Source organism: Enhydra lutris, unplaced genomic scaffold (genome assembly GCF_002288905.1).
Source record: "Enhydra lutris kenyoni isolate GAN:26980312 unplaced genomic scaffold, ASM228890v2 scaffoldscaffold39, whole genome shotgun sequence".
Taxonomy (NCBI): Eukaryota; Metazoa; Chordata; class Mammalia; order Carnivora; family Mustelidae; genus Enhydra; species Enhydra lutris.
In genome coordinates this window covers 30410880-30481796 of record NW_019154123.1, presented here as the reverse complement: position 1 = coordinate 30481796, position 70917 = coordinate 30410880, and the positions used below count along the sequence as shown (strand labels likewise).

The window sequence follows — 70917 nt, the reverse complement described above, 5'->3', positions numbered from 1 at the left end:
ATCTTTTTTTTTTTTAAAGGAATATTAAGGGGTGCCTGGGTGGCTCAGTGGGTTAAAGCCTCTGCCTTCAGCTCAGGTCATGATCTCAGGGTCCTGGGATCGAGCCCCACATCGGGCTCTCTGCTCAGCAGGGAGCCTGCTTCCCTCTCTCTCTCTCTGCCTGCCTCTCTGCCTACTTGTGATCTCTCTCTCTCTGTCAAATAAATAAAATCTTAAAAAAAAAAAAGGAATATTAATCCAAATGCTTCTGGGAATTGAACCCAATGAATCTGGGAGTCTGTTCCTTTGGCAAATCTGCTCAATTACCTTCCATCACCTTAGAATTATGGTGATTTTGATTTGAGTCTTGGGAAGCGTGTTGTTTAAAGGGGCATCCCTGGACACGAAGGAGGAGTTGCAATTCCTTGCCTGCGGCTGACATCGTGCTCCTGCCTTCCCCCAAACCTGTCCCTGCCCTTGGTTCATGGCTTCACTGTCTACCCTGCCCGCCACCCAGGAGATGTGCACCTTTGTCTGATCTCTCACTTGCCAGACCCTGAGTGAGTTCCTGGAGGACCTGCCAGACATCAGATTCGTGTCTCCCTCCCCTTCCCCAACATTTCATTCAGACCTGTCTACGCCGGAGGCAGGAGAACCAGGAAAGTGGCTGCACACTGGAGGCTGGGGATGGGAAGGGGGAAATGGATACACGGGTGCTCAGAAGTCTTCCCAGACGGGTGGGCCATGAAGATCAAAGGGGAGGGGAGACTGGAGAACACACACAGCTCCTGGGCTTTGCTGGAGGGAAATCCCCGAGGAAGCCGGGATGGGTTTGCTTTACACGTGTTCACAGCGGGATAATCGAACACAGTGCTGCAGAGCAGGCAGGTATCTCCTCACAGAGGCAGTGAAATCCTGAGCCCGAGGTGGAGATGCAGGTCACCACGCATCCGAGCCTGGGGACACACGTGAGATTCCCCGGGGAGGCCGGACAGCAGGCCCCCGGCAGATCCCGGCAGAGAAGAGATGGGCAGCTGGGAGACGGAAGGTATGGCCGGGCTGTGAGAGCATGGTGTCCTGTGATCCACAGGAGAACCATCGCAGGGGGCAGGCAGCCACAGAGGCAGTTGCTGTCAGAGAGCTGAAGGCTGATGCACCTCCAAGCCCTGCTCACCACTCCTCCCTACTCTGGGCTCAAGGAGCAACCCCCTTGTCCGCTGGACCATGCGGCAGATGGGGATGGGGGTGGGGAGAGCCAAATGGAGCCTCCTGAGGCCCCCCATTCATCCTGGTCTCCCCTGGCCATGGTGCTGGAAGTGGCCCCAAATGACACAAGTTCCCCCCCACACACACACACCAGTCAGACCTCTCTCCCTCATCCTTCTGCTCACCTCTGCTTGTCACGCCTCCTTTGTTTTTCTCTATATCAATTGAAAACAAATTTTCAAACTTTCAAATTTTCAAATTTTCAAACTTTCAATCTCTCTCAGTGAAAGAGATGGAAAGGGACATTTGGCCTTTGAGCTAGAAGTCCAAACAGGACCGGGGTGGGCGATGCCTGAGGCTCAGAACCTCGGGCGGGGTGAGTGTGGGGTGGGCGTTAGATTATCAAGAAACACCAGGGAGAATGTTCTTTTATTCTCCAGACCCCAGTACAGCTTTACAAAGCTTAAGGAAGGCCCAGGTAGGGCTCTGCCTGGGTGATAGGAACAGAAGGGGGAAGGAAGGAGGAGGAGGAAGGAGGAGGAAGGGAGGAAGAGGAAGGAGGACGGAGGCCCCCCCCACCCTTCCCCCTGCACCACCCGCAGCACCACCTCCTCCACCTGGGAAATGCAGCTCCTTCCCAGCACCTGTAGAGGCAGGGCTTCGGCTCCCTCTTGGCCCCCACCTCTGGCCTGGGCGGGCCCCCGGAGGCCACCTAGGCAGGCTCCCGGCTCCGCACGCCCTGCACCTAGCTCCCCCCTGGCCGGGCCTCAATGGCCACGGTGACCCTCACAGAGCCGCACCTCGACTTCAAGTCCCAGTGCTGGCTGCCATTGAACGTTAGTGCCGGGGGGCCTGACCCCGGCCTGGGGGACAGCTGGACATTCAGCCAGCGGCACCGATCTTCACCGTCGCAGGCGAGCACCACGGTGCCCTCAGGGTTGCTGTAGGTGCACCGGATCCCGACCGCCTTCTCCTCCGCAGCCAGGTCCCAGGGGGCCCCCAGCTCTCCGTCCTCTGACCCTGGAGCCTGGAAGCCCAGATGGTTGCCGGTGACGGGACACACCAGCTGCTCCTCCTGCAAGGCGGGCAGGAGCTGGCCCTTCAGGTAGGCGGGGCCCGAGCAGTAGGTCTGCGTGTTGAAGAACCGGTCGCTGTACTCACGCAGCCAGCCGAAGAGGTAGGCCAGGTGACAGTCACACTGCCAGGGGTTGCCACGCAGGGCCAGGTTGAACAGGTTGTAGTTCGTGTCGAAGATGCCCTCGGGGAGCGTGGTCAGGAGGTTCCGGGAGATGCTGAGCAGCTCCAGCTTGGACAGGTTCTGGAAGAGCGCTGGGTGCAAGGTCGTCAGGTTGTTGCTGCCCAGGTAGAGCCTGACCAGCCCCTGCAGGTCCCTGAAGACGCCGGCGGGGAGATGGGTGAGGGCATTGTGCGACAGCGTCAGGGAACTGAGGCTGGACAGGTTGGCAAAGGCGTCCTCGCTGACGGCCTCCAGCTGGTTGTAGGACAGAGACAGGCCAAGCAGGCCCGGGGTGGGCGCGAAGAGGCCGGCGGGCAGCCCCTGTAGCGCGTTCCCCTGCAGGTTCAGGAAGGTCAAGTTGCCCAGGGAGGAGAAGACGGACAGCGGCAGGTGGCCCATGGCGTTGTGCTGCAGCCACAGCTTCTCCAGCCGGAAGAGCCCCTCAAACACTCCTGGTGGCAGCTCCTTGATGGCATTGCTGTCAAGGAAGAGCTCCCGCAGGCAGCCCAGCTGGCTGAACACGCCGGGGGGCAGACCGGAGAGCACGTTGCTGCTCAGCCTCAGGGTCTGCAGGCTCCCCAGGGGCTCAAACAGCTCCTCAGGCAAGTGGGACAGCAGGTTCTGGGCCAGGTTGAGGGCTTTCAGCCCTCTCAGGGGCCGGAAGAGCCTCCCCGGCAGGCTCTGGAACCGGTTACCCTGTAGCTGGAGAGACTCCAGGGCGTGCATCTGCTGGAAGAGGCCCTCGGGTAGAGCCTCCAGCGTGTTGAAGTTGAGGGTGAACTGCCTCAGCGAGGTCAGGTTGGAGAAGGCGTCGGCGCTGAGGTTGGAAAAGGCGCTGGCGCTGAGGTTGGAGAAGGCGCTGCCAGTGATCTCCAGGTCCTCCAGCCCGGGCAGCCCCCCAAAGGCGTCGGGCCCAAAGTGCTGGAGCTGGGTGTTAAGGAAAACCACCTTGGTCAGGTTGGGGCTGCCACTGAAGGCCCGGGTTCCCACCGTGGTGAGCGAGGTCTCTACAAAGATGATGTCTGTGGCATGGGGTGGGATGTCCGGCGGGATGGCGGCCAGCCCTTCATCGGAGCAGAACACCTCCTGGATGAAGCAGTCACAGCCCGCAGGGCAGGGCTGGGAGGGCCTGGCCAGGAGCAGGAGGCTGGCCCAGCGCAGCCAGGCTCCGGACAGCATCTCCTGATCCCAGCAGGAAGAGAGAACAGAGGTGATGCCTTGATCAAGGGCGGCCAGCGCCAGGGTGGGCCAGCCAGGAGATGGGGGTTAACTCTATCAGGGAGGCCACCCCTTGGGACAGTATGTGTTTTCAGTGGTTGTTTTCATACAGCTTCATGGCAGCCTTGCAAGGTTCATGGGACCCGGGTTCGGACCTCCTGATGGGCTGCCACATGGCCTATCCACAGCCACCCGGCAGGTTAGTGGCAGGACAAAGACCCAGGTCTCCTGGACTTCCCATGGGCTTTCAGGTGGAGGGAAAGGGTGGAAGTGAGATTAAAGGCATGGAAGAGAGGGAAAGGAGGAGACCGTGGGTAGTATGGAATTTTTAAGGTAATGTGTAAAATCTGAGCAGGTTATTAGTGCACAGGGAATTTTTAACCCAAAACTCTTCCTGCGTCCCCAAATCTCAGCACCTTGCAGAGCCTAATGATGAGACTAACCGTGTGCTCTCGTATGTCAGCTGGGGCTGAGAGCAGCCGCAGGGAGAAAATGGGCTCTTTTATTTATTTTCCTGAAGATTTTATTTATTTATTAGAGAGATAGAGAGCATAAGCAGGCAGAGCAGCAGCAGGCAGAGGGAGAGGGAGAAGCAGACTCCCTCCTGAGCAGGGAGCCCAATGTGGCGCTCGATCCTAGGATCCTGGGATCATGACCTGAGCTGAAGGCAGGCACCCAACCGACTGAGCCACCCAGCCGCCCCGATAGGCTCTCATCTTGAATCAGTCACCTGCTCCTTGCTACCACAGCCAGATGCTCCCTTGCCACCCCACCACCTCCCTACCACCTTGGAGCCCATGGAACTTTCCAGCATCATGTGGACAGGAGGATCCCAAATGCAGGGATTCCACAGACCAGTGGATTTTGGGTTTTAAGGTTTGTTTTAAATAAGAAAAGAGGATGAAGTTTTTAGTCAGCTAAAAAAATTGTTTTAAATGCCAGCATCCAACCCCAGGTCACAGATTGGTGCCTCAGCTCCCAGGTGTGTTTTATGGCTCGTTTTTTCCTATGTGAACCATGAGCCAACATGGAAAATTGAGAAATCTCACATTAAAAAGTCCAGATTTCAGGATGATTTAGGAGTAGGGAACTCATGTTCCCACATGACAAAACCAGCTGGAGTTGGGCATAATTGTCCCATGGCTTTGTGGGGGGGGGGGGGCTGCAGGCCACTACTGCTCCCACCCGTCATTTACAGGGTCTGTCGGGGGCCAGGTTCCATGAGTTCAAATACCAGCTCCGCCACGTTCTAGCTCATTCTCACTGTGTGACCTTGGGCGTGTTACTCAACCCAGTTGTGCTTCACTTACCTGGTCTGTAAAACAGGGATAGTGCTAAACAGGTCAGGATAATTGCAAGGACTGAATGAGAAAACATAGCCAAAAGTTTTAGGTCAGTGTCTGACGTGGAATGAAAAAGTAATAAATCATGTTAATTATTGTTATAAGTTGTAAGCCACCATCATAACAGAAAGGTGATTTGAACACCAAAAAAGTAGGAAGAACAGAATATCCTTTAGATAGAATACATTTGGCTTTACCAGAAAGAGACAGACAGGCAGGAAGGGAGGAAGGAAGGAAGGAAGGAAGGAAGGAAGGAGGAGAGGCAGAGAGAGGAAGGAAGAAAAGAGAGATGGGGGAAAGGAAGAAAGGAAGACAGACAGAAAGAAAAAAACCCTTGAAAAACATAATCCTAACTTTTCTCAATTTACCAGTCCCCAGAAAGCACTCACAATCCTCTCCCTGTTGGGATGTCTTGGCCCCAAGCCCTCTTTGCTGGCCATGTCTCTGCTGCCCTCTGCTGGCTGCCTCCTCCCTCCTGCGATTCCACTTCAGGCCAAAGGGCTTCCCATGGGCAATCACGGTGCTTACCAAAGCTCCCTGTACCCTCCTCCTATTCAGACACCCAATAGCCCAGTTTTTCCAGGAATATTTCTGCCTAATCAGTAGAGAGGGACCATTTCTCCCATAGAAAGTGAGTGTCTCCCTCGAGCTCCCTCTGTCGTTTGCACAGATGCTGAGTTCACCGCAAGAAGTGGCAGGGGAGGGCTCTTACAGCAGCCACACCTGCCTGCCACTCAGGGCACGTGAGTCTGTAGCTTCTACGTGCAACCACCAGAGAATAGAGTCTCGGGCTAAAGCTGAGCTCTGTAACAGCTTGCCTGGGGGTCATAGAACCAGGGGGCACCCACTCATCTGAGGCGTATTACAGATAAAGGGAGGGCTCGGCTGTAGAAGGATGAGATGGCCATGGTCTCAGCCCCACCTGCCAGCCAGGCTGGCGCTGGGGATCCTATACAACACCCCCAAGGATCCTCAAAGAAGCCTTCCCTGACCCCAGGAATACGGTGCCTGGGAGTATGCTCCTCGACCTAGGTAGTTAGCGTAGTTCCTTGACACGATGGCTCCCTGTGGCTGTCCCTGCTGTAAGAAGATGTGTGCTTGGCATCCGGCCCAGCGCTGACCTGCATGGGCTTGGTTCAAGCCCCAGTGAGTGATCGCAAGCCAGACCATGAGAATGCACGGGATTCGTCCTCCTCCGGAGGGTAAGAGGGAGCGATGTTTGTCCTAAACACGCCATAATGCATAACAATGCATACTGTGCCAGTCACCTTCCTTGCTAACCCCTTCAGTCCTTGGTTCTCAAAGGCAGTTTCCAGAAAACTTCCACTAGAGTGGACATGAGGACCCTAGAGTGAACATACACAAGGGACCTCACCTGCTGTCTGTCCGCTCATGCCTAAGGGCAGGCACTGCTGTGACCTGGTCAGCCTAGGGAAGATAGACCTGAGGAGGATACCCACAGAAGCCCTGGTTCCTGGGTACCTGAAGCATGATTGAAAATGGGGGCATAGCCTCCAGATGGATATGTGCCTTTGGTTTTGCAAACTTCTCACCGCTGGAGGTGTCAAGGTGGGAAGAGGACCAGAACAGGGCCTCTGAAGTTTAGGAAATGGCCCCAGTCTATGCAGTTGGAGGAAGCAGGGGATGGAATGTTCCCAACTATCCCCCCTCAACCTAAGACTCATTCTCATATCACTCTAGAATGGCTAAGAGTTTGTGCTCTGGAGTCAGATAGTATGGTTACAAATCCTGTCCCTAGCCCTCATTAGCTGTGTGGCCTTGGCTGAATTGCTTAACCTCTCTGTGCTTCCATTTCTTCATCTTCACAACAGCAAGCTTCAGTACTACCTTCTTCATGGGGCTGTTCTGAAGATTGAATGAGATAAACCGTGTTGAAAGCAGCAAACCCAGAGCCTGGCCCGCAGTGAGCGTTCAGCAGTAGAGCCTTAATGACCCTGATTATTCTGAGCGTGGACCAGCCCCAACTTTGTTCTCAAGTTGTCACAGGGGTTAGCCATGGAAAACCTGATGAGATCATCCAACCGCCCCAGTTGGACCAGCAAGATGTTTCTCTGCAGCATTTTTTCCCGGCTCTTTCCTCCCAGCCAAGGGAAGCTTATCATTGTTTTGCCTTTGGTTGAGAGGAGCACAGATTCTGATGGCTGTGGCTAGGCTACCCTGGCCATGGGCCCCTTTCCCGACTTCCCTCACGAGCAGGTCACTGGGGGCTCTAGAGACAGAGAGCGTCCCTGCCTGGGCACTGTGGAGGCCAGCACCGGAAGGGACTGTGGGGAGCAGCCAGAAGATTCCAGCATCTCTCTGAGAAACCGCTTCTGCATTTCTGCAGAGACCAGCATATGCCCACAAAAAATGTTCCATGCTCTCAGCAAGCCAGGGGATTCTGGCTCTGGTGGGGGCAGGGGAGTGGTTGACTGGTTGCAAATGGACTTTTCCCCCTTCTCAAATTGCTTTTGGGTTGATACATTTCTGTGTGTGCCCCAAGCTAGTCTGTCATCCACCACAGAGTCAACCCTCACTCCTACCAGAGGGTGATGGGAGCCCAGAGCCTGGACCCCAAAATGTCAGGGGACTGCTGCTTTACTCGGGGATGGCTACATTGCGGTCTGCATCACCAACAGGGCTGGATTCTGTCCCTTGGGCCCCAGTACATCTGGGAGCAGGAAGAAGAGCTTCAGAGGTCCATCTGGAGCTCCTGATGGCCTCATCCAAGTCCCCTGGGAAGTCCAGCTGTCCGGTCTCCTTTCCTGAGCACCTCCTTCCCCTGGCCCCAGCCAGCTGGCCCTCCCCAACCTGCTACCCACTTTGTCTGAAGTGTCTGGTTTCTGCATTTGTAAATGGAAAACAATCATGATAGGAACACTACTACCTAAATGACAGCTTTGTTAGAGTTCTGGTAATTAACTGAGATAACCGGCATTGAGTTTGTGATATGGTGATATAGTTAGAAATACATATTTGGTCTTTGCCTTGACTCCTGCTACAGAACTCCAAAAACCCTGGAAATTTCCTGAGAGATAATAGAGGGGCATCTTTTGCTACACATAATAAGGCCCTCTCGATGCACACGTTCATATTAATGAAGTGACTATCCGTGGCTCTTAGTAAGCTTCAGATTATACACAAACAATTTGCAGTAGTTATCTCTGAAAAACAGAATAGTGGGTGATTTTCACTTTTTCCTTTTGCTTTATCAGAAATTCTCTACAGTTTCTAAAAAAACAGATCACATTTGTAATAAGGTTGAAAGTCATGGGACACCTGGGAGGCTGAGTGGGTTAAGCCTCTGCCTTTGGCTCAGGTCATGGTCTCAGGGTCCTGGGATCAAGCCCCGCATCGGGCTCTCTGCTCAACAGGGAGCCTGCTTCCTCCTCTCTCTCTGCCTGCCTCTCTGCCTGCTTGTGATCTCTATCTGTCAAATAAATAAATAAAAGTCTTAAAAAAAAAAGAATGAAAGTCATAAACGTTTGGATTATCATGTAAGACACATGGCCCCTGAACACATACTGTGGGCTTCCTGGACTGCTCCCCTCTCTAGAACCCATATCAGGAAGGCTCCGGGCGGCCCTGGTGGGAGAGAGCCCGCGTAGTGAAATGAGAGAAGCTGTGGGGTGCCTGGATGGCTCAGTCAGTTAAGCTTCTGCCTTCAGCTCAGGTCATGATCCCAAGGTGGCTCAGGTCATGATGCGAAGGTCCTGGGTTTGAGCCCTCTGTCGGGTTCCTTGCTCCGTGGGGAGCCTGCTTCTCCCTCTCCCTCTGCCCCTCCCCCTGCTTGTTCACCTGTGTGCGTGCACTCTCTCTCAAATAAATAAATAAAATCTAAAAAAAAAAGAAGAAGAAGAAGAAGAAGCTGTAAACCGAGCACTCCCCTTTCTTCAAATGCTTCCGCCAGGGCACTACCTCTAACTCCCGCTGACACAGTCCTTTCTGCTTTAGGATGTCCCTGTGCCTCCTTATTCCACCTGCACCCCAGGCCCTCACAAGTCACACCTTCCCCAGGAAGCCATCCTTGATTGTGGACCCCACAGGTCATTCCTGTCTTCAGTGGAATGCTTGGGTTCTTCTGCTCTAACTTCTGGTCAGTTGCACCCGTCTGACTGTGACTTCCTGGGGGCTGGGGATGTTTCCTGCAGCTTGTCTTACGGGGCTGTGCACCCCAGCTCTGAGTGGCCCAGAGCTGAGTGCAGACCAGGTGTGCTTTGTCGAACTGACCCAAATATGTCTGCAGCTCTTGGTCCCCCGTATATCATGTCTTGTGTCCCTTGTGCTTTAGTGGAATGGGGATGCCCTTGAGCTCTGTCAGGGCTGTGACCTGGGTTCAGATTCTGGCACTGCTCCCTACAGGCTGCATGGGCTTGGACAGGTCCCTCCTTCACTCTAAGCCTCAATTTTCCCATGCACATTTGTAACCTCATCCCTTAGGGTTAAAATTAGTCCCCAACTGGACAATACATATGTTTACGTTAGATAGTAAACACAACCCATTTAACACAATACCTGCTGAACAGTGAGTAGGTGAACAGTAGTGAATAGTGAATAGTGAATAGTTAGCTACCTATAGATTTTATTCTTGGAATGACTGTATCAATGAAACCAGAACTCAAAGGGGAGCCACAGGATGGCATAAACAAGGCATAAACGAATACGGAACCAGGCAAACTTGGACATATGGTCTTCCTGCTTAACCCCACTGTTCCCTATGCGCTCCCGGAGCACAGAGCCCAGACTACTTTATCTCAGGACCCCCCTGCTGCCACCTGCCTCCTGCCCCAGGCCAGCACCCCCGCAGCTGGGGGCCACGGGGGCTTCTCGTCCCACAGCAGAGGACACGTGTGGTGTCTCCTGCTTGGAGCCAGGGCCAGGCTCTGACCCTGGGAGGAGTGGCCTGCATCTCTTCTGCCCCGGGGGCTGGGACCCGAGGCCAGATTCCTCCCCCGTCCCCACAGACCCCAGGAGACCTACCTTGAGGGGCTGAGAGGACACACACCAGCAGCCCTGGTTCTTTCTAGGGAGCAGAAGTATGTCCGGTGTGGTCTGTGATCAGTGTGAACCCAGTGGCCCCGGAGCTGATCAAAGTTCCCAGCAGTGGTCCCTCCCCTCACGTGGACAAGTGTTCCGGGAATGTCACCAGGGTCACAGGACAGGAGAAGAGAATCTGGTGCAAGGCCTCTGAAGATTAATGAAATGACCTTGAACTGTTCCCATGGACAGATCCCCACTGAGGCCAAAATCCAGCAAAGATCACAGGCCTGGCACATTTAGGGCCCCGGGACATCCACCAGGCCTTCTAAGGTTTCCAGTAGGAGGCAGGGGTGAGGACCAGAACCAGGGATCCATGCTGACACCCCTCCCAGTGAAAGGCCGGGCCGGTGCTGGGAGCCTGACAAACCAACGGCTGGCCACAGACACCTTCCTGGCTCTCAATGCCAGGAGGAAATCTAAGAGGGCTGCGGGCTTGTTCCTTGGTTTGCTGGTTTGTTTCATGAATTAACTTTCTAAACCCTCCCTGAGTTGAAAGGAGAGAAGATGGAAAGAGGTGAATTTGGGCCCAATACAGAGAGACACTCTTTCACCACAGGGCTAGCCAAGGATGAAAGAAGTTGCTTTGGAAAATAGTGGTTTTCCTGGGGCACCTGGGTGGCTCTGTTGGTTAAACGTCTGCCTTTGCTCAGGTCATGGCCCCAGGGTCCTGCTCAGCGGGGAGCCTGCTTCTCCCTCTCTCTCTCTCTGCTGCTCCTCCTGCTTGTGCTCTCTCGTTCATGCTGTCTCTCTCTCAAATAAATAAATAAAATCTTTTTAAAAAATGGTGGTTTTCCTGTCTGGAGATGTCCATCACAGGGGCTGCAGGATGAGGTAAAGAGAGAGAGAGAGAGAGAGAGAGAGAGAGAGAGAGAGAGTGTGTGTGTGTGTGTGTGTACACACATGTGTGCACATGTGCACGTAGCTAAGTGTGTCTTTGTTTTAAGGGGTGCGGTGAGAAGGCATGATTTAGATAAGCAGCCTCGGTAGTTTTCAATGTCCAGAGGCTACCATTCAAAGTAGACTGATGGCTTTAAAACTGTTGTGTGGTATTAATATCTATCTCACTCTTTTTCGTGACTTAACCAATATTTCTTAGGTATGCAAGTGGCTTTCTTCAGCTAAATCCCAACGTTCTGAAGACTGTAGCAAGGAAATATCTTTCGGTGGAGACATAGTACAAATCCACACTCTGGCAGAGGTACAAGGTAGCGAGTCAGAGGGAAGAGGGGTTGGCAACACAATGCGCCCCGCCTCGCCCTCCAAAGCACGCAGGCCGACAGCCGCAGGAGGCTGTACTCCAGGAACCGCCAGGGCCGGGGGGCTGAGAGAAGGGGGCACACCTCTGGAGGAGACCCACAGCCAGGCTAGGGGAACAGTCCGTTCTTCCCTGCACTCTGAATGGCTTCTTTTTTTTTTTTTTTTTAAGATTTTATTTATTTATTTGACAGAGAGAGAGATCACAAGCAGACAGAGGAGCAGGCAGAGAGCGGGGCGGGGGGGGGGGGGGGAGCAGGTTCCCCGCCGAGCAGAGAGCCCGACGCGGGGCTCGATTCCAGGATCCCGAGACCATGACCCCAGCCGAAGGCAGAGGCCCAACCCACTGAGCCACCCAGGCGCCCCTCTGAATTGCTTCTTGAGGCGGTGACGCTGAGTTCTAGAGAGAGAGCTTGTCTATTTACCAGCGTCACGGTGAACCAGAGAAACTGGGCATTCGCTGGGATCTGGGTTCAAATTCTGGTTATTCAACTAACCAGTCCTTACACAAAGTATTTAATCTCTGCAAGTCTTTGCCTGCCCATCTGCGGAATGGGTGTAGTAGCGGGCCAGGCTGGGTGTGTGTGCATGTGTGTGTGCATGCACACGCACATGCGTGAAATCGAACCAGGTAGGAGGAGCCGGCAGAACCCTGGGCATATGTGCGCATGTGCAGAGGGGAGACTTGTGTTAAGAACTCTAGGGACCTTCTGGGAAATAGGATGAGGACTGTAACCCCTTTTCCCATTAGCCAAATCTCCGGAGACCCGTCTGAGGGGACAGGCTCAGTGGTGGGGGAAGGACGACAGGCCCCATGATACCGTGAGCACATTACTGACCCCGTTTGGGCCCAGCTTCCTGGGACAAGCTTACACCTGGCAGACAAGATCTAAGAGCTAAAAGAGCCCAGGAAAATACAACCGGAAGTGCCTATCCTGGGCACAGCAGTGGGACAGAACAGCAGAGCAGATCACCCCTTTCTCAAACACTGTGTCACAGCTGTGCAGCCCATGGCATCCGGAGACCTGGAAAAGTCCTGCGGACACCTGGACACTTTGGAGGGAGACACCTTCACTCAGATGGTGTCTTCTTAGGGCCTGTAACCCACGGAGACTGGTGCCAGGCTCTGATAGGAACGTGCAGCGTGCAGGAAGAGTCCCACCCACCTAAGTCTGTATGCATGTGTGCTTGTGCGTATGTGCGTATGTGTGCGTGCACACAGACAGGTTAAATGAGTGCCTTTCTGGGGACATAAAAGAACCCCCAGTCTGGGAGTCTGAAGACCTGCTGCAGTGTGAGCTCAGGCATTAGTTCACTAGGTGACTCAAGGAAGCTCATTTCCTGCCTTGATCTCAATTTCTTCATCTATAAAATGGGTTGAACCTATTCTTAAGGCTCCTTCCAGCCACAGTGGCCTAGAGATATCATGTGCTATTGCATTTAGGTTCCCCACTCACTTTCCAAAGGCTTTTTCTCAGCTCAGAATCTGTTCTCCACGAGGGTCTGTCTGGGTGAGCCTCGCACTCATGAACAGGAGTAGAAGCAACAGGTGTGAGATCCCTTTGCCGAGACATCCACGGAGAGCACGTGTCCTGTGTCCACCATTTATTGTTGATTCCGTATACCAGTTTTGTCATAGGCAGCATCCAGCAGACATGGACCCCCAACCCTGCCCACCAGGGCTCACACTCTATAAAACCCTGGGGGCCTAGAAATCTCTAAATGCGTCACCAAGCACCTGGGACTATTTGCAATGATTCTAAGCGAGGCAAACGTGATCTACTTTTGAAGGCAGCATGAAGGCAATGGGTTGGTGAAAACGATCTTCCCTTAGGTGAAGGAGAGTGCACAGCTGATAGAAGTATGGCCTGGAGAAGCACCCGCCCCCTTCTCTGAACCACGGAGAGGGCTTCCTCCCCGAGCCCCCACCCACCGCCTCCCCAGCCACCCCAGGATTCAGTTCTGACTGTGGGATCCATGGGCTGAACTCTGTGAGCAGTTTGTAGCTAAAGGCTTGGGCACAGCAGTGTCTGGTTACCAGCTCTTATACCTAGTTATCTCTAGCTGTCTGCTCTCCACCAGCTTCCTGAGGGTGGAAACAGATTCCTAAAACTGTTCTTTTTCTTTAGCGGGTGGGTGAGCTGAATGTTTGCCTGTATTGACAAAGCTTTTGATCCACACGGTAGCAAGGGAGGTTCCAATGGCTAAGACTGTAGGAAGCAACAGGAAAGTGATTCTCATCTTCTTTACAGATAAAAGCCCAGGACAGGCCATGAGGTCTTGTACAAAGTGTGAAGAGAAAAAGAAAACCCACAGCCCACTGAAAATGCTGCAGAAGGAAGAGTGAGTTTGGACCCGTAACCAGGGGTAACAATAGTACCTATGCAGAGAGGTGTTGTCAAGCTTAAAGAGAAGATCCTCATTCTGCATTTTAAAGATATCTATACACAGTAGGCACTCTTGAAAAACAGTGGTTCTAACTGGCTTTTATTCTCTTTCCTCCAACACTGACCCTTCACTCCAAATGGAGGCTGCTGGGACTGACAAGATGACCTAGGGGCCAGTGAGCAAACAGGGAAATTAAAGTGGACTCCATGCCCTACCTCAACTTGGGGGGACCAAGCAGCTCACTCCAGGCCTGAGAAGTGAACGAATGCGATGTCTTTTTGGAAAGGGAACTCCATCCAGCTTTTCTGGTAGTTCCCTGAACAGACAACACGGTTCAGAGAGCCAAAAGGTCTGCAATGGAAGAGGAGGCCCAAGGGCTCCATCCAATCCACTCAGGCAAGCTCAGAGCATCAGGTAAAGAGTTCACCACTCCCAGCCGGGGGGTACTCCTACATGGAGACATCTGAGGACAGCTGCCCTCGGGCCAACCTGTGGCCTGGAGAAACATGTTGCTATCTTGGGCCCGGGAGGAAAGGAACTCCAGTGTCATGCCCAATGCCAGGACTCCCCAAGGGTTCTGGGTTTAGAATGGCAGGACATACTGGGTAAAAAGGACTCCTTCCTCACCTCTCTGCCATCTCCCCTGATGGCCCCAGGATCAATCAGGCAGGACACCATCAGTGGAATGATGCCCATGTCCCAGGCTCTGGGCTTACTTCCTTTTGGCCCCTGGCAAGTCTTGGTACATGTCCCCCCAGTTGCTATAAATGTTCTGAAAACATCTTGGAGACCCAGATTTACCTTGGAGGGAAGATGTCTTTTGCCTTTGACAGGCCCCATCTTTCCCAGATTCTCTTGGACAGAGAATGAAAACTATACGGTGAACTAATTCTTACACACATCCCTTCCTGGACCCTTTTTGTCGGGGACCTGTCAGCATCACGCGCGGAGGTCTGAGGGGATTTCTTATTTGTCTTGTGGGACAGAGAAAACTAGTAAGAGCCAGTCAGGATTTCCAAATCCTTACAGCACCTCCTGAAGTTCTTTCCTGGACAAACACAGAAACCTGAAATTCTCCATGTCATGGTTTTCACTTCTGAACTGGCAGACCACTTGTCGGGACAAAGACATGAGTTGCCACGAGCACAATTTCTTTACCGGTGTGAGTACATGGCTGGCAGGAAGGGTGGTGCATTTATGTGGCTAGCACTCAAGGAGGTGATAACTGTGCACCAGACAGCTCAAGTCTTAACAAGCAGGCCACAGGCAGCAGGAACTCCAGAGAGCCCACCAGACGCAGGGTGACCTATCTGTGTACCCTGACATTGCCTCCCATATGTGAACATTCTGAACTTCAGTGTCTAGCCGACTGGAACACTGATGGAGAATTTTACCACCCTGGAAAGATCACCAGGTTCCACTACACTTGGCTGTTCAATCGAAGGATCTCATCTCGGAACTATTTCACTTCCCCCAAATGGAAAGTGAAAATTAAAAACAGATAGAGGCAGAACATGCCCAGAAAAGGCCCAGGCAGAGAGGCCTCTGCTAAGCAGCAGACAGCTTGCTGGCAGAGAAGCGTGTGTGTCTGTGGGGATCTCTGCTGTCTGCCTCTGACCGGGTCATTCTGGGGGCCGCGGGGTGGGGGGATCTGCTAACAACGTACCCACATCGTCTCCTCCACCCCTGGCAGCTGGGCCCCAGCAAGGGCAGGCTGGCAGGGGCATGAAGGGACCGTCCTGGCTCATGGGGACCCGTCTCCACCAGCCTGTCTTCCCCCGTAAAAGCCTGGGATGGAGGATACTAGTGATGTCCTGTTTCTTGGTCTGGATACTGGTTACACGGGTGTGAACTGTTTGTGAAGAGCCATCACGTGATCTACACAGTCACACTCCCACGTTTCTGTACGTGTTATACTTCGGTAGGAAGCTAAAAGAGACAAACCTTAGGAATGAACATAAGGACCCCCTCCCCCACACACACACCCCTGGTACCAGGGTGCTTTCTCCATGCAGTACCAGTAAGCTGATTTTCCAGGTTGTTAAAGGTCAGACATTCTACATATCTTATTCCTCAAAGGACCAACATTTTCCAAGCAAAATTTGCGGTTTGGAAATCTCTGTGAGGCTGACGTGTTGCCCAGGTGCCTGTCTTCCTTTTCCGGGTATTGATCCCGTGAGAGATGCTGACAGCAGCTCTCTCTGCGGGCACGGAGGGACCTCTTTCATGGCGTCCTGAAAGCCAGGTGCTTGGCAGCTCTGAAGAACCCAGCTGAGGGGGTGGAAGCCTTCTGTGAGGAGAGAACTCACCCTGCCTTCAGGAGCAGAAAATCAAGGGAGACCTTTCATTTGCGGGGACCAGGGAGAGCCATGCCACGGCCGGGAGCGGAGCGAAGAAAGGGAAATCAACTTACATCCTACTTGGGAGAGAAGCCGTCCCTGTGGAGAACTATTCCCACAAAGTGAGCAGGCGTGGTGATTGAGTCTACTGAGGCCAGCAGGACCCGGGACGCAAGGAAGCTTGTTGTCGGAGGAGAGCTGATGAGGCTGTGGAGAAGGGCTTTCTCAAGTGAAGCCCAGGGATGAGAATGAGAAACCCCATGGGGTTTTGCCATGGCCAGTGGGATCTCCCTGGTGGCAGGAAGTCCCACAAGATCTGGTTCTCCTATAGGTCTCTAGAGGAGAACCAGGCAGGTCAGGAAAAGGTGGGGTGCACCTTTCTCTCGGGGACCAGCGAGAGGGAGCGGGCATCGCTCTGTGGACCCAGGGTTGGAGGCGCAGCGATGAAATGCCCAGATCCTCCAGCAGCCGCACGGTTCCCCAGCCCTGCCCCTGCCCCGCCTCTTTAGCACTCATTGGGTGCCTTCATCTGCATCAGGACTGTGTGGTCCCTCTTCTTGCAACAGCAACAGCAGATACAGGCAACCAGAGAACAGACTAGGGCAATGATGCCGATGACAATGGCAGCGATGGCCAGCCCACTCTGGGCCTGGGTCATGCCCCATGTGCCGCGGTCTTTGGTGACCTCGATGGTGGTCAGATCGGTGTAGTCCTCCATGGGGCTGGTGAAGTCAGTGGTGGAGATGGAGGTGGTATCAGGGTAGCTGGGTGTGTCTGGGTACTGTGGTGTCTCTGGGTAGCTGGGCACCTCAGGGATCACTGGGACCTGGACACTGGGGACAACCGCGTTGACGTTGATGATGACGAGGGACTGGCCTCGGACGCTGGGTGGGCTGAAACACACCGGGAGAGTATCCGTCCCCAACCTGGGCTTGTTGAGCAGGAGCCAATTGTGGAGCGGAAGGATGTCTGAGTCACACCTCCAGGGGTTGTCATAGAGACGCAGCTCACACAGGTTCCCCAGGTGATCAAAGATGCCCATGGGCAGGTTCTCCAGCTGGTTGTTCTGCAGCTGGATGGTCATGAGGCCATTGACGTGGGCAAAGATATTCCCCGGGAGCTGTCTGAGGCGGTTGTTCTGCAAGGAGATGTTCTGCAGGTTGACCAGCATGCGGAAGACGCTCCCGTCCAGCTCTTGCAGCGCGTTGGTATGGAGGGACAGCTCCCGAAGCTCCGCCAGCCCGTTGAAGGCATCTGGGGAGATGTAGTTGATCTGGTTACGGCTGAGGATCAGCACCTGCAGCTGGCGGAGGTTGCTGAAGACGTTGTCCGGGATAGAAGTGATGTGGTTGTCATAGAGCCAAAGCTCACGCAGGTTGTGCATCGGCCCAAAGATCCCCGGAGAGAGCTCCTTCAGGGAATTCCCAAAAAGGGTGAGACGGTTGAGCTGGGGCAGCTGCATGAAGATGCCAGGAGGCAACTGGGAGATGTGGTTGTTGGACAGATAGAGCTTCTGGAGGTTACGGTTGTTGTGGAAGAGGCCAGGGGAGAGCATACCAATCTGGTTCTGCTGGAGGGCCAGCTCCTGGAGGTTTCCGCACCCATCAAACGTGCCCATGGGGATTTCGGAGAGCCTGTTCTCATACAGCCGGAGGACCTGGAGGTTGCCCAGGCGCTGGAAGATCCTGGGTGAGAGGTGGGTGAGGCTATTCTTGCCTAGATTGAGCTTCGTGAGGCCCACCAGGTGGTCGAAGACGCCGTCAGGGATATATTCCAGGTGATTGCCATGCAGCTGTAGCTCTTTGAGGTTGCTGAACTGGGAGAAGTGTGCCGGCTGGATCTGCACCAGCTGGTTGCTGGACAGAAGGAGCGACTCAAGGTTGTTCAGGCCGTGGAAGAGGCCAATAGGCAGAACCTGAAGCTTGTTGTTGGCAAGGCTGAGGTAACGCAGGGAGCCTAGGTTACGGAAGGCACCGGGCATGATGTTGGACAGCTCATTCTTCTCGATCCTCAGCGCGATGAGGGCCGAGATGTTGAGGAACGGGGACTCGTTGAGTTCGGTGATGTGCGTGTTGAGGATCTGCAGGCTCATGGCATTCCAGGGCAAGGGGGTGGGCACCGCCACGATGCGCGCCCCCGAGCACTCCACCTGGGAGGCCCTGGAGCAGGTGCACTCACTGGGACAGCCATAGTAGGCCAGCCCCGTGCTCCAGGCTTGGCAGCCCACCAGCAGAAGAAGGTAATGTTTCAGCGGCATGGCCTCTGCAAGGGGAGAGAGCGCATGTGAGTCAGGGTCATCTCACCGACACTGCCGTTATATTTAAGCCAACATCTTTGGTGCCAAACACTGGCTTGCCTTCAAACACCATCATCACAGACCCCAACTTATGCTACCTATGGTCTGGTCAGTCAGTCTCTTCCACCTTCTCCCCATGCCTTTGCCCAAGCAATTCCTCCCACCCAGGGTACTCTTTGTCCTCCTCTAAATCTTTCCCATACTTCCCAAGTCCAGCTCAAATGCAGTCGCCTCTAGGAAGCTTCCCCACATACCATGAGTCAGTATTAGTTACCCTCCCATGCAGGGGGTCTTCCCCATGTCCATTAGGGCCATGCCATAGCTGGCACCGTATGGCATTTGCTGTGTTCCCGTCTGTGTCCTTCTCTAGTCGATAAGCTTTTCAAGGGCAGGGATGTTCATCTTTCATCCCTATAGGTCCCTTAAGGTGGGAACAGTATCTTGTCTGGATACAAAACCCCCAGATCACTCATCTGTGTATCCCCCAGAGCACCTGAACTTGCTGGTTGGACGTGATCTCCTCAGGAGGAACAGATAGGAGATGAGACCAAATAAATAGGGCCTGAACCTGGGAGAAGATGCTAAGACCACACACTCGGAGATCTGCTGGGCAAGCAGCAGCAGCAAGCTAAGGTGGGACACACTGCCGATCTGGTGGAAAAGGCTACAGGGCAAGCTCAGCTCTTCCCCTGCCTGGTGCCCCACCCCCACCCCCACCCCAGCACTGCCCTGCCCAGCCCCATCACCAGGACCGACAACCTGGTCCTTTGTGAATCCGTTCACAGGTGCTTAATGGAGTCTTAATTCAAACCACCTTCCCAATGAAAGAAAATGATCTGGGCCACTTCCCGTCTCACTGGAAGAGGCTCTGTGGCTCACCCAATGCCTGGAGCCAGCCTTCTGAGTACTAGTTCCAGTTTCCACAAGGAAACATTAAGTGACCTTGAGTAAGTCCCAGAAAAACTAAGATGCACTTTGAGCTCAAAGGGGATAGGGCCAGATCCTCCCACAGGCGTTGTGCTGATCTGGGGGTGGAGCCCAGTTCATGAAAGGTTGAATGTCTGAGGTCAGGGGTGACGAGAATTACCTATCTACATAATTAGAGATCACGTATCCAATGTGGTGGGGATGGGAGGTCTGGACAGAGCCCTACCTGCATGAATAGTTAAGAACCACTAACCAGCTGTTGGACCTTGAAGGAAACTTGGAGCCTTCAAGCTCAGCTTCCTCATGTGTTAAGTTGAGAGGATAACTTCCGCCCCCTTCTGAGGCCACTGAGAGGAACAAATAGTTGAATGGATATGAGGGTGTCCCACACAGTGCTGTGCAAATGCATGTGACTGTCCAGGCTCATCCACAACATGGACTCTGCCAGGCAGGAAGGCCTCAAAGTGGTTTTGATCTTGGCATTCTTACTCCAGGGACTAAGGATTTCTGTGTCTGTGTAGAGCAGCCTCTGTAACTTCCATCTGAGGTTCAAAGGAGTCTCTAACTTCCAAAGGGTTAAGAGCTGCTGATCATATGTTCCCACTATTTTATGGGGATGAAGGAAGCAGGGAAACTGAGGCTCAGACCTTAAGACCTGGAGCTCCAGATTCTTGGGTGAGCACTTTGATGCTCTTTTAACACAATGCATCTCCTTTTAATGAGCAAAAATCCTGAGTCAGAAAAATTTCAAATGATGATGTGTAGGACATAAACTGGCTGGGTGGAGAAGGTATTTCTCAGGCTCTCTTCCTGAACTCATGGGGTCCTAGTCTTGGCCCACGACTCAGAATAATCCAGACTACCCACCTGGCCTTGAGTCAATGCACCTTTATCCTGCCCTGTGCCGACAAGCCTGCTCTGAGGACAGAACCCAAGTTCACCCACCCAGACCTTGATTTTTTTTTTTTAATTTATTCACAGCCATCCAAGCCCTGACCTGTTGTAATCTTGCATTAAAAACTTGATGGAGGAAAGAAAGAATAATAATTTGGCCAATAGAGTCTAGATGCTGAGACATGGGGCCAGATGAAGTTATGGACACATCTAGAAGGACGAACCTACCTAGACAAAAGTCAAGTCCAGAACCTGAGAGTGGAAAATGAATAACCTAAACAGGAGTCACAGAAAAAGTGACTCAACATCCACCCCAGGAGAAAGATTTAAGGCTTTTTATTGATAGTAACAGAGAAAGGAGACTACCCAGAAAAACGAATGTGATCTTAGCCAGCACCATCAACAGAAGTATGAAATATGGAACAAAGGAGGTGACCCTCTTCCTCTGCCCTGCCCCGGTCAGGCCACACCTGTCCTGCCCTGCCCAGTCCCACCCTGAACTTCAAGAAGACTAATAACAAAACTGTCTCTTGAAGGCCTGCTAGAGAAGGGCAAGGGGAGGGTCAGGAGTCCCAGAAACCAGAATATCTGAGCATCCGTTGAAGGAACTGTGCATGGATACCTAGAAGAAGAGCATCTGTGAAGGAAGCTACAGGCACTTTCCAAGGGTACAGGAAGGACTGCCCTGGGACTCACTATGGCTTCCGAGGTCAAAAGTGGTATGTCGAAGCTCTGAGGCAGTTGATCTCAGTTCACCCCCAAAGAGAGCTTGTCTGAATCAGAATGGACAACCTATGGAGGTGGTAAGCTCCCCATCACTGGAAGTGTTCAAGCAGAGGCTAAGCAACTGTCTGGAAAGGAAGCTGAACAGAAGATCCCTATACCTGCTGGGTACGGAACTGGATGACAGCTGATGACCTGTCTATCCCCAGGACTTCAGGATTCTAAGGCTGAGTCCCAGAGCCAGGATATGAGATCATCTACCAAGACGGATCGTGCCTGTGTTCCCAGGGGCCTGGGTGGGCAGGTAGGGGTGTTTGGCCATCCCCCTGGTACGTGTGTGTGCAAGAATTACCTCTGGACTGATTTACAAAAGGTGGAGCTCTGGGGCACCTGATGATGTACTAGCTGGTACTTAGCTATCGTTAGTGCTGACTCCTAACCCCAGCATGCTTCAGAATGGTGTCATAGCCCAACTGTCAGAGACTAAACTAAGGGTCCATAACACGGCAAACCCAAGGCAGTCTCTGTCCAATGTCCCCATCTGTCAGGGAGGGTGTGGGAGGAGGTGCCCTTGGAGGACCCATCCCAGATCTTCTCTGCACCTGCACTCCCCAGCTGGGGTGGGGGCATCAAGCCAGCCCCAAGAAGGGCTCAGGGCAAGGGCAGGGTGCCTCCTGGCTTGGGAGGAAGAGAGAAAAGAGAATCCCCGTATGGGAACAGAGCCACTGTTGTTTAAAATGGACCACACTCAGCTTGACAAATATTGCAAGAATTTGCAGATTTTCCTTTTTATAAACCCTCATGTCTGCACAGTGAGTCTACCCTGGCCGCACATGTGGCGGTTTCCTGTTTTCCAGCACTTGTCACCGCCACAAGGCACTGACTGCTCCAAAGGCACTCCGAAGAGCCCACCTCAAACCCAGCTGCAGAGCCCTCTCGGGAAGGAGGGGCCACAGAAGCAAGGCTGGCCAGCCAGCTGGGCCCTGGGATGTTGAGCAAGCGGGGCAAACGTACTCAGCAGCCCGTGGCCCTCAGCAGCCCGGCACGCAGCAGCCTAATAGCCCACGCTGCCCAGGGCCGCTTGGCAGCTGTGACCAATGCCAGTTAAAGACCCACAAAGCTACCCTAATTATACCCTCCTCCCCTGGGCGGCCAAACGCGTTCCCCATCACTGCAACAACCCAGTCCAGCCCCCGTCCTAGGAGGAGGGCTAGCCTGGGATCTGTCGATAGCCCAGGAATTCCAAGAACCAAGCAGACAGACAGCTCACCTGGACACCCTGACGCGGTCCCTCCCTCAGGAATAGAAGCGCCTGGCCCAGGCACTTGGGCTGTGAGTCTCTTTAGCGAGAACTACCTGTGACTCATGACTGAACACATAATTAGCCTAGAAGCCCTGGGCTTTGTTGGTTGGTGGGCTGGCACTTTTTGCTTTATTACCATCCTTCACATCCAAAACATGACGTCCCCTGAGAGGAGATGCCTTCTTATGTCAATGCCATGGAGCAAAGCTTCTGGAAAGAGCCCGGCAGACAAATGTGCTACTCTGGTCTTGATGCTATATTGGAGTATGAGTTTGGGTAAATTCTCCAGGCCTTAGTTTCTCTCCTGGAAAGACTTCCAAGGGCCCTCAATAGCACTGATATCTTCTGACCGGAAATCTTGAAAGGAAATATTGCCTGAAGCCCCACCATTCTCTTCATCCTCCCCCATACAGGTCACCCCGAACGGGCCCAACACCTCCTGGCCTAGCCCCACCTTCACATGGAGCCCAGAAGAACTCATACCCAGCTACCTCGTTTCAGGAGTTTTCCTGGCAGGGAACCACTCCCCACCCCCTCCACCCCCCCGTAATCAGTGCATCTTCAAATAGCCAGGAGCCATTTCATGGGATTAGGGAGCGTCTGGTCCTGCCCCGTCCAGTGCACCTGGGGAAACTGAGGCCCAGAGACAAGAGCTCCCTCCCTGGCCTGTACCCTCTCCCCAGAGAGGTCTCCCTAAACATGACGTCATCGGCAGTGACAGGCTGCCCCATCCAGCCAAGGGAGGCATCAGGCTTGTGTTGCTGAGGGCTTCCAGCCCATGGCCTCCCTTCTGCACCTCTGCAGCCCCCTCCAGCCAGTATCCGCTTCCATCAAGCTGCTCATCAGGCTCAGTCCAGCAGGTCCAAAATCACCGACTGAGAGGCTCAATGCATAAAGATGCTCCCATCTCGTTAAACAGGGGGTACCCACCCTACACCCCAAATTAGTACATAAATATCATCCGGAAGATCCTGGGATGCTCGCTTCATAGACCTGACCTCACAGCACTGCAGCCATGAGGATTAAAGGAGTACTCCCTACGACGCCCTTAGAGTCCTCCTTGATGCTACTCTTGGTGCTCTACTAAATGTCAGTGACAATTCCTGTTCATTCTGCTGTGGAGTAAAACCAGGATCTCCACGGGCTCTACCCACAGGGATCCTGATTCCTAGGTCCGGCTGGGCCCAGGAGTCTGTACTGTTTAACAAATTCCCCAGGTGACTCTGATGTACGTGCCTACCTTCGACACTCAGAAGCACCCCTTGGAGTCTAGCCCAGCCTCAAGACATGCTCCTGACCTGCGTCATTTACTGGCAAGAACGGAGAGACTGAGCTCAGGACCAGGGAGGCTGAACGTTGGGCCACGACCTCGCCTAGAGACCTCTACCCATATTTCCCTCCGCAGCCCTTTCTGCAGCTGTGTTAGAAACCTGGTATTGGTGCTAAACTGAAGCCAGCCGCAGAGGCTACTTCCAGAAGCCGTGCTTAGAGCCCGGGGCAACAGTGTGCAAGGGCTTTTTGAGACTATCCAGTCAAACCAACTGGTTATTTTGTAGATGGGAAAACTGAGGGGCCCGGAGTGGGGAGGGGACTAATCCAGTCATACAGTCAGTTGAAGATTCCCAACACCCAGGGCAGGACTCTTCGGAAGTGTAGAGCTTGGTGAACCCCTGAATCTTATCACGAGGCTTCAGGACCTTATCAGCCACGTGTGTGACAGTGCCTGGAAGGTGGAAAGAGGTGGCTTTACTCCTCTGTCCTAAAATGGCTTCAGGCTCATATACAAGCCACCCTCCAGCTGCCCAGCATTAATAACCAAGGTCAAGCACCCCTCCTAACTCCCAGGCTGCACAGTTTGGGGGGATGTTCTTCCTTAAAGCTTCTCTTATGCCCATGTTAGCTCAGTTTCACCTGGAGTGGCCTGGAAGAGTAGATGGAGGGAAGGAACAGAGGGGTTGCCAGGAAGGGTTAATCCCATAATTTCAACACACAGCGCCTTCAGGGATTTAACCGAATTAAGAACATTGCATCCCGAACACCCCAAGGGAAGACAGGCCACACCCTAACTCCCCCCTTGGCTCAGCTGAGACCCCATCTCTCCTGGACCTTCAAAGCCGAAACATTGTTCGTTTGTTTAAAAAAGGAAATGAGTAAGAAAAAGTAATTCCTTTCCAGCCCCAGGGTTTGGGGAGGTAGGGCTTCCGGCAGAGACCAGAGCAGGGCTGTAATTAGCCTGGCAAAGCGGCAGGGGGTACAAACTTGCCAGCAGAGCAGGGAGAATCTCCCACTCCGGGCTTGTAGGAAAGAAGCTACAGCCCCCTCCTCAGGCTGACACCTAGTGGACCCCAAATAGACAGAGATGGATGAACCCCCACAAGGCATCTTGGAGACGCTTTCTAAATCCTGTGTCCCCAAAGCCCAAGAGGCCATGAAACCAGAAGATACAGTTGTTGCTTCGTGGTCGGGATTCTGGGAAGCAATTTGCCATGTGTAATCACAGCCTCAGGAGTACTTGCTGGCAGGACCGAGCTGGGACTGAGCTAGGACCGAGCTGGGACTGAGCTGGGACCGAGCTGGGACCGAGCTTCTCCCCTGCCTCTGCTTATTTCTCCCCATCTGGATCTACTCGCACCCACAGCCCCCCACCCCCTCCAGTTACTGAGCAAGCCCCATGGAGCATCCACCAGCCCTGGGGGAGCCTGGGGTGCCCTGACTTTTTGCGGGGCGTGTTCAGAACGCTCCCCCGCCCCAACCTCGCTCACATGCTGGTGTCCTCATGGCCAAGCCCGCCCGCTGACTCAAGACCACAGGCAAATGGGACTGTCTGGCCTCGAATGCACCCCAGATGTCCTATCGATGCAGAATGAGAGACGTGCCAGCACTTAGAGAAGTTCTAGATTCTGGGGGCAGTGGTACCAACACAGATGGGAGCTGCGGGAGATGAAGACAGGATCCCAGATAATCCCAGGGAAGCCGGAGCCTGACGGGCGGGCATCCAGCACCTTCAGCCTGAGGGACACCTTCTCCAAGAACATCGCAGCCTGCCCTGAGGGAACACATTTGGCCCTGGCTCGCTCACACTCTGGCACAAGTGGGAAAACTCTAGGAAAGTTCCGGTTTTCCTCAGCTGGTTCCTTGGCCTTGTTCTGCCTCAGTATTCGGGCAAAGACACCAGTAAAGCTACACCAGCATCACAATTTTAAATGCACACCACCCTCATCACAATTCCTCTATGGCCCTGACCCCCTGCTCAGGACTGGCAGCCATGGCCACACCCGGACACGTCCAGCTGGCCAGACGAAAAAGCCACCCGAATGGGGTGGCCTAAACCACACACAGACTCAGAACCCGAAGGTCCAAACTGGAAATCTGAACCAGGCACGCCACATCGGCTGAGCTCACTCCTGCAGCAACTCTTAAGTCCCCAAAAAGAGGACAGACGTGTTTTCTGGGAACCCCTCCATGGGTCCCGGACAGACCCACACGCAGGTCGGGCCACCACAGGCCACCGTAGTGTGTGCTGGGGAAAAGCAGTGTTCAAAAAACCCAAATCTTTGAACAAGAGAAACTCTTCCCCCAGTGGAGCTAGTTCCACAAGGAGGTAAACTGGCGGGGTCACTGGTGTTCTAAAATTAGCAACTTTCAATACATCGTGCTCCCTGCAGTACATCTGGTCAGCACCCCCAGATTGACCTCATGGGATGGTTGAGGGTCAGTGGGGCAGGAGGCGGGTCGGGAAGCCGCCGCTGAGGGGGGCTGATGGCCCCAAGCTGGCTGGGCAGTGGGAGGCCTGGCCCGGCACCCCTCCAACTTGGCTCTACTTGGCCCCTTCCCGAGAGCCCCCCGGGGGGGACACCCCCCAGCCCCCGCCAGCCTTGCCCCAGGAAAGGCAGCGGCAGCGGGGTCCGTGGGCAGCGGGGTGCAGGGATGAGTCGGCGCTGGCGGGTCGGTGGGAGGGAGGGAGGAGGCGGAGGTCAGCCTGCCCACTTACCAGCAGCGCGGCGCCTGCCGGCTGTGGACCAGAGGGAGCGCGAGAGCAAGACGCGGCTGGCTGACGGCTGCAGCAGGAGTACGGCGGACCGGCCCCCGCCGTATTTAACCGGTCGGGGCGTGAGTCAGCGCCCGGGGGGCCGTGCCAGAGGGAGGGGCGGGCGGCCGGGCAGGGGGACACAGCCTGCCCTGCCCGCTCGCGTGCCCGGCTGCCCTTCCGTCACAGTTTTTTTTTTTACGGGACACATTTTTCTCTTCTTCCCTTTCCTCCAGGGCTGTCCATCTCCGCTCCAGAAAAGCATTGACTCTTTCTTTTATCTTTCAAACTTTTTATTAAGATGTAATTGCCGGAAAATTGGCACGAATGATACAAGGAACACTCTTACTTGCCTAACCCAATTTACGTATTGTTCACATTTTGGCAAAAGCAGTTATTTTAAGTTCCAAAGAAAGATAGTTACTCCCCTCACCCCCAACAACCAAGTGCCGCCTAAAAACAATGTTTCAATTCCCACGGACATGGGACATGGTCTTCTGTTCCCTCACTGCCCCCTCCCACAGGTGGGTGCAGTTGGGGGGCAGATTTAAGAATGAGAAGCTCCCAGAGCCTTTCACCCCTGCTGCCACTCCTTACTGCCCTAGTGGGGGACAGGAAACCGGTTCTGTTCTTGGTATCACTAAGGGAGCCTGGGAAGAAGAGAAAGAGGTCCTCCTTGGTGAGGGGAGGAGGCTGCCAAACCCGGGTTTCTCTTCCAAATTGTAGCCTCAGTAAGGCAAGAGCTGCACTGGGCTTGAGCCACCTGCCTGAGCCACCTGGCTCAGTTTACCCTCTCAGCCAAGTGGGGAGAGTGATATTTACATACCATGCCTCATGGAATGCCAGGAGCCTTAATTAATGTTTGCACTGTGCTTTAAGATCTGCGATGAAAGGCAGACATAAAAGTGCGTAGTGTTATTACTGAAATAGTCACTTGGGCGGCTTGCCGTGGTCAAGCCCAGGACCTGAATCATGGCACATTCCTCCTCATTGGAGGCACCATGATTCAGAGCCAGCAACAGAATGCACCCAGTCCATTAAGTGACATAAGCCCAAGAGGGGCAAGGACTGCTTGGAGGGGTCTCCACACAGCGCCCAGCCCCAGCTCTCCAACGAGCCTCCCTTCCAAATAATATTCCAGATTAAGAACTCCCTGCCTCTTACCACCCTGGCACTTCCATATCTGCACAGTGGGGTTGTCAACTGCCTTTCCACAGAACCTGCTGGAATAAGAATACCACGCAACCCCCCATCCCTTTACCTTCATTCCTTCCTTCCTGATTCTAACATTCAGCCACTCCGCACCGGGAGCTGTGGACAACAGGCATGAGTCATACCTTTTTTGCCCATGAGGAACTGACACTCGGGATGGAGAGAGGAAGGATGGACATTTATGAAGCACCTGCTGTGAATCAGAGCCCACAGTCACCTTGTCACAACTCTACAGTGTCCTATCTACACCGAGTTTCTCAACCTCACCGCTACTGATACTTGGGACTAGAGGATTCTTGGTTACGGGGAGCTGTCCTAGGTACAGGCATTCCTTGGAGATACTGCGGGTTCAGTTTCAGACCACCATGATAAAGCAAGTATCACAATAAAGCCAGGCAAATGGATTTTTTGTTTCCCAGGGCATATAAAAGTTGTATTTATACTATACTGTAGTCTACTAAGTTTGCAATAGCATTATGCCTAAAATAGTGTACAGACCTTAGTTAAAAATACCTTATGGCTAAAAAATGTTAACTACCATCCAAGCTTTCCACAAGTCATGATCTTTTTGCTGATGGAGAGTCTGGCTTCAATGTTGGTGGCTGATGACTGATTGGGTGGTGGCTGTTGAAGTCTGGGGGCGGCTATGGCAATTTCTTAAAATAAGGCAAAAATGAAGTCTGCCACCTTGATCGACTCTTCCTTTTAGGGACAATTCATGTGCAACATGCAGTGTTGCTTGATACCATTTTACCCACAGCAACACTTCTTCCAAAATTGGAGCCAATTCTCTCAAACCCTGCCTCTGCTTTATCAACTACGTTTAGGTTCTTCCTGAACTCTTTGTTGTCATTTCAGCAGTCCTCATAACATCTTCCCCAAAGTAGTTTCCATCTCAAGATGGAATCCATAAGAAATAACTCCTCAACTGTTCAAGTCTGATCATGAGATAGCAGCAATTCATTCCCATCTTCAGGATCCACTTCTTTTTTTTTTTTTTAAGATGTTATTTATTTATTTGACAGAGAAAGATCACAAGTAGGCAGAGAGGCAGAGAGAGAGAGAGAGAGAGAGGAGGAAGCAGGCTCCCTGACGAGCAGAGAGCCCAATGCAGGACTTGATCCAAGGACCCTGAGATCATGACCTGAGCCGAAGGCAGAGTCCTAACCCACTGAGCCACCCAGGCACCCCAAGCTCCACTTCTAATTCTAGTTCTTTCGCTGTTTCCCCCACTCCTGCAATTACTTCCTCCCCTGGAGTCTTGGACCCTCAAAGTCATCCATGACGGCTGGAATCAACTTCTTCCAAACTCCTGTGAATATGGAATCACGAATGTTATTAATGCCATCTAGAATGGTGAATCCTTTCCAGAAGGTTTTCAGTTTGCTTTGCACAGGGGGGCCTGGCTGGCTCAGTCAATAGAGCACGTGACTGAATCTGGGGGTCATGAGTTCAAGCCCCACATTGGGCATGGAGCCTACTTTATTTTATTTTATTTTATTTTATTTTATTTTATTTTATTTTGTTTTATTTTATTTTTTGCCCAGACCCATCAGAGGAATTACTATCTATAGCAGGTATGAAATATATTCCTTTTTAAAAAAACATTTTATTTATTTATTTGACAGAGAGAGAGAGCACAAGTAGGCAGAGTGGCAGGCAGAGGAAGAGGGAGAAGCAGGTTCTCCACTGAGCAGGGAACCTAATGTGGGACTCGATCCCAGGACCCTGAGATCATGACCTGAGCCAAAGGCAGCCACCTAACGACTGATCCACCCAGGCGCCCTGAAATATATTCCTTAAATAGTAAGACTTGAAAGTAGAAATGACTCCTAGATCCATGAGCTGTGGAGTGGATGTTGTGCTAGCAGGCAAGAAAACCTCATTATCCATCCCCATCCGAGCTCTTAGGGACCACGTACTTTGTCAAAGAGCAGTAATGTTTTTAAAGGAATCTTTTTTGCTGAGCAGTAGGGTCTCAACAGTGGGCTTCAAATATTCAGTAAACATGTTGTAAATAGATGGGCTCTCAACCAGGTGCTGTTGTTCCATTTATGGAGCACAGGCAGAGTCGAGTTAGCATAACTCTAAGAGGTCCTAGGATTTTCAGAATGGTCAATGAGCACTAGCTTCAACTTAAGTCACCAGGTGCCTTAGCCCCTAACAAGAGAATCAGACTATCCTTGGGAGATCTGAAGCCAGGCATTGACTTCTCCTCTCTAGCTATGAATGTCCTCGATGGCATCTTCTTCCAACAGAAGGTGGTTGTTTAGTGTGGCTACTATCATGGATGATCTGAGCTAGATCTTCTGGAGAACTCTCTGCAGCTTCTCCATCAGCACCTGCTGCTTCCCCTTGCACTTTCATGTTACGGAGACAGCTTCCTTCCTTAACCCTAATGAACCCTCCTCTGCTGGCTTCCGACTTTTCTTCTGCAGCTTCCTCACCTCTATCAGCCTTCCTAGAATTGAAGAGAGTTAGGGCCCTGCTCTGGATTAGGCTTTGGCTTAAGGGAGTGTTAGGTAGGGTTTGATCTTCTATCCAGACCACTTGGACTTTCTCTATTAACAGCAGTAGCGTTGTTTCTCTATTTTTTTTTTTAATCATTCGTGTGTTCACTGGAGCAGCACTTTTAATTTCCTTCCAAAACTTGTGCTTTGTATTCACAACTTGGCTAACTCTTTGGTGCAAGAGGTCTAGCTTTCGCCTGTCTCAACGTTCAACATGCCTTCCTCATGAAGCTTAATCGTTTCTAGCTTTTTTTTAGGCTTTTATTTACTTATTTGACAGAGAAAGACACAGAGAGAGAGGAAACACAAGCAGGGAAAGTGGGAGAGGGAGAAGCAGGCTTCCTGCCAAGCAGGGAGCCTGATTTGGGGCTCGATCCCAGGACCCTGGAATCATAACCTGAGCCAAAGGCAGACGCTTAATGACTGAGCCACCCAGGCGCCCCTCTAGCTTTTGATTTAAAGCAAAAGATGTGTGATTCTTCCTTTCATTTGAACCCTTAGAGGCCATTATGAGGGCCGTTCACTGGCCTAATTCAAATATTGTTGTGTCTCAGGGAATAGAGAGGACCCAGGAGAGGGAGAGAGGTGGGAGAATAGCTGGTCAGTGGAGCATTTAGGACACACACAACATCTATGGGTCAAGACCACTGTCTTGTATGGGTGCGGTTTGTGGCGATCCAAACCAATTACCATAGTACCAACAAAGATCACTGACTGCAGATCCCCTTAATAAATATAATTGTAAGGAGAAAGTTTGAAATATTGGGAGAATTACCAAATATGACACAGAGACATGAAATGAACAAATGCTTTTGGGAAAATGGTGCTGACAGACTTGCTCAACTGAAGGTTACTATAAATCTTCAATTTGTAAAAAAAAAAAAAAAAAAAGGCAGTATCTGTGAAGTGTAGTAAATCAAATTGCAAACAAGTGAGTTGTGCCTGTATCATAGGTTGCTTAATCATCCCTGGGCTCTACCCACTAGTTACCAGCCAGCATCCCTCCCAAGTTGTGACAGCCAAAAATGTCTCTACAAGTTGAGAACACACACACACACAGACACACACACGCACATGCACGGTTGAGAACTACTTGTCTACCAATAATCCTGTGAGTGGGAGTAATTGTCCCCATTTTACAGATAGGAAGACTAAGGTCCAGAGCAGTTAATTAATTTCCTCAAGATCACATGCTAAGTGACAGAAAAAAATTCAAACCCCAGACTGTGAGTTGTGTGCTCTTCCCAGCACTGTGTGCTTGTACACACATAACTGCTACAGGTAGAGGTGCGGCCATGTTTAAATCGGTCTAGAGTAAGGATTTGGGCGAAGTCCTCAGCATACGGTAGCTAAATGTGGGTGTGTTTGGAGGGATGAGGCTTGAGTTTCCTGCAGAAGGTGGCCTTACATGATGAGCAGGATCCAGAAGTGTGGGGACAGTGAGTCAAGGAAAATCATCTAATCAGACTAAAGAGAGAAGGCTTTCCACCAATGCTGAGTTTGGTGGGAGGCCAGGGGTTGTGGCAGGTCTCCCTGGAGAGGGCTGGGATGTCTCTCTGAGGGGAGTGATGTCCCTTGCAGGCAATAGGAAGACACTGGGGGTTTTGGAGGACAGTAGAGGCACAGTCAGAGCCACACCACAGGACAAACAGCATGGCAGGAGTTGAGGTTTCATGGAGGACCCTTGGATGTCCACAAGGCACCCAGTTTTCAAAGCACTCCTACCATCCTCTTTGGTCTTCATGACAGGACTTGGCTTTCAACACAGTAACCCAGTCCACGCAGGAAGGACCAGTTCCCCAGTGACAGAACCTCTGAGCTTAGGTCCCTGAGGTCCCATCTTTCATAGGGAAGCACAGTCTCTGTCACAGAGAAAATAAAATGGCCCTAGTCGGTCCCCAGAAGTGAGATCTCTTGGTGAAAGTAAAAGCCTGATTCACCAGCCACAGGCCCTGTGAACCTCAGGGCTCACTTTCCAGCCCCCCTGGGAGAACCAGAAGGGTCATGTTGTCCCCTGGGGCTTCAGAGAAGTCCAGTCTTTCTCACCCGTGCATGTTTCTTGAGTTTAGTTCATAACACAGAGTCCAGAGAACTGGAGGTGATGTTATCCCTTCCCCAGCACCCTGAGAGATGGAGTTGTGATCCTACTTGGTTCACTTCAGGGATGGGGAATTCAGGACCATATGGTGAAATTCTCTGGGTAGACTGGCAGGATAAAAAATATAGGGAACATCCCAGGCTGCTAGGGATGTGGGCGGTCTCACGCACTGCCGATGGGAACCTAAACTGGGAGAGCAACAGCTATCAAGCCTCAAAATGTGTAGAGCCATTCACCAGGGTCTGTGCCAAATACACAGACATGACTGTGTCACGAGCTACATGCCCAAGAAAGCTCAGTGCAGCACTGCTTGTAAAAACAGATTATTGTAAACAATACAAATGTCCATCCATAACACAATAATTCTATGCATTGCGAAAAGCCATACCAAGTAGCCAATTTTAAAAGATGGGTTACATTGGGGCAGTTGGTTGTGTCTGACTCTTGGTTTTGGCTCAGGTCATGGTCTCAGGGTTGTGAGATTGAGCCCTGGGTGGGGCTCCGTGCTAAGCATCGAGTCTGCTTAAAAATCTCTCTCCCAGGGTGCCTGGGTGGCTCAGTTGGTTAAGCAACTGCCTTCGGCTCAGGTCATGATCCTGGAGTCCTGAGATGGAGTCCTACATCGGGCTCCCTGCTCAGCAGGAAGTCTGCTTATCCCGCTGACCTCTCTCCTCTCATGCTCTCTCTCTTTTATTGTCTCTCTCTACCTCTCAAATAAATAAATAAAATATTAAAAAAAAATCTCTCTCCCTCTCCCTCTGCCCCTCCCCACCTCTAAAATAAATAAATGAATCTTTGGGAAAAAATGGGATACAGCTTTATTTGCTGAAGAAGAAAAATATACCTGATGTATTAAGCAGATATATATATATATATATATATATATATATATATATATATATGGATACATGTATATATATGTGTGTGTATATATATATAAATAAAAATATGATTGCCTTCACTGGTTTTAGGGGGGAAATATATATAGATACCTCCTCAGTTATATTTCAACATATGGGAAATGTAGTGAGGAAAAGAATCTCACTATTTGTCCATTGTGATCACACAAAACACTAGAAGATGGTACAAAACATCAATTTTCCAATCGAATGGCTCGCAGGGTCAGATCAGCACCCAAGACTCTTGTCCAAGCCTGTCCCCCCCCACTACCCTCCTCCTCCTCCAAGTCACCCTGCTCTGCTCCCCGATCTGTTGGAGGCAGAGAACCGCGAAGGCCCTACCTCGTCCCCTGCTCCTTCCCAAGGCCCTGGCTGCTCTCTGAAGGAGGAATTTTAGGTCATTCCTGAGAGCAATGACTCTCAAAGACCAACAAACAGCCATCTGTTTCACTCATGTGGACAGCATCTCAAAACAGGACTGAGAAAATAGGTCGCCATCCATGTCTCTGTTGATTTTCTTGGTTTTATTAAAAAATGTCCGCCACACAGATGAAGAGGAACAGGAAAGAACAGTGCAGGTGAGAGAGAATTTCACCCAGTTATAGATCTGTATGTATGTGTGTGTTTCTGTTCAGACACGGTATGTACACACACATACACATGTGATCTCTGTAGCTCTGTGTACATGCTTAAAGAAGGGTGCGGAAGGGCACGCCCACATCTGCTATGGTAGGTAGAAGAGGGGACCAGTGACAAACATGAAATTTTTATCACTGTGTGCTGGCTTATGTTCCATTTAAATAAAAATGCATTTCTGAGCTGCGTCTCATGGACCATTAGAACAACTGTTTTCAAAGACAAAAAAAAAAAAAAAACAAAGTTCTACTCTTTCAAACATTTCTCTTTATCACACTGAGACCTGCCTCCCTAGAACCTCCACCCTTAGGTTCTCGACCCCTCTTTAGGCCTCAGCAGGCCACCCCCTCACCTGGGGGCCATCGCATCAGATGTGTGGAACCCACAAACAGGCTCACTTCCTTCCATCTGCCCTTCAGACACATCATGCACAGTCCCTTCTGTCAACTGTCCTGGTTGCTCCCCATGGGGCCCCGCGTTCACCCAGCAAATGGAGCATTCAGTAAGCGGCAGGTCCTGGCAAGATGCCGGCAAACAGTAGTGAATTCGTCCCTAGAGGCACTCAAATGCATGACCAGTCCCATTCAAGTGTAAGGTGTATGTGGGATGGGGCCACCTGAAGGAGCCTCCCAGCCTTCCTGGGCCATGAGAAGAAGGCTTCCCCTGGGAGGTGGCCCTTGAATGAAGCCTGGGGTAATGAATGGGCATTTGGCCTCTGAGAAGAGCAAATAGCATTTGCAAGGGCTCAAAGGTACAAAAGACCATGGCTCCTTCAACATGTGGCAAAAAGTCTAAGATAACTGGAGAGCAGGGTTCGTGTGAGGCCTTAGAGGAAACACCATCCTACAAAGAGGGTAAGAGGTAACATAGGAAGGCCTCACCAGCAGGACTCATCCCACAGGCCCCAGAGCGCCACAGAAGGGTGCAGCCAGGGACAGACACGGTCAGACTGGTGTAGGGCTGCTGTTTAGCAACGAGGCATGATTCTGCCCCCCTCCTGGGGGACATGTGGCGATGCTTGGAGGCATTTTTGGTTGTCCCCACTTGGAGAATGCAAATGGCATCCAGTGAGCACAGCCAAGAGAGGCTGTTAGACATCCTCCAGGACGTGAGCAGCAAAGAATTATTTGGACTGAGATGTCAATGGTGCGGAGCGTGAGAAACACAGGCTTGAAGGATGGGTAATTCCAGCAGCAGCATAGAGGATGACTCACTGCGGGGTATGGGTGGGAGAGAGCAGGAAGACCTGACAAAAACTGAGAGCAGTAGGTCAGATGGGAGACCATGAAAGCCTGAGCTAAAACAGGGCAGTGAGAAAGGAGAGGAGACTGAATCATGAGGTGACAATAAGGAGTGAAACAGGTACAAGACAGTGATGGGTCGGTTATGGTGGGAAGTGGGGTGATACACTGGGACTGTTACAATACACATTAGGCCACCATTACAAAGTGAGTCCAAAATAGAAAAAGTTTAAACAAGGTGGATGTTTATTTCCCATCAATCCTGGAATGGTGGCTTGACTCTATCAGGAACCAAGACCCCGTCTGTCCAATTGCTCAGCCATCCTCGATCCATGTCCAAAATTGTTGCTCTAGCTCCTGCCTTCACAGTCACATTCCAGCCAAAGGAAAGGCAGGAAAAAGGAAGGGGCTCAGTCCTTCTCTTTAAAGGCATGACCTAGGGGCGCCTGGGTGGCTCAGTGGGTTAAAGCCTCTGTCTTTGGCTCAGGTCATGATCCCAGGGTCCTGGGATTGAGCCCCGCATCAGGTTCTCTGCTCAGCAGGGAGCCTGCTTCCCTTCCTCTCTCTCTGCTTGCCTCTCTGCCTACTTGTGATCTCTGTCAAATAAAGAAATAAAATATTTAAAGGCATGACCTAAAAGCTATACACATCACTTCCACTCATACCCCATTGGCCAGGACTTAGACATGTGGCTCCCCCATCTGCCAGGGAAATGTAGTCTTGAGTTGAGCACCATATACAAATTAAAATTTTTGTAACAGTAGAAGTAGTGGGGATCAGCCATTGGGAGGCTATTAGCAATCCAAGCCATGGGTGATAAAAGAGAAAAGCCATGAAAGGAACAGCCTGGTTTTTGGCATTGGATGGTGGTACCATTAAGAGAACCAAAGAGACACCTGGGTGGCTCAGTGGGTTAAAGCAACTGACTCTTGATTTCAGCTCAGGTCATGATCTCAGGCTAGTAAGATCGAGTTCCGCATCAGACTCCCTCTGCCATTCCCCATGGGTATGCACTCTCTCTCAATATCTCTTTAAAAAAGGAAAAAAAACCAAAACCAGAAAACATGGAAATGGAGGCGGTAAGAAGCCAGGGGACAGACTCATTTGGACAGGCTGTGTTTGACCCTTGCAGGACCATAATGTGGACTGTCCAATAGAGCCTGAAATCAGAGTCTGAGCTCAGGGGAAGGGTCTGGGTGGGGATAGAGGTCTAACAAACCATAAAGGGGAGCTCACCCAGCAATGGAACTTAATCTGGAGTCCATAAGCTCCACCCACTAAAGCAGCCTCTCTACACCTAGAGTCCTGAAGGTGCTGCCTATGAATTCCCTGAAATTGTATGTAAGGTTGTGGAAATGTGCTGTACACTTTTTCCAAGGAGACAGCTCATGACTTTCATTAGATTCTCAAGGGGTCTGGGTGCAGAGTGAAGTAAGAAGAGGGTTCAGAATGGCAATCTGGGTATTTCCTGCCCTTATTATTGAGGCCAACAGAGGAAGAAGAGTCCACCACAGGGACCAAGAAAGAGCAATGAGGGTGGTCTTAGGAGCAGCAGGATAAAGTGTCTGGAGGGGCCGCAGGGAGCAGAGCTTAAAAAGATGAGTGGTCATGAGTGAGATCCATGGGTCTATGGAAGCCTGTGGCAAGGACAGGCAGTGGTTTAGAGGGGAGTAGAAGGGGCAGGTGTAGGAGGCAGGCTTCCAGAAGGAAAGATTGGAGACAAGGCAAGTCTTGGCTTTTTAGGATGGCAGAGGATTAAATATGTCAAAGATTGCATGGAAATACCCAGCAGAGAAGGAGGGATTGAGAAGAACAAAAATAGAGCAAATGATATTTTCCTTTCGAAACAGCCTCCACACACCAACCTTAGCACTCAGGTGTTGTCCCAGCAGCACGAACAGAAGTGCCCACTCTCATAGAAAGGGCTCAGACTCATAGGGTGCTTTCCACCTCAGTCTGTCATTGGTTGGGACCTTGGCAAGTGAATCCACTTCTCTGAGCCTCTTTGTCCCCCTGCATGAACTCCGATAACAACCTGCCTGATGTGAATGACGAAAGGATTAGAAAAAAGATCGTGTGTGAAATGCCCAGCTCAGGTCCTGATCACAGTCGATGTTCAGTAGTGGGAGGGCCCTTCTCCCCTCCCTATCCTTCCCCTCTTACAAGATTGTTGCTTTTTAGCTCACATGAAAAGGGCAGTCTTTGAGGAAAGGACTTTATCATCTTCCTACTCATTCCAAAGGGGCAGAATTTGGTCCATTCGAAACACTGCACACCATCCTCTTGTGGGAAGAATGAAGCCAGAAACACTGGCAATATATAGAATAAGAACAATGAGACAAACAATCACCTTCTTAAAATCCCCAGTGACAGCCACCATACTCATCTCCATCCATACCCAGTTATTAGTGGTGTTTCTCCAAGGACAGGTGTCATGAGACGGTTCTTGGTCCCCAGCATTCTGTTCCTGGTGATGATGATGGTGTGTTCAGAGTCATGAGTGTTCCAAAGAGGCTATTTGGTTGGAGGTTGTCAGGCCTGGAAGCAGTGGGTGGAGGAGAGAGGATTTCACACGTGAAAAAACGATCTTCAAACAAACAACTCAATTAAAGCACCGGCAAAGGACTAGAGTAGACATTTCAACAAGGAAGACACAGTGATGGCCAATAAGCACATGGGGAGATGCTCACCACCACTAGTCATCAGAGAAACGCAAATCCAAACCACAGTGAGATACCCCTTCACACCCACAAGGATGGCTGGTATCCAAAAAAACAGGAAATAGTAAGTGTTGACGAGGGTGTGGGGAAACTGGAACCCTGGCGTGTGGCTGATGGGAACGTAAAACAATATGGTAGTTCCTCAAAAAATTAAACATAGAATTAGCCTGGGATCCGGCAATCCCATTTCGAGGTGTATACTCCCAAAGAATTAAAAGCAGGGATGAAACAGATATTTGTACACCTGCCCCGTGTTCATAGCAGCATTATTCACAGTACCTCAAAAGGTGGAAGTAACCCAGGTGTTTAAAGGGATAAACACGGTAAGATACTGTTTCTATGAAGTGCCTACTGTAGTCCAGTTCAGAGAGGCAGGAAGAAGAGTGGTGGTCCCCCGGAGCCTGGGGGGCTGGCAGGAGTGGGGAGATGAGACTTCACGGGGACAGAGTTTCAGTTGAGGATGACAAGAAAGTTCTGCAGATGATTACACAATACGGATATGCTTAATGTCACTGAGCTGGACCCTGAAAATGATTAAAATGGTAAATTTTATGTTAGATATATTTCATCCCACACACACAGCAGTCCTCAGAGCACATAATGCTGGGCAGAGTTGAAGACCATTGTTTAACTCATGAAAAGTTTTCTATGAAGTTAAAAACTTGGCCTTTCTAAAAATGTTAACAAAGATAAAGAATACACCAACCTAGTCTAAGTGAGCTGGGTCCTGGTTACCCTGCTGTACCTGGGTCGCAGAGCCCACCCTCCTGCTCTGCGTTGCCCTCAGCTCTCTCTCCAACAGATGTGTCTGAGCCTTGGAAGAAGGCAGACTTGTCTCTAGGTGATGGGACTATGAGCCATCATTCCCTTCCCTATAATTTTGTCTTTTATATTTTCTTCACATTTTCTCTATATGACTTGGCACTTTTTATAAGGAAGAAACCATTGCTTAAATTCTTCATATTTCAAAGACCTTAGCCTCCATGCCAGCCCCCATGAGCAAGGGCTTGGTGTTTCTCAGGAGGCATCCCCACCGCCCAGGATTAGCCCCTCCATGCGAGATGTTCTTCTCCCGGGTGAGTCAAGCAGGACGGAAGAGGGAAAGGTTTGCTCAGTCAGGGTATAGCCGGAAAGGCGTGGTGGGTGGAAACAGGCCTTTAGGGGATGAATGGGACTCTGAAAGGGTCTGAAGGGGTAGGTGGGCATTGTAGAGAAGAACCCCTACTGTGTTTGTGGGGAGTGGCCTTTTACAGAGAACCAGAATACAAAGCCCTTAGATATCGGGCTGAGAAACTTAAACTTTTTTCCATAGGTGGCTGGTGGCTGGGAACCCAGGAGGGGTGGTGATCATTATTGTTTCTTTTTTTTTTTTTAAGTATTTTATTTATTTATTTATTTATTTATTTATTTATTTACAGAGAGCGCGCAAGCAGGGGGAGGGACAGAGGGAGAGAGAATCTCAAGCAGACTCCCAGCCAAGCACAGAGCCCAACCGAGGTTTGATCCCATGACCTGAAATCATGACCTGAGCTGAAATCAGGAGTCCGCCACTTAACCAACTGAGCCACCCAGGCGCCCCTGTTTCTCTTTTATCAAGAGACCAGCCTGCCTCAGGGTCTGCCTTCTTGTCCCACCAGCCTCCAGGACCGCCTAAGCCCAACCAGTAGGTGTCCCTGAACCTAGAGACTGATTCAAGTAAGTTTGCCAAATGCCTTCTTAAACACTGTTTTTCCAAGAGCCCATCCATCCCTTTCCCTCAAAAGGATTCGGGGAGAGTTTGAAAGGAGACAGTTAACAGAGGAGGGGAGGGAGGAGTCAGGGCTGGTTGCAGGAGGAAGGGAAAAGTTCTCTTTGGCCTCAAGCAATTTATTCGAGTTACATTTAATTGCACATTTTAATCTGAGACTTCCAAATTTTATGCCACAATAAAACAGGGCAGCCTTTGAAATGTTTAAACTAGCAACTTCGCAGTCCTCATGGCTGCAGCAACTTCCAGCGCGTCCCCACACCTAATTACAGGTCAGGGACGGGTGCTGGAAGAGCTGCTGTGTTTTCCTTAATTATTACATGAATGAACAAGTCTGTTTTGAATGCCTTGCATGACTGACGTTTACACAGAAACACAGGGGCACGTGGGCTACATTTAGGGAGCCCCATCCTTCCCCTGCTCCTTCCCACTTCGAGAAACCTGCCTTGCTTCTCCTCTCTCTACAAATTCCTCTCAGCACACAGTCCAAAAAGGAACTGGGAAATGCCACTTAGCCAGAGAAACAAGTTTGAGAAAGACATGGAAACCTAGGAGCTCAGAACATGACCTCAGCAAGTCATTTCCCCCCATTGGGTGTCAGTTTTCCCATCTATAAAGTGGGAACAGGCATTACCCTAGGTAACCACGTATGGCAGCCTATTATTCTATGGGGAAAAAATTCCTCTTTTTAGCTCACTTCATCTGATAAAGGGAAGGGAAGGGAAGGGAAAGGAAGTATAGGGAAGGAAAGGGAGGGAAAGAGGGAAGGAGGCAGAAACTGTCAGAGTTCAGATTTCCATCCATCTTGACTAATTTCAGACCTTCTTGACTCCTTGCACTGCCCACCACACAGAGTCAGTGCCCAGGACAAACAGCTGTTTAGTAAATGATAACTGAGACCCTCTTTCCATCCTTTTCCCATGGCGCAGGCACAGAGAGTGAACCAAGATGGTGGCCCCTCGGGATCTGGAGTTGAAGAAGATTAGAAAGGGTCTTGAGCACAGGAGAGACTTCCATTAGGAAGCTGAGGGGATTGTGGACAAGAATTCTGAGTGAGGCCCGAGTCCTGGGGAAGGAAAGAGTCTCCAGGGGCCTGGGGAATGGCCGCACAGAGTCCTAGGATGGCCCTGGTCTCCTCAGGCTGGGGGGCGGGGCAAGGGCCAGCGGCTCTGAAGGAGAAGGAGGTGGTTTGCCTGGGTCCAGTTTAGGCTCGCCCAGTCCCTGGCCTGTGCTCTCCTTCTGAGCCTCATAGGCTTCAGGGACTCAGTTCCAGAGTAAGACCTAAAGAGAGTGTTTCAAACTGGAGCCCCTTTGGAGAGTGTGCCCGAGCTAAGGCCTCTGTAATCTGCCTCCTCTTTTGCTTTGAAAATCTCTAAGTCCAACCTGTGTTTTCAGGCCATTTATCCAATCACATACTCTGAAAGGTCGCAGTAGATACAGTTCAGAAAGTCAGATATTCTGGTACCAATGTTCATCTCAGGCCTTTGCCCCGCCCCCACACCCCACACCCCTTTTTCTGAAGGACTTGTCAAGAAAACTAATAAGTTGCCTAGAGTTTTCCAAATAAAATCAGTGTCAGAAGGAATTGAGCTTCTCCCTTTGCTTAAACAATTGCTTAAAAATGTGTTAGGATCCAGAAACATTTTTGCTGCCTCAGAGTGGTCAGGATTCTCACACCACTACGGACCCCAAACCATAGGTTTTTGGGGAGGGGAGGAAGAGGACAGGGACTGAAAGGGCCCTAGACTTCATCTAGTTTAAATATGCACTCCTCTAGGAAATGAAACTGCATTCCAGAAAAGTGGAAAATCCAGTCAGTGGCTGGGATTAGAAAATCCAGTCAGTGGTTGGGATTAGAATTCAGTATTCTCTGTCTTATCCCACACTTTTGGACTATGTTCTTCAGAAGACCAACATGTTACTTCTTAAGATTTCTGGTCAACCTTTGCATAAGAACTAAGACAGTTGAGATTGCCATTGTTCTTAATACGAAGCTGTTTGTTATTGCTCTGAAGGGCAGAGCACGGCTGCATGACAGAAATGTAAGTAGGTCCCATGCGAGAGCTGTCACCTGGATCCTTGGAATGACAGTCTTCTCTGGCATTGGCCATTTCCCTACTGGCAAATTAAGGGAAATGACTGAGCTTTATTTCTGACAGCAGAAGCTTTTGAAGACAGGAATGCAATGATGGTGCTTATTATAGATGGGAACCTAGAATGAGGGAGGAAGTAGTTAACAGTACAGATGGAGGTCCCATGACAAGGGACAATCCACTCACCCCATCTCTCCTGGGGGGCATTTAATCACATCTTGGATGGAGTCATGGTCCTCAGACCGGTGACTCTGGGTAGATCGGCGACCTGGTCACGTCAGAGAACTATGTGTCCATCCATACACCCATCCATGTATTCTTTCTTATCTTCTCCTGCACGGTTCCAGAAAGGATTTGAGGTAGCTCCAGTAAAATGTAACCAAAAAAGTTAAAAGCAGGAAGGAAAGAAAAAAAAAAAAAAAACCAAAGTGAAGGAAGGACTAAAAGAGATCTAGAAATAAGACCAAATGCCAATATCTCAAAATCCCTTTCACGGTAGTTCATCCAACTACACACATGTGATTTTGGTATATTTATCTGTGTGACTACACAGACAGCAATTTTTTAAATCTTTTTTTTTTTTTTTTAAGAGACAGGCTGACATGCGGGTTTTTTGGTTTTTTTTTAGATTTTATTTATTCATTTGTCAGAGACAGAAAGAGTGTGTGCAAAATTAGGGGGAGTGGCAGGCAGAGGGAGAGGGAGAAGCAGGCTCCCCGCTGAGCAGGGAGCCCGATGTGGGGCTCAATCCCAGGACCCTGGGATCATGACTTGAGCCGAAGGCAGACGCCCAACCAACTGAGCCACCCAGGCGCCCCCTGACGTGCGGTTTTGCCCTCTTCTTCTCTCTTCTCCCCACCTACAATGCCCACGTGGGGTAGGAAGTGCCACAGCCACGGGATCAAATGCCACAAGCCACGGCTGGGAGAGTGGAACAGCCCACAGAAGCAGAGACGTGGGGGACACTGCCTAGTCCGCCTCTGCACGCATCGGCACAGGAAGAGAGCTGTCTCTAACTCGGCTATCCCGGCGACATCGGCCACCCCATCACGTGCGCTCAGCGTGGGTCTGAAACAGAAGGCAGCTCAAAGAAGCCGATGCCTGAGAAGAGAGGAGGGTGCAGCTCCCTGCATTTAATGGCTGGAAGGAGGAGGCTCAGCCTGTGGAGGAAACTGAGGTAAGGCAACCAGAGAGGTAGGAAGTGGGAGGGGAACCTTGCCAGGGTGGGCCGGACATTTGCCTCCTAGCTTTTTAGCAGGCAGTGAGAAAAAGGAAAACAAGTCCTTTCATCCCCCCAGATATGAGGATCCATGGCTGAGGAGGAGTGTAGTAACCTTGGGACGCAGACCAGAGGAGCCTTTCTTCCAGGGGTCTGTGCGCGGCCCCTCTGTCACTTAGTCCAAATGTTCTTGACACTAAGCATCCTCAAGACACACAGAACCATGAGTTCCATGGGGTTGCTTCTTTTTTTATTTAAAGATTTGATTTATTTATTCAAGAGAGACAGAGGGTGAGAGAGCACAAGTGGGGGGTGGGGCAGAGGGAGAAGCAGACTTCTCCTTGAGCAGGGAGCCCAATGCAAGGCTTGATCCCAGGACCCTGGGATCATGACCTGAGCCAAAGTCAGACACCCAACCTACTGAGCCACCCAGGCGCCCCCATGGGGTGCTTCTCACCACACTCCTCCATGGGCCAGTGGGAATTGCCATAATATAGGAAGCAAATTCTGCAGAGGACCCAGTACGTGTGGTTTGGACCCCAGCTCTCTGCACCTCTGGCCTGTCTGAGGCACAGACTGTAGGCTCTCAGGAGTGCACAGGCCACATCACATGTCTCCTTCCACCAACTCTCCCCTAAAGATCGTTCCCCTCATCAGAACATTTGAACATCAGGCGGCCAGGGGCCCAACCCTGCCCCTCAGCCCAGGATCAAGGTGCCAGCTTCTCGGCAGAAAATACAGACCCACCCATGCTGGAGTGGCCCTCTCAGGAAATTCTGTTGCTAGGTGCCTGACAAACGAACCACCTTGCTTAATCTGAGCATAAACAGGCATTCCTCCAGAAGAAAGGAAGATGCAGGACATGGTTTTCAGCTGGGCAGTTAAGTGGCAGCCCAACCCTCCATCTATAAACTGAGTCCCAAGGGCTGGGCTCTGCCTCAGAGTCTGGCACTGCAGGCCCATCAGGAGGAGGACACGCTCTGGAAGCGGTGACACCTGTGGGCTTGTGACTCAGCCCCAGTTTCCTCACAGGCACCTCCCCCTCAAGAGGGAGGCAGGGGATGGGGTGGGAGGTCCACTTGCCCAGGGTCCTGCTGGCCCCCTCCTCAGGTCGCCGAGACCCTCAGACCACCCTGGGCTCCTGGGGCCTCATCTCCACCACATGTCCGGGGCAGCGTGGCCCAGGAGTCCCAGGGAGGCCGAGAAGATCCTCGAGTCCACAGAGCCTCCCCCACCTGAGGGAGGTGTGGATGGCTTTGAGATCCAAAGGAACCTCCTGAACTTAGAGGAAACTGAGGCCAGAGGGCAGAACTGGCCCAGGGTCATACAGTCAGGTAACAGCCAGGATGGGAGTCCACACGCTCACGTTCCCTCTTTCTCAATCTCTCTCTCTTGCTTCCCTGTCTCTCCAGGAAGCCCCTGACCTCGGCATGTCTGACCCTGGGTACAGCAGCACCTGCCGACATGATGGGCCCATGCAGGGGCCACCAGAGAGAGGCCGCATTCCAGGGAGGACCTGCCTCCCTCACCAGGGAGGCCCAGTGGACCTTCCAGATTCGAGAATTCCTCCCACTGAGCATGGCAGCTCACAGAGCACTTCCTCTCCCGTGTCTCACCATGACTGTTCCAAGGACGCCCACTGCCGGCCCTCCATGGGGGCAGGAGCAGGACTGCGATGACCAGGACGTCTCTCGCTGCTGGGAAACGTGAGACCCCATGCTGGATGCCAGAGGCTGAGCTTTGTCTTTGTGAGCGGCGACTGGCCAGCAGGTAACTGTAGGACACACAGACAGTGACCCTGGTTAGCAAAGAGCCTCGGGCCCAGCCACGGCACAGATCGAAGGAGGGACTCCGATGGCAGCTCACCATCCTTCCCACCAACCAGGAGTATAAGAACCACCAGCCAATGTGTGTTTCTGCCAAGCATGGTATGGGCAGTGGGAACGCACATGGGGACAGGGACAGGCGCTTACCCTGATTCCCTGCCTGCTCTGGGAAAGGTCCTTCCCCACTTAAGTGTTAGGCAGGTGCGGAGTGGGGTTCAGTCATTCCAGTGCAGCCCGGGAGTGGGAGGGAGGGTCTGGTGACAGGGATGGGTCTTTGAAAGGACAGAGGTGGATGGATGGACATGGGGGGGGGGGAAGCGATTAGATTTAAGAACTACACTCAGGGTTCCAGCAGCATCAGAATAGGGAGGACCTTCTGGTCCAGAGCCCCCACTTTACAGACGGGGATCTGAGGCCCAGCGAGAGGCAAGATTTGACTCAAAGTCACACAAGCTGGTCAGGAGCCGATCAAAGATTTGATCCTTGGGAGGGCAACACTGGGTATCTAGCGGGAGGGACAAAAGCGTGTGTGAGAAAACCAGACACAGGCTTTGGCTAGGGGCCAGCCCTGTCAGGACCATGTGGGAACCTAGGATTGAGCTTTTCGAAGCAATCTAGGACTCTCAAACCCATGGAGGCCTCTGCAGGTGGGAGAGAGCCCCCCACCCCCTCCCAGCAACAACAGCTGCAGAAAGCTTACTGTTTGGGCAGCGGAAAACACTGTTTTCCTCGTGTTGGAGAACATGGACCCAGGGCACCCCACACCCACACCGACACAATGCCTGCAAACTGGTCTTCCACTCAGCACCGCTCAGCTCCACAAGGCTGTGACCAAGGTCTCCAGTGGCAAGTGCCTCGGCAGTGGGTTACACCCAATACCCACCCAGTTCAGCCCAGGGCTGGGTCAATTAATCACAGACCGTGTGAGGGAAAAGGGATCTTAATGAGCATTTACCAGCTTCGCACCTACCTCCATCAAACACCGGAATGCCTTCCATTGTGGGGTGGCTCGGCCATGGGCTGGACTCCTCAAGGACAAGCAGCTCACAGCCCCAGGTGGCGGGCCACTCCAGCCCTGGATGGGGCTGACCCAGTTCTTCCTCGGACTCAGCCAAAATCTCTTCCCCTGCTCACCCTGTATTTCCTACCAACTGGTCCTCATTCTATTCCTTGAGACCTTGGGGAACGCATCCCTTCCTCTTCCCCATACCAACCCTTTAACTGCGTATACACAGTGACCAGCACCCCCAAGTCCTCCCTGTTCTGGGCTGAACACCACTGGCTCTCTAAACCGTTTTCCATGGGACTGGGTTCAGTCCTCCCCCAACCCTTCTCTATCCTAAGTATTTTCTACCACACACTCTCCGCTTAACTGCTGTGGGTCCCCGGGATTGAACATGACATTCAAGTTGGAGGCCAGCATCTCCAATCATGACGCACAGGCCCCTTCTCCTTTCTGTTATCTCATGCTTAAACTCCCTGATCTGAGCTTCAGAGACCCCCATGGGAAGGCCACGCTTGCTCGGGGAAAGAGAGCTATGGGCACCCTGTGGCTCATAATTAAACATGTGTGGCAAATCCTGATTTTGCCAAAGTCTAAGAAGGAAGAAGATTTAACTCGGTATAGGCAGTGGGGACAAGGGGGAAATCCCCCAACTGCACAGTGTGCTTTGAAGTAAATGTGTGGAGTCCCATTACGGGGGCCAGCTTCTGGAGGACGTGCATTCAGGCGACAGCTGACTCTCAACACCCACTTTGCACCAAGCCCTGTAGTTCCATGATAGAAAGACTGTTCAGTAGTTAGCTTTGGTCCCAAGGGGCCAGTTAGGGAGATCAGTACACACAGAATTACAGCAAAATGTTTCAGATGCTATCATGGAGGCGAGAAAATGGGAAAGGTTAGTTTCCTATTATTGCAGTTAACAAATTAGCACAGACCACACGTGGGTCTCCCTGAGCTAACATCAAGGTGTCAGCAGGACTGGATTCTTTCTGGACTCTAGGAGATGAGCCTTGTTCCCCGGCTTCTAGCAGCTGCCCGCGTTCCTTGGCCGATGGCCCTTTCTCCGTGTTCAAAGTCAGCAGTGTTGTTGCTTCTTTGAATCTCTCTCTGTCTAATCTCCTGCCTCCTCCTTTCACTTGGGAGGACTCGTGTGATTACACTGAGCTCCCCTGGATGATTCATGACAACCCATCTCAAGGGTTGTAACCCAATCACTTCTACAAAGTCCCTTTCTTGCCCTGTCAGGTAAACCGTGTTCCCAGGGGGCACCTGGGTGGCTCAGTCAGTTAAGCGTCTGCCTTCGGCTTGGGTCACTGTCCCAGGGTCCTGGGATGAGACCCTTGTCAGGCTCCTGGCTCAGCAGGGAGCCTGTTTTTCCTTCGCCTTTTGCTCTCTCTCTCTCTCTCTCTGAGAAGTAAATAAATAAAATTTTTATTAAACAAACAAAACAAATCTTTGGCAGGCACAGGAAACAACCAACTCTGCCCGAGGGAAGACCCATTACATTTGATTGGATCCTTCTAGGCTCTGCAAGTGTTTTATGCAGGAGAGCCCTGGCCCAGGAGGCAAAAGGGATTCACAGGAAGAAGGTGCTTGCACAAGGCCTGGAGAAAAGAAAGTATGGCTAGTATTTTCCTTTTTTTCATGGCTTGCTTATTTTTGTTTTTGGAAAGACCCAACCTCTGCTGGGTGGCCACTAGGGTTTAGAGGCTTACTACCCTCCACGGCAGCTCATTTCTTCCTATGGATGACTCTGAACCGAGAACCTTCCTTAAATTGAACCCACTGTCTTTGTCATCACTGGAAAGGTTAGTAGATCTCACGCACCAGGAGGTGGACCAGAAAGGGGTGCTGGGCAATGGGAGGGTCACGGCACACAGGGGTCTGCTACATTGGAAGTTTCTCTGAGGTTCATCCTTGGACAGGCTGTTCTACCTAGATGCCTCAGAGCAGGTCACCAAGGCCAATAATTATTAGAACAATACCATTCCCAAGGCAGGATGGTCTGCAGAATTTCACTGATGCCACCTCCTCTACTCCTATGCTACAAATCAACTGAAAAGAATCTGAGCTGAGGCTGAATTTGAACTTGAACTTGAGGGGATGAAAACTCAGAAGCACTGACATGTGGAGCTAGGGAGGAGGCCCAGCTCTCTGCCCTCTGCCAGAGACAAGCCGGGGTTCTGGCGTCCTCAGTCCAGGGGTCACCGCTGTCGCCCTCGGGGCGGGGGAGGGAGGGCATCGGAGGCCCAGGAGCTCCGGGCTGGGGGCTGTGGAGGGAGGATGGTACCACAGAAAGGCTGGCTGAGAAGACACCTCCAGCATCCCTGATGTCCGCACATGCTCTGTTGACATCCTTTGCCCCTGGGCCTCCTCTGTGCCAAGCAGCACCGTTCTGGGTGCTGCTTTGGGGGTGTGAGACAACAGAGCAGACACCACCCTGCCCTCAGTGCTGAACAGAACTTTAGTTTACAGCGCATTTTTATATCCAAGACCTTCTCTGACTCTCGCAACCCCCTGGTGAGGGGAACTGAGTCTGTGGCAGGGCTGAGACCCGCATATGAGCCCAACTCACCCCTGTTCCCACCGCAAGTAGACACCACCAGTGGGCTCTGATCATTCCTGCTGGGTCAGGGCCAGGCTTGCACTTGGGATTTCCAGCACCAGAAGAGACTCTTAACTCTGGGGAACAAACTGAGGGCGGCTGGAGGGGCGGTAGGTGGGGGGATGGGGCAACTGGGGGATGGGCGTGATCTAATGAGCATTGGGTGTAATTGCCACTGATGAATCACTAAATTCTACCCCTGAAACTAATGATACAGTATGTTAACTAAATTGAATAGAAATATTGGGGAAAAAAATATATTTCCAGCTTCTTCCTCTCGTTTCCTCCCCTTTCCACCACCTCTCCCCCCAACTCTTTTTTCTTCTGTATCTGTATTTCTCTATTTCCCACTTCTTTTCTCCTTCTCCCCAGCCAAGAGCCCCACAAATGATGCTCAGCTCTCAGGGGCCCCTGCTAGACTAGAGGGACTAGAACCCCTGAATCAGAATGCCTACAACCATGAACATGAGTGTCCTCCTGGTTCCTGTGTCCCCCAGTCAACAGGTTCCAGCTTAGGCAATTGAGCCATTCATACCAGAAGCAGCATGGGGGGTGGGATCTCGGAAAGCTCTAGGCCAGAAGCTGGGAGAGGACCTCACATGACAGACCCGTCAGTCATAACCTTAGATATGTTACTGCCCCACCCTGGACCTCAGTTTTCTCATCAGTAAAGTAGGACAATAACACCCACCTCCCAAGGCAGTTGTAAGGGCTAGGAGAATTGATTTCATGGTGCTGGGCATGTATTCGATGTTTAATCAAGGTTGGTTGACTGTGGCAGCAGCTGGAGTACAGAAGCCTCCTGAAGGCTGGACTTGGAAATGTCAATATCTGTGTTGGGATAATAAGAGCCAGGAAGCACCAAGAGAGAGGTAGAAAGGGATGGAGGAAGGGAGTCACGGGGCAGAGGCTGCTCATCATTTTCTTCCCCTAGGCATCTCAGGTTCCCGGTACTCTGGACCCAGACACTGAGTGCAATTAATGCTTGTTTCTTTATGATGTTGATGAAATCATCTTGTAACATTCCAAATGCCTAATGAGGGTGTGTGCAGCTACTGGACAGAGAGTCCTGGAATCTCCCTGCCTTTGGCACGCCCTGGGAGTAATGGTGATTTTTAAAAGCTGGGAAGCCCAGAGTGACTTCTCCCCAAACAGACTTGCTCAGTCCCAGTGTCAGTAGGGATTCAGAGTCCAACCTCCAGTGGTTCCAGGAAGAGAAGCCAATTACAACTCTCAGTGGGTGGGGGAAGGGGTTGAGGATGAGGAGAATAGGGGGGATCCCAAAGTACAGGAGGAACCCAGGACCCAGAACAAGGGAGACTCAATTTTGCCCAGGGGCACTCAAAGAAACTCCAGAGCTAGAAACTTGTAAACTAGAAATAGATGGGACTTTCAGTTAAACAGGCAAATTAGTCACACCCAGTTGTCTTCTCTCCCTCCTTGGATCTCACTTAGATGGCAGGAAAGGTATTGAAATGGTATAAACCCACAGCATCATAGGGAATGGGAGAGGTGTATTAGTGGATTGGAGACCTCAGCAAGTTTATGGAACAGAACAGTTGAAGGTAGGTAAGGAGAAGGAGGAAGTAATTACCAGCATGAGGAGAGAGAGCCCTTTTTCCTCACAGAGCCATATGGAGGCCTAAAGATTGATTACACCAGGTACAGGGCAGGACAGATGAGATGAGCTATGGAAGTAAAAAACAGGGAGTTAATTGAAAGCCAGTACATGGGACAGTTGTCTCTATACCCATCCCTAAGAAAACAAACAAAAAAGTTATTTAAAGAAATTACAAGGGCCTGGAGAAAACAACCCTCTACAAACATTCTTGCTTGTAGAGATTCCTAGTATAATACTCAGCTTGCTACCCAGAGCCCTAAAATGAAGCTTGTCAGCCCACGACTCTTGTCCACGTGTACAAAGTTCTCAAAGTCGGCTAGCCCTGTTGCCTCACTTTTAAAATATGAACTGACAAACAAGGATTTAAGGGAAGGAAGCAACAAACAACAGCAACAACCACAAATCCCAGAGAAAAGAGATAGTTCAGAAAATAAAGGGGAAATTGAAAAGCTGCAAAATTTAAACTCTAGTGTCCAAAGAAAAATCCAAAAGAGACCACATCCATAAAAAAAGAATAAGAGTCTAGAAAAAGGAAAAATTAAAGAACAAGAATCACAGAAATGAAAAAAACAACTGCAAGAATTAAAATTTTAATTCAAGTGTTAGAAGATAGACTTGAGAAGTCTCCAGGAAGTACAAGAGAGAGATTGAAAAGAGAAGAAATAAAGAGAAGATAAGAAAGATTTAAAGAGAGGACAAAAAAATTAGGAAAGTAATAGAAAAGAACTTCACAAAACTTAAGGATACCCCTCTCCTAAGAACACTGGATGTTTTCAGCAGTGTGAATGAAATTGAAATAAAGAGCAACACATGGGTGCAACATATTGAAACCAGAACATAAAGGACATAGTGAAGGTCATAAGTCTTCTAAAAGAAACAATGAGTCAATTCTAAGTAATAACAAATTCTCACTGACAACTTTTGGGCAAGAAGATAATTTGAATTCAGAATTCTATACCTAGCTAAACTAGCAATCAAATGTGAATGAAGAATAAAGAAATTTTTAGGCAAGGACTGAGAAAAGGGGATATTGTCTGTAGCCCTTTATAAGAAGTTATACAACGAGGTGTCCCTAAGGTGGAATTTAAGTACAAACATAACTTTTAGAAAAACTGCAAGTGGTTCTGGGACTTTAAATTCGAATCACATGAAACTGTTGGTTTTTATGTTAAAAATGGTTGAATATCAGAAATTTCATTTGGTTCACCCGAACCCATATGAGCAGAAATGTACAGTATATCAAAAGATTAAGTTCAATTACAAAAAAAGAAAAATCCTTAACCAAGTTTGAAACAGTCGAACCCAAAGTTAAATAACAAGATACTGAAGATGGTTGTGTGTTCCCTGGGGAGTGAAGACAGTAAAATCCACAGCATGTTTGGAAAGAGAAAAGATGGGGCACCTGGGTGGCTCAGTCCATTAAGCATCTGCCTTTGGCTCAGGTTATGATCCCGGGGTCCTGGGATCAAGCCCTGCATTGGGCTCTGCCTGTTTCGTCCTCTCTCTCTCTGACTGCCTCTCTGCCTACTTGTGATTTCTGTCAAATAAATAAATAAATAATCTCAAAAAAAAGTAAAAAAAAAAATAATTCCTAAAAGAACAACAGACAACAAACAAAAAACCATATATATATATATATATATATTTATATTTATATACACACACATATATATGTATATATATGTATATGAGACAGAGGAATACAAATTTATTAATCTACCAGCGAGTGTGAAAAGAGGAGGGCAATAAAGCAAAGACAGAAAAATGGGAAATAGAAAACACAGAGTAACTCCATAGTAACCATACAACAGGGAGAAACTAAAATAAATGTCAAAAGAGCAATTTCAATTATTAACAGAAAGATGTTATCTAGATAAAATTTAGAAAAATCCCACTGTATGCTGCCTACAAATACACACCTACAGTAAAGCCAAAGAGAAAAGGTGAAAATAAAGCATAGAAAAATAGACACCCTGGAGGGACAAAGCAAAATAAACTGGTATGGCTACAAAACCAAACCAAATGAAACCAAACAAATAAACAAAAAAATCCCATATAAAATAGAATTTTAAAAGAAAATGCTATAGGGATAAAGATTAATACTAAATAATAACTTTTTAAAAAGACCTACAAAGGGATGCCTAGGTGGCTCAGTGGGTTAAAGCCTCTGCCTTCGGCTCAGGTCATGATCCCAGGGTCCTGGGATCGAGCCCCGCATCGGGCTCTCTGCTCAGCAGGGAACCTGCTTCCTCCTCTCTCTCTGCCTGCCTCTCTGCCTACTTGTGATCTCTGTCTGTCAAATAAATAAATAAAATCTTTAAAAAAAAAAATAAATAAATAAAAAGACTTATAAAGCCTTAGGACCTTAAAAAAAAACTTACATAAATAACCTTACAAAATATTAAATTAACCAGGAATTTAAAATTTCTATGTGGCTATTATATATTATATACATGTGGCTATATATATATTATATATGTGTATATATAAAGTATACATACAATATTTCTATATACTTCTATATGCTATATATCAATTGATAGAATTATAATAGGAACTTAAGAAATTCACAAACTTTTTTTCTGTAGGTCAGCAAACTAAATCTTAGTAAGGATACAGAAGTCTTGAACAATGCAATTACCAAGCTTTATTTATTTTTTAAAATATTTTATTTATTTACTTATTTGAGAAAGAGAGAGAGAGAATGAGCAGCGGGAAGGGCAGAGGGAGAGAGAGAGAAGCAGACTCCCCGCTGAGCAGGGAGCTTGATGTGGGGCTCCATCTCAGGACCCTGAGATTATGACCTGAGGTAAAGGGAGACACTTAACCAACTCAGCCACCCCAATGCCCCAACAAGCTTTATTTAATGTTTGTATAACAACCTGAACCAGTTTATTTGTTTTTTACGTTAATGTGTATACCCAGTGTGGGGCTTGAGCTCAGGACCCTGAGATCAAGAGTGGCACGCTCTCCTGACTCAGCCATTAGGATGACCCGTGAGCCTGATTTAAAAGAGAATTTTTTTCTCAAGCACATAGAGCCATTTACAAACATTGCCTACCCACTAGGCCATAAAACAAGTCTCAAAAACGTTCAAAGAATTGGGATCACACAGGTGAGGCTCAGTCAGTAGACCGTGTGACTCTTGATCTCAGGTCGTGAGTTTGAGCTCCACGTTGGGTGTAAAGATTACCTAAAAATAAAATCTTTAAAAAACAAAAACAAAAAATTGAGACAAAAGTATTCCACGACTGAGTTAGAAGCCAATGCAGAAATGTTTCCTAAAAATCGGAATGAAAATATCAGAATGAAAAGCACACTTCTAAATAACCGAGCTCAAAGGCAAGCTCGTAAGGGGAATGAGAAAATGCAGAAGGGGCGGATAACAGAGACCAAACAGGAATAGCAATACCCCAGCCTAAAACAGGAGCGGCTGGCGGAGCGGTACCTTGGGCAGACGGCCATCCTGAAGAAGAGAACGGTAGAAAACTACTGGGCTAAGAATCCCACCCACGAAATCACGGGGAAGAAAAAACTACAAAGACTCGGAGGAAACAGAAGAGAGCTGCCAGCGAATGCGACAGAAAACAATCATACCATAGAGGGTTGTCCTGAAGCCCAGTTTGCTCTTAGTAAAAGCTAATTAAACAGAAAAAATAGCGCAAGACGGATCAAGAAAGAGGAAGATGGGTCTGAACAACAGTGAGGACGAGAAAAGGACAACTACAGATACAAGAGAGATTTTAAAGCAACACAGAAATAAAAATATGTGGAAAATGTGGGGATAACAATTTTGAAAACTTAGAGACAACAGGAACAATTTCCTAAAATATATATAATGTAACAAGAGTGGGAAATAGAAGATTGAAGAGATTGCTAACCACCCGAAGCCATGAACTCAGTGGTTAAAAATAAGCCACACAAAGGCACACATGCAGTAGGAGCCGGGTTCCAAAGCTGCCCCCAAGCACTCCTTGCGCCCAGGACTCCCGCTCCTCGGACAGGTGTCTCCCGTTCCAAGCAGGGCAGACCTGCGTAAACCAGGAGGGTGTTGTGCAAAGGAGGAACCGTGACTTCCCAAGCTAAACTGTGAAAGACATTGTGACTTCTGTCCTGATAGCTCTCTCTGAAGGGATGAGGGATACCCTGGGGGATACCAGTTGCCAGCTCGCGAGACACGAGGGCAGCCCGATGAAGAAGGCCATGTGGCAAGGATCCTGCCATCGGCCAGCAGAGACTGCCAACCACATGAGAAACAAATCCTCCAGCTCCCGTCAAGACCACTGTAGTTCCAGCCAAGCTTCAAAGATAACCCATGAGAGATCCAGAGCGACAGCCACACAATGAAGCTGCTCCCAGGTTTCTGACCCTCACAAATGTGAGCAAGTAAATTGAAGCATCTAGAATTCGTGATATTGGGGCACCTGGGTGGCTCAGTGGGTCAAGCCTCTGCCTTTGGGCTCATGATCTCAGGGTGCTAGGATCATTCACATGGGGCTCTCTGCTTAGCAGGGAGCCTGCTTCCCTCCCCCCGCTCCCCGCCTGCCTCTCTGCCTACTTGTGATCTCTCTCTCTCTCTCTGTCAAATAAATAAAAATTTAAATAAATTTAAAAAAAAAAGAATTCGGGCTATTTTTTAATGCAGTCATAGATAACTAGTACACACACGATAAAACCAAGCCAAGATGGTGTTGGAAAGGAGTCCTAGAATATATTCAAGGAAAATGTAATCGTATTTTTTACAAACTGTTCCCAGAGAAATTGTCCCCTACTTCATGAGTCTGTATAATTTGAATTATACTGTCAGGTTCAGTCAAAATTTTCAAGGGAATCTTGTTAATGAACAGATAATAAAAGTTCCAAACAAAACATTAGCAAACTGAATCAAACATCTGTTTTTTAAATGTGTGATTAGGCTTGGGTTTACTTTATAGGATTTTAAGAATGAGTTTATTTTTCAAAATCTATACATTTTATTCACCACTTTAACACATTGGAGGAGAAATGCTATATGAGCATCTGAATAGCTGAAAAAAATAAAATTTGAAACCTACTCACAATTTAAAAAAACCACTCAGTGAACTAGAGCTAAAAAGGTCATGTTTATCGATGAAGCATTCAAGGCGTTCGCCATCCGGATGCTTTTAAGGATGTTCCCTGAGACCATTGCTATTCAACATTGTATTGGAGGTTCTGGCCACTGCAAGTAAGATTTTTTAAAATACTAAGTTAATAAAAGGTGTAAGGTTTTAATGGGAAGAAGCAAATTATTGGAATTATTGTTGGATAGGAGATAATTGCATAAAAATGAATCCCATTTTTACATACTGGTAATAAACCATGAGAAAATGTAATTTTTAAAAAAGATAACATCTACAACAGCCACAATTCACAAAAGGGGAAGGAGAGCTAGGGAAAAACCTATCAAAATCTATGCCAGATTCTTATGCAAAAAGTTCTGAAACCTCATGGAAAGATTAGAGAAGACCCAAATTGATAGAAAGGCCTACCATGTTTACAGATAATTGCACTAGGTATTGTAAAGGATGCAAATTCTCCCCCAGATTGGTTTACAAATTCCCTGCAATTCCTGTCAGAATTCCAGCAGGTTTCTCGGTGCAGCTGGCCACACTGACCTTAATGTGTGTATGGAATTGCAAAGGGATGAGATTTTCTCCAAGGAAGAACAAGGCAGAGTGGTGACTACTCCAAGAATTATGAAAGCTACAGTAATGAAGACAGTGAGTTTCAGACTCGAGCAACAGGCCAGTGTTTTAAGCTACAGAACCCAGAAGCCAACCCATGCACATAGGGAAAACTGACAAGTGACAGAGGGAAGTTGGCAGACCAGCACGGAAAGGCTGGGGTAGGTGACGATCGGTCTGGGACAGTGGCATGCACGTTTGTAAAACATACAGTTGGTTGGCTACATCACACAGCATAAAAAACAAATTCCAAAACAAACAAAAAACCAAATTCCATGTGGGCTAAAGCCCTAAACTTTACAACTTTTCTAAGAAAATAGAGGAGATATCCTCTATGACTTGAGAGTAGGAAGAATTTTTTTTTTCCCTTGAAGATTTTGTTTGAGAGAGAGACAACAGCATGCCTGCAAGTGAGGGGGTAAGAGGAACAGAAGTAAAGGGAGACAGAATCTGTTTTGTTTTTTAAATATTTTATTTATTTGACAGAGAAAGACACAGCAAGAGAGGGAACACAAGCAGGGGGAGTGGGAGGAGAAGCAGGTTTTCCTCCAAGCAGGGAGCCTCATGCAGGAGGGAGTCTCATGCAGGGCTCGATCCCAGGACCCTAGAATCATGACCTGAGCCAAGGGCAGATGCTTAACAACTGAGCTATCCAGGCGCCCCTAGAACATAATCTTTTTAGGGCCACTGAAATCACTCTTTTGTATGTAGTAGGCCTTCAGAAAATGAATGGCTGTTCATTGTATTTTGCAAATAGTTTTACTTTTTTTTGTTTTGTTTTGTTTCCCCTACTTATAATTCTTCTTTTAGAATCTGAAGCAGACTCCACACTGAGCCTGGAGCCTGACCCAGGCTCGATCTCACAACCCTGAGACCATGACCTGAGTCGAAATCCAGAGTGGGACGCTTAACCGACTGAGCCACACAGGTGCCTCGAATAGGAAGAATTTCTTAAATGAGATTCTTTTTTAAAGCACGAACCATAAAATTATATTGCTAATTTTGACTAGATTAAAATTAAAGCTGCCATTCCACACAAGACAGCATAAATAAAGTGAAATAAGCCACAAACTGAAAAAGAATCATGCCAAAGCATACAATTTATAGAGGATTAGTGCCCAGGATATGTAAAGAATTCCTACAAATCAATAATAGTAATTTAAAAAGACAAAATGCTCCATTATAAATGGGTCAGTGTATACACACAGATAATTTTCAGGAGAAGGAATCTAAACATTTAATTATAAGTTTAAACATTTAAAAATAAGTGTAATAAACATGCAAACATTTAAAAATAAATTCAACTTCAATAGTTATCAGGGAAATGTTAAGATTAAACAATGAGATACCATTTCATACCTATCAGATTGACAAAAATTCAAAATTATAATGCCATCGAGAGTCGAGGAGGATGTGGAATAATGGGGAATAAAAAGAAAAGAAATGGGAATCCATGTCCATCAATAAGAGAACAGATGAGCTGTGGAAAATTCATCCAGTAGAATATTATGCAGCTATTAAAATGAACTAGAGCCAAATGCTTCACATGAATAGATCTCAAAAAGCATGTGCAGGGGTGCCCAGCTGGCTGTCGGAAGAGCATAGGGCTCTTGATCTCACAGTCGTGAGTTCGAATCCCATGTTGAATGTAGAGAATAAATAAACTTAAAAAAAAAATGTGAGCCCCGGGGAAAAGTTTGAAGAATGCTACATGCAGAGTCCCATCACTTATAGAAAATTTAAAAACTGGCAAAGCATTATTTCAGCCTGTTCAGGGTGGTAACCTATGTAGTTAAGAGTCTAAAAGCAGGGACAGCAGGGTGGCCCAGTTGGTTAAGCGGCTGCCTTTGGCTCAGGTCATGATCCCAGGGTCTTGGGATCGAGTCTTGCATTGGGCTCCCTGCTCAATGGGGAGCCTGCTTCTCCCTCTGCCTCTGCCTGCTTGTGCTGTCTCTCTCTCTCTCTGACAAATATATAAATTTTAAAAAAAGAAGTCTAAAAGCACCACTAGGAATGTGGAATGCCACATTTATTAAGTAGCTCCCTGCAGAGGAGTACGCACAGAGAAGAGACAGGCAGGGGCTTTCAACTTTGTCACATTTCGTGTTAAAAAAATAACTGAAGCAAATATAGTAGCATTTTATTAAGCGGGTTGAGGTATCCATAGCTGTTACCCCATAATTTTCCAAGTGTTTGAAGAGAATGGCCAGGAGTTCGGGGGAGGTGTTTTAGTTGGAGGGGGCACCAAAAGGTAAGGCCCACTGAAGGATGTACTTGTTCTATGCTTTGCTCTGTCTCTGCTCTTAGAACTGGGCCTGGTACAGAGGAGGTACTCCACAGAGAGCTGCTGAGTGCACCAGTAAATGCAAAGGCACTGAGGCAAGTCAGGACACTGTGTTCTGAGAGCTAATCAACATAACAGCCAACGTCTGTTGAGCCACCTATGCTCCCCCTCAGCCACTGACTTCACTACGTGGCTTGGGTTATCTCATTTCATCCTCGAGACAACAGTATGGACCAGCATCCTCCTCGCTCTCCTGGTAAGGAAACAGGCTTTGAGAGCTAGGTAGCTTGCCCAACAATACAGTGGTTAGGACTAGAGTCCACATTCCATCAAAAAGTCTGGGTTTTCTCACAAAACAAACTGAGGGTTGGGGGTGTGGAGGGGGAGGGAGAGGGTGGTTGGGTTATGGACATTGGGGAGGGTATGTGCTATGGTGAGTGCTGTGAAGGGTAAACCTGGCGATTCACAGACCTGTACCCCTGGGGCTAATAATACATTATATGTTAATAATAATAAAAAAAGAAAAGACGGTTTTATGCTGTAGGTAAGTTTTGAAAGGTGGAAATAAACAGGACAAGGTAGGGCCCAGGAGCCCACAATGCAGGGGTCACATCAACACAGACTCCAGGCTCCAGGGTGAAGGGTGAGTGGACCACCTGGTGGGGAGGAAGGTGCTTAGAAACCTGAGAAGGGAGTACACAGCAGGGAACACTTGTGGCTGCCTGGGCCTCAGGGAAGGCTTTACCCACTTGGCCTGGAAGAAGTCCACGTGGAAATGCCAGGAACCCAGCTCTTCCTGCTCTGTATCCGACTGGCGTTCAGAGAACCCCCTGCTCTGGACCATGAGCACACAGACCTCAACCACACAGGGCTGAGACCAACCACAGGTGAAGACAAGCTGCTTTAATGTGATCTCCCATTTGAGAAAGTTTGCTCTCACCTTCCCATGCACAGAGAAAAAGCCAACTCAGAACTCTCCTTTTGCAATCATGACAGCAGGAATAATTGCTTGCTCTTTAATAAGAGCTAACATTTATTGAGCATTGACTGTATGCAGGGCACTAGGTGGAGTCAGCACATGATTTATTGCCCTTAACTCTCACGAAAACTCTGTGAGGGCAGGTCCTCTTTGTCCCTCTCCAGGGACGAGGACACCAAAGCTTGGAGAATTTGGGGGTCTGGCCCAAAGCCCTGTGCAGTTAGTAAGTGGTGGGGCTGGGATTTCACACCATGGCGGTGCACTCTCCAGCCCATGTTTAAACCAGTGCTTCTCACAAGCACAGACACACAATTAAGCAACAAAGGCTTTATAGCTCTCAGCTGGGAGACTAAACGAGAACGTGATGCTACCATAATAAACCGGAAACCAAGCTTATCATCACATTCATGAACACCCAGCCCATGAGAGGTGCTCCATAAATGCTTTGAAATGAGGTGGCATTTAGTTCCAGGAAATGGAAACCAACCCAGTGTCACAATGACACACTTCACCCACAGGGGAAGCTAGGAGAAACTTAGAGAGCACTCACACATGCAGACAGAGCTCTCCTTGGCAGGCACACACAGTTACTCTGCAGGTCCAACCCCCTCCAGGCTTAGGCCTCCCAGTGACCTCCCCCTCCTCCCACTTCCGTCCCTGGGTGCTGAGATCCTGGCAGAAGGGCTTTGGGCTCTGTACCTCAGTAGGCCTCCTCTGAAAACAGGCGCTGCAGGAAGGAAAGCCAGCCAGCACTCTCCCAGTAGCCCACAGTTCAGAGACACATAAAGCGAGAAAAAGATAAGGGAAGGCACCTGAAAAGTTCTGCTTTTCTAAAGAGAACGATCCATCCTGTCCCCCAGGAAAAGCCACCGTCCCTGGGATCACGCAAGTTCATTTTATTCATTCATTTCATAAACATTTACCGGACATCCCGTTCAGGAGACAGGCCCCGGCCTGGAGTTGGCTGGCTCATCTACACCCTTCCTCCACCGGGAGGAGACCCTTCTCTGCCCCGGGGAAAGTGCAGCCCAAACACACACACACACACAATCCGCCGGCCCCTGGGGCACAGCGCAGTAAGGGTACACAAAGGCCAAGCGTACGCACCCAATTTAGAGGTGTAAAGACTCCTTCTGCGGGGTGGAGGGAGGAGGAGGGACAGCAGGAGGTGGGAAGGGGTGAGGGAGGGAAGGAGACGGGAGAGAGAAGAGAGAGGAAGACAGCAGCAGCCCGGTAGTATTCTCCCCCAGAGCCACCTCTGCCAACACTCTGGTCCCGTTTTAATTAGGTGCTCCCTCTCTCTCTCTGATTAATCTTCGAAAGAGCCGGCCAAGTTTAACCACAGCAAACACAATGATCCCCGTTATGACGGCCTGGGTAGCTAAAAGCAGAAAATAAAGCTCCCAGAACAGGCTGTGGTCTTGGCGTGGATCCCGGGTCCCCAGCTGCGCCCGGACCCCAGGCTCCGAGCCGGCGGACGCCAAGGCCGGCCGGGTGGCGGCTGGGGCAGGGCAGGGAGGCTGGCCGCGGGTGTCCGGGCACTCCGGGTCCTTGTCCGGCAACGCCCAGAGCGGCAGGCTGGCGCGAGGTCCGGGACCGCGGCACCGCGGGGGCAGGCCGCAGTCGCAGCGCCAGGGATGGTGGCCCAGCCCGACTTCCGCCTGCCGGGGCAGACCCGCGAACGCGTCAACGGGCAGGGTCTCCAGCTGGCTGTTCTCGAACTCGACCCGCTCCAGGGCGCGGAGGTGGCGAAAGGGCGCTCGGGGCCGGGCCCGCAGCCGGTGGCGGCGCAGCGACTCGCAGCGCAGCGGGTTGAGGCCGCGCAGCAGGGCGCCTGGGAGCGTGGCTAGGCGGTTGGAGTGCCGCGCGAGCTCCCGCAGCGCCGCCAGCTCCCGGAGGGCGTCCTCGGGCAGCGCGCGGAGGCGCGGGCTCACCATCACCCCGAAGGCGCGCAGGCCACTCAGGGGGCGCAGGGCGGCGGCGGGCAGGGTGGGCAGCCGCGTGCTGTTCAGCCACAGCTCCCGCAAGCCGGCCAGCTCCCCGAAGAGCACCTCCCGCAGCTCTGCCAGCGGGTTCTCGAACAGGGTCAGGAAGGGCGAATCGCGCGAATGAAGGAAGAGCGCGGTGGGAGGAGGAGGAGCAGAAACTCCAGGCGGTTTCTGGAAAGCGTCAGGTAGCTCAGGCTCCGGAGTGTGTCGAGGGCTCCGGGGGCGATGGAGCGGAGGTGATTCCCGTGCAGCGGCAGCTCCTCCGGGGCGCGCAGGGGGCTCAGCAGCCCGGTTCCCAGAGCCTCGAGCCGGTTCGAGTGGAGCGCGAGCTTCTCCGGCCTGGCCTGCGCCGCAAGCAGTCCCCGGGGCAGGTGGGGCGGGTTGTTTGCCGACACGTCCAGCAGTCTCAGGTTCCCCAGACGGCTGAGGAGGCGAGCGGGAAGGACAGCGAGCTGGTTTGGGTTCAGGAAGAGCTCCCGCAGGTGAACCAGTTTCCCAAACATGTTCTGGTCGATGTTCTTCAGCTCGTTGCGGTCCAGAAACAGCTGCTCCAGCAGCACCACCTTGTCCACCAGCGCGGCCGGCAGGTGCGTGATCCCGTTGCGCGACAGCCGCAGGGTTTTAAGTTTGATCAGGTCGTGGAAGGCGCCAGGGGCGGTGGAGGCGATGGGGCTGTCGGTCAGCATCACGCGCTGCAGGACCGTCATGCCGCCGAAGCTGTCGTTCCGCAAGGTGCCAGGGCTCATTCGGAAGAGCAGGATGTGCGTGAGGTTGGCAGGCAGGCCAAGCTAGGCGGGGCGGGCCACGGGGCCCCCGGAGCACTGCATGGTGTCCCGCAACACGCACTTGCAGGCCGGGGTGGGGGCAGGGGAACGGCTGGGTGCGCGGGGGGGGGCAGCGCCGCACACAGCAGGCGCTCCTCAGCATGTCTGCAAAGGCGACAGCGGGACGTCTGCAGGCGACACGCAAGGGCTGGCGCTTGGGTTCGAGCCTTGGAACCGTGTAGAGGCAGGAGTCTTTCGCCCGGACTGTCACTGATTTGAATGTTACCCAGACACAACTAAGTAGCCCTCTTTTCCCAGGAGGGCAGATGTTCCTGGGTGGTGGAAACACATTCGCTTCACCCCGAGAGGTCCCATTCTTCGGTTCTGCCGATTTTCTCCTCCCGGTTGAAAGCCCCGAGATTAAAGCGTTTTCCAGCTATAGTGAAAAGCCAGTGCTTTAAAATCTTTCCACAGAACTAATGAAAACAATAATTCTCACATCGAGGCTCACAGACATCACTGAGCAGGCCCCACGGTGAAGACAGCCCTGCTCTTCCTGCCTTCACTCAGCGGTGGCTATAACCAAGTCAGGACGGTAACAGCACAAAGTCTGGGAAAACAACAGCAACCACCACCCGATTCCTTGCACAATTGTGCTACGTGCACAGCACCTATTCTACAAAAACAGAAACACCCTCAAATAGCGAACACCTTCAGTTAGCCACAGCGAGAAAAACAGGGAATACCTATCACTTTATGCCATTCATTAGTCTCAGCATTTTATTTACATTAATTCATTCAATCTTTACAATAACCCTATGAGGTAGACCCTATTCTTTTTTTTTTTTTTTTAAAGATTTTATTTATTTGACAGACAGAGATCACAAGCAGGCAGAGAGGCAGGCAGAGAGAGAGAGAGAGGGAAGCAGGCTCCCCGCTGAGCAGAGAGCCCGATGCGGGGCTCAATCCCAGGACCCTGAGATCATGACCCGAGCCGAAGGCAGCGGCTTAACCCACTGAGCCACCCAGGCGCCCCGGTAGACCCTATTCTTATCCCGGGTTAAAGGATGATGAAACTAAGGCACAGAAAGGGTAAGTAACTTAACCCGGGTCACAGAGCTAGAATCTGAGAACAGTATTTCTGTCTCAAAAAGGAACTATCATTTCTAAGATGCTTAACAAAAAATATGAACTCGTGGCATTGAATTACATGTGAAATATACACAATACTACTACTCTGCCAAAACATTTCTCAAATGTAATTTTACGCAAATAATTTCTTGTACAAAATTTTATAATTTATGCCCATAACCAAGCCCTCAGTTACCTTGGCCTTACCTAAAATGGTGCTACACCCGAAAGTAACTGAAGGACTCAGGGCTTTGCCTGTGGTGCAGCACTTTCCGAAGGAAGAGGGAAGTATCCTTGCATGCTGAGGATAAAGACTTTACCAGAATAAAAGTCATGGGAAGGACCCTATCTCAGAGGGCAGATTCTGGTTTTTAATGACAGAAAGCTTCAAACTGAAAAAGAGACCATATGTAATTTAAATCCTACTATCAATCCTGAGTAAGAGCAGAAGAGAGAGCTGTTTCTCCATAAAATGGCACACTATGACAGTGATGCTAGGACAGCGTAGTGACACGGCTGGATCACTGTGGCAACCATACCCCTGGATGGACCACACGTCGTCCAATCTTCCTTTCCCCACCACATTGCCCCAATTCTCTATTCCAGTTCTCTTCTCCCATTCTGAGGAATAGTAAGGCCAAAAACATTCTCCAATGTGTTTGAAAATGGCACCACAGTGTTGAAGGGTGTTCGTATATTCAATTTAACTTAGGAATGTCCAGCTGCTTTCCACAGTAGTACCCATATGTAATGTCACCTACAGTGTATGACAGTTCCTGTGCTCACAGCTCTGCCCATACTTGGAATTGATTTTTTCAATTTAATTTTTTCCATTCACATAAAGTCATTGTCTCTGTGTGGTTTTTTCATTCTTCCCCATTTCATGAGCGTGAGCATCTTTTCATATTTTTAATGCCCACTTGTGCTTCATTTTCTGAGATGTTGGGTTCTTTTGCCCATTTTCCTATATGCAAAATATGTATTTAAAAAAAAAACTATATATTCTGGATGCTAATCCATTTGTCAGTTTTTTGTCGAATATCTTCAGCTAGTTTGTGGTTTGCCTTTTTCATCTTCTTCAAGATGTCTTTTGATGGACCTAAATCTTAATATAGACCAAATTATCAATCTATTACGATTTATGTTTTTTGTATCAAAGTAAGTCCTCCTCTCTTCCCAAGTAAAAAGAAGAAAGTTCTCCTATAATGCCTTACTGAGTTTTATAGTTTTGTCCTTTCTTTTTAGGTCTTTAATCCATATTGAACTGATATTTGCGTATGATGTGTTTGAGTGGAATCCAAGTTAATTTTTTTTCCATTAACATAACCAGCGGTCCTAGTCCCATTTATATATAATTAAACCCCTTCCTTCAGAGCTACTATGTCAGTATAGTCATGAGTCCATATCTTATGAACGTGTGGATCTGTTTCTGGGCTATTTGGTAATCCCTGCACCAACACCATACTGATAGAACCTTTTATTGTTTAAAGCCTGAAAATATCCAGCATTTTAAGTGTGAAGAAACAGACATTCTCATACTACAATGGTGGATCATACATTGGAAAAAACTTTGGGGGAAATATTTAGCAGCATCAACCAAATTAAAAATACACATATCCTTTGTCCAGCAGGTCCACTGCTAAAAATACGTCCTATGTCTAAGCTCATTAACATTTGAGCACAAAATGGGGCACCTGGGGATTCAGTCAGTAGAGCACACGACTCTTGATCTCAGGGTCGGGAATTCAACCATTAGGTGTGGAACCTATTTAAAAGTAACTGTGCACAAAAACACTGCAAGGCTGTGTGTAGTAGGAAAATAAAGAAAAAACCTTAAGTGGCCACTAACTGGGAAGTAGTCATCTAAGTTATGAAACATCTGTGCACTGGGATGGCTTGTGGACTTTAAAAAGAATGAATCTGAGCTGCAAATGCAGACATCTCTCTCTGATACACAGAACCATGTGGCACAAGGGCAGCAGAGCATACACGTATGGTTCTATTTGTGTAGATTTTAAATCAGAGTAAGACTTCGTGTCAGGCTCCTGTAAGCTTCTGTGGCCCATTTCCCCAAAGCACTCCGATCAGAATGATCTCCAACGTTTATTCTTTGAAAAGAGCAGAACATTCTGAATGCCCAGAAGGGTATGAAGTTGCAGTCAGTAGAGGAACATTGTTGAGTCCATTTGCTGAAAAATTGGATGAGGTACTGAGAAGTATTTCAAACACTGAAGTCGGTGGTTCCTGTGTTTTCATGTCCTTTGAATTTTGGACCCATATAGCAGGTTAGAAATTCACTATGCTAAGAGGCAACTTCTGTATAAGTCACCGTGGCCTCTGTGGTTTGGCCTTTCCAAAGCAGAGCTGTCTGCCTGAATGAGACCCGCTTGTCTCCTCAGTGAGGGGAGACTCTATGCACTGGAGGGATCTCTGTGCACTTACAGAGCAATCACAACTCCAACTCTGAACAGTGACTGTCTCATCCAAACTCCTCCTACTCCATCCTTCCCTGCAATACAGACTTGAAACACGGCACCTGGCAATGACACCCTGGGAAGAGAGAGACATGCAGAACCTCAGCCCTGCCACTTCCGCTACACAAAACACAGTGAATGGGAAGAACCTGGGACCCTAAACCTCCACACCACCCAATCAATCACCCCACGGCCAGCCACATAGGCCACAGCAGGAGGCAGGCCTCCTGTAGGACCTGAGACCCAGAAAGACCGCCCAACCTGGCACAATGCCTTCTCAGGGTTTTCTAGGACCAACAGTTAGTTCCACAGTTTCTCCCTTCCTGGGAGTGCTCCTTTTGCACCCATGGCTGCCACTTCACTTCAAACTTACAATGCGTTACGTGACGTTAGCTCTGCATTTGACCTTCCCAACTGTTAACAGATAAGCCTGTAGTCTTAACATTTTACAATTTCCGTCAGACCTCCTTATACTTACCATCTGGTTCTACACTGTATCTAATGAATGGGTTCCATGGGATGGCCACACACATGATGTGGTATCTATGTGGGATGTGGTATTTATTCCCTTCAAAAATACAAAGTTAATGGGGCACCTGGGTGGCTCAGTTGGTTAAGCAGCTGCCCTCGGCTCGGGTCATGATCCCAGGGTCCTGGGATCGAGTCCCGCGTCGGGCTCTCTGCTCAGTGGTGAGCCTGTTTCTCCCTCTCTCTCTGCCTGCCTCTCTGCCTACTTGTGTTCTGTCAAATAAATAAATAAAATCTTAAAAAAAAAAATATACAAAGTTAAAAAAAAGGAAATGCAAAAGTATGAAGTAGAAAAATAAATCCAGAAGGGCAGTATTTGTATGGCTAAAAGGTGAACAAATGTATAAGGAGACAGAAAAAAAAACGTTATTTCATTCATTTAAATTTTTATTTTGAATAGCTTCAATTCAAAAAAAGATTTCATAAGGTTATTTACAGTGAATGTACAATTATGAATGTATGCCTTTTCGACATCAGGGTACCATTCTTGAGCAGCAATACAATTTAAAAAATATAAAGATGCAGTATCATTTCTGATATAAAGTTACTTAAAAAAAATCCAAAGTCTTAGGGAATTCACAAACCATAACAGGAAGTAACTATCTTATTAATTTAATGTGCACATAATTACCAAATTTTATTACATTAAAAATGTGTAAATGCCCACAGACTGTACAAAAATTAACATCCCACATTTTGTCAAAAGTTCCCAACCACCTCCCACCATAAATATACAAAAACCTATTTTCAGATATGTCAAAATTGCATGCGTGCGGTCTTAGAATGTTTTCTAAAGCTTGAATTTTGCTCTTTTCTGGATATTGTACTATAGACATTTGGGGAACAGAATACATAAACACTGATATGTTATTTGCCATGCCTCTGACACTGTGCAGTATCTTCACAAACACGGGAGACAAAATACATACAGTTAAGACTGCAACAGTTCTGTTTAAATGCAAGTGCAATTTGGAAAGCTCTGAATGTAAGAATTATAAAACTAATATAAAAAGTATTTCTTTTGTTGTTGGCTTAGCCGCTTTTATTCAAGCATTATTTGCAGCATTGCTTTACAGCAGTTGGTGCTAGAAGATACAAAACATATAGTTACCACTATTTATATTTGAGGGAGAAAAAAAACTTTAAACAACCCTGAGGGAGACACACATTAAAAATCTTGTTATTTATTTAAAAAGTTAAAAAGTTACATATCGTTATTTAACAATTACTTTCCCGGACATTTCTGTCCTTAAGTATGTGCATAAATAAAATTTAAATCGGCAATATTTATTAATCTTTAATACATCAAAATAAGATATGTACAGATTTTTAAATTTCGGTCTGTATACACTCAAATAATTTAATGTGAAGTTTAGAATCAAAATTACTATGTAACGGTGACCTACAGAGAGAGAACTCAGTCTGTCTATGGCACTGAGTAGGACCCACACCTGGATTCACAGACATTCTTTAAATAACATTCTGGAAACCATCAATTGCAACTTGAACAACCCACCTTCTCTATGTTCAAATCCAACATCCTACAAATGCTCTTCCACCTACCTAAAAACCTCATTCCTTTGAAAACAATATGGACAAATGAGATACAAAACCCTTATAAAACCGAAATGTTAAAAAAAAGAAGGGTGTAAAAAATACAACTCTTTACGATCATGCGCTTTAAGATGTTAAATACAAACCGATAACTGGATTTTTAAGCTGCTACTTAGCAATTACTTTAATTATATGCTTCAGTATTTAAATCAAAGAATAAAATTTACAATTCTGGGAAATCACTTAAGAATAATGCTTGTACACACTGAAAATGAATGTGGAAATTAGAAAATGATCAGGAGGATAAGTAACTATAGAAAACAGTGCTAATTCACAGCTCAAGAGGTCTAAGATGCATAGCTTCATAGAATCATTCATGGAACAATTGTTCTTATCTAATATATATTAATATCATATTCTACTTTTTGATGGAAAACTTCGATTATATTTTTGTAAGAATCATCAGCGGCAACAGCAGCAACAGTGATCCTGAGTGTAACTGACATTTTCCTATAGTTACCTAACATCATTCAGGTCTCTGCAGCATAAAAAAAGAGAACCATGTGGTTCTATAGTTCTGGCTAACATTTGATAAACTGGTAAATATCTATCAGGAAAATAATGATCAGCTGGAAGTGGAAAGCACAAGCCTGCTACCAGTTAAGGAAGAACATAGGATAACATCACATAGTTTTAGGAGTTCAGTGTCCATTTTATAGCAATATCAGTTTCCTTGTTTATCATAACTGTGGGCTTTGCCAAACTGCTGGATCTTACCTAGAAAGGCATTTTTAAAGTTACTTTAATTTTGTTTAAAATTTAAACATAACCAGACAAAAGAGAAAGGTGAAAAATACTTTTCACATTTCTTTTGGCTCAATGAATGTCTATTCTTTAACTTTATTTCAATTTTTCTTCCTCCCAGAAATTCTTACAACCAAAGAATGTCCTTTGTAAACATCCAACCTTAAATAGGTAAGCTCTGGCCTCTGGCGCCACCTAATGGCATAAAACAAATGCACCAAGTTCCTACTGCTTTGAAAAAATAGCTGTCACTCAAAACCACTCACTCATTTTTAAGCCTCATTATTTATAGAAGAGACATGTACCAACCCTTAAAAATTTTAGGAGGTTGAAGTCTAACTCAAAAACTAAAACAAAACAAAACCCAATGCATTATTATCCTATGCTGTTAATTAGAAACATAGAAGAAAATAAAAATATTTAAATGATATAAAACCTGAGGGTGGGGGGAAAGATGTGAAGAGATATTAGACAGATTTGTATTTACTGCCAAAAAAATTTTTTTTCCTAGTGAAAATGGTTCTACAACATTTAAGTGAAGTAAATTATACTAGTGACAGCAGACATACCACAAGATCCATTTAATAACTTTGAGGGACATCTGAAGAAGGCAGTGAAGCACCTTGCTGATTAGAAAAATAAAACCCAGGCAGTTTGTACAGAAAATATAAAACCATAAATGGAAATTACCTGAGTTGTTCTATAAGCAACACCATAAAACTCCTAGGCTATCAAAGGGAACTGGTGTATGTATATACAGAATTCTTTGGAAGAAATTTTGGAATCAAATGAAACAGGCTTTCTACCTATTTTCACTGAAGGTTAATTAACACCCATTTTATTTACCAATCACAAATTTAGGGCCGGTATGTAAACAAGGACTTTTTCTAATAAGGGGGTTGTGAAAATAAATTTAAATGGATAAACCAAGTCTCAGAAGCTAACGTTTAAAAACCTACCAAATACCACTTTCTTCTGTACCCTATATAAAGAGTATCACTGAGGGCAACAAGAAAATTCTAGAAGTATATATAATATGTAGTTACTGAATGAAGATACAGGACTTTACAGACTGACTATTAATTTAACTGATGGGCCAATCTTTTTGTTTTGTTCCATTTATTAAAAAAAGAAAAAAAAAGCTCTCTATCAGCTACTGTATTAGAAGGGACATAAATTGAATTGGTGCCATTCTGACACAAAGGATCAGAATGTCCTAAAATTACATTCTCCTGCTACTAGCATACCACCAACAGTGATGCACTGCTATGTTATGGTGATGATTTGACATGATCCATTCTCCTTAACTAAAGCTTTAGCTTCTGTTGTTGTTTGAGGTTTTGGTGGCCATTCTGGATCAACCAAGAGCTCCTGAGCCAGATACATGTACTTTGCCTTTGGTATCTTCTTTCTACAGCGCAAGGCCCAGGACAAGCAGCATTTCCCCCACCGATCCACTGACTCCTAAGAAAATAAGGGGAAAAAAGAACACACTAGTAGATTAAGGTCTGCTTGTTTTTAACAAAAAAAAAATTTTTTTTTAAGCATAATACATCAAGACAGAAAAATAAGAGGAAAGGACTTCTGAGTACAACAAATAAATGAAAAAAAAATCCAAGTTAAAAAATAGTCAGCTTTTAATTATTTAGGAACATATTTTTTAAGATTAGACTTTTTAAATTATCAATGCAACTTCATTTTACTTAGTTTTATGTTCCTATTCTCTTGTGTACAGATACATTTTTAAAATAACTTGCAGATCTGGATTCTTTAACACAAAATATCAGATGTGTTAAAATAAGTTTAAACTATTCAGAAAGGAAACATTTTTAATATTTAATATGGAAACCCTCATATTCTATCCCAGGTTATACCATTGCTCCTAGCAATTTAGCTAGCTGACCATTTTTGGAAGAAAGCAGTGTAAAAATATTATTACTATTAATGTCATCTTTCAAAAAAATAAAGCACAATGAAAATATTGTTCGGCCAAAATTAGAACTCAGATCGTGTTTACTGTCAATCACTTCTTTTCACACATTTTCATCAATATAAAACATTTTTTCATTTTATAATTATGGTTTCCCCTGGTGTTCCACTATTGGAAAGAAGTATACAGAAAGGTATAAAATCAAGTACTATTTCTTAGTATTATTTCATTACAAAAAGCTCTGCTGGCACTAAAATCCTTCTGGATCAGTCCTGATGTTTTTAATGAACGTGATCTTAGATAAATTAATCTTTGAAGAACAAGAAGGTGGTCCCTAGTTATTATACAAAAATGTAAATTCAGAACGGGCCCTCAGAATTTAACTGAAATTTGAGATTAAAAAAAAAAAACCACTGAAATAAGAAAACTAAAATGACTATACTAAGATCTTAGTTATATTCACCTCTGAAGAACAGTCCATTTCTAATTATTTTGGCTGTTGCTCTTTCCAAGCAGAATTTAAATCCCAGGTTGTTTTGTTGTGCCATCAACCTGTAACTCAAGCTGCAACTAGGTTTTCTCTCAACTGAAGTACTCTCATCAAACGAAATGTAATAACTGAGGTAGGCATTCTCATGGCATTACCCAAAATGGTTTCATCATCAAGGAAGGCAAATTTGCCAGAACATGTTTTGAAACATGTGTTTCTAAACTGGCCGGCAGAGAACAAAAATAATTTAAAAACTCTTTAGAACTTTTAAAGGTCTTCTAGTTCACTGTGTCAACAAAACACAGTAAGCTACTCTGGTGCCAGGGATCACAGACAATAATAATAATCTGTATGAGGATGGGTGGGGGCCACTGGGCATCATTTATCTAGCAGCCTCTTCAATGTCATAGCTACAGAGTTATCCCACCCTTAAAAGACGTCTACAAGAAAATATCTGGCATTAGGATACAAAAGAGACTAGGTGATCCAAGTAACACACACAACTGACCCTTGAACAATAATGGGTTTGAACTACGCATGTCCAGTTAATGCAGATTTTTTTTTGATAAATACAGTCACTATGGTACTGAAAATTTTCTCTTCCTTATGATTTTTTTCTTTAAGATTTTATTTATTTATTTGACAGAGAGAGCACAAGCAGGCGGAGTGGCAGGCAGAGGGA

At 48.6% G+C, this 70917-nt stretch overlaps 4 protein-coding genes across 5 annotated transcripts in view; all 4 read right to left on the bottom strand.

Annotated features, from left to right (window-relative positions):
- Positions 1 to 1930: 1930 nt before the first annotated feature.
- On the bottom strand, positions 1931 to 3601 carry LOC111155194 (carboxypeptidase N subunit 2). Its single transcript, XM_022515297.1, has one exon. It carries the CDS (start codon positions 3599 to 3601, stop codon positions 1931 to 1933), a length of 1671 nt encoding a protein of 556 aa, XP_022371005.1.
- Positions 3602 to 16509: 12908 nt separating this feature from the next.
- On the bottom strand, positions 16510 to 26166 carry LOC111154935 (leucine rich repeat containing 15). Its single transcript, XM_022514894.1, has 2 exons — positions 26139 to 26166; positions 16510 to 18266 (listed from the first exon to the last, which is right to left on the bottom strand). Exon 2 carries the CDS (start codon positions 18259 to 18261, stop codon positions 16510 to 16512), a length of 1752 nt encoding a protein of 583 aa, XP_022370602.1. The 5' UTR covers positions 18262 to 18266; positions 26139 to 26166.
- A 26856-nt stretch (positions 26167 to 53022) lies between these two features.
- LOC111155034 (glycoprotein V platelet) lies at positions 53023 to 61487 on the bottom strand. Its single transcript, XM_022515048.1, is given in 5 exon segments — positions 53023 to 53070; positions 53762 to 53786; positions 59872 to 60710; positions 60713 to 61420; positions 61422 to 61487. Coding segments are annotated over 5 exon segments (1686 nt in total).
- A 4344-nt stretch (positions 61488 to 65831) lies between these two features.
- Positions 65832 to 70917, bottom strand: part of LOC111155067 (ATPase 13A3) — a 91984-nt gene continuing 86898 nt past the window's right edge. For both annotated transcript variants that reach the window (XM_022515098.1, XM_022515099.1), the window contains one exon: positions 65832 to 69279. In XM_022515098.1, the coding sequence (XP_022370806.1) occupies positions 69082 to 69279 (198 nt within the window). In that variant the 3' untranslated portion in view covers positions 65832 to 69081. The remainder of the gene's footprint in view (positions 69280 to 70917) is intronic.

Excerpts from the sequence above, each read along its gene's own strand:
- LOC111155194 (XM_022515297.1), bottom strand. The coding sequence starts at position 3,601 with ATGCTGTCCGGAGCCTGGCTGCGCTGGGCCAGCCTCCTGCTCCTGGCC.
- LOC111154935 (XM_022514894.1), bottom strand. The coding sequence starts at position 18,261 with ATGCCGCTGAAACATTACCTTCTTCTGCTGGTGGGCTGCCAAGCCTGG.